The sequence below is a fragment of the Aulonocara stuartgranti genome (assembly GCF_965226115.1).
Source record: "Aulonocara stuartgranti genome assembly, chromosome: 11".
Classification (NCBI taxonomy): domain Eukaryota; kingdom Metazoa; phylum Chordata; class Actinopteri; order Cichliformes; family Cichlidae; genus Aulonocara; species Aulonocara stuartgranti.
In genome coordinates this window covers 1,917,549-1,986,848 of record NC_138947.1, presented here as the reverse complement: position 1 = coordinate 1,986,848, position 69,300 = coordinate 1,917,549, and the positions used below count along the sequence as shown (strand labels likewise).

Sequence of the window (69,300 nt, the reverse complement as noted above, 5' to 3'; positions counted from 1 at the left end):
CACTTCCTGTTCCTGTTTCAACACAGGAACAGGAAGTAGTAGTTGAGTAGCTTATCTGCGTAGCAATTTAATTAAAAACCTTTAGATAACTTCTGTTTTCATAGTATAATCTTCACGTGCACCATGGCTACTTCACCTGTCCCTCCTGCACTTTCTTGCTCATTGTGTCAGATGTTTAGTTACTCCTTTAGCAGTAATGATATCTGTAACAAATGTAGCATATTTGCAGCTCTGGAGGCCAGGATTACTGAATTGGAGACTCGGCTTCGCACCCTTCATTCACCCATAGCTAGCCAGGCCCCTGTAGCTGGTGCAGCCGAAGATAGCGTAGGCCCCGCTAGCTGTTCCCCGGCAGACCCCAAGCAGCTGGGGAAAGAGGGCGGCTGGGTCACGGTGAGGAGGAAGCATAGTCCTAAACAGAAGCCCCAGGTACACCACCAACCCGTTCATGTGTCTAACCGTTTTTCCCCACTCGGCGACACACCCGCCGGGGGTCAAACTCTGGTAATTGGTGATTCTGTTCTCAGACATGTGAAGCTAGAGACACCGGCAGGGGCCAGAGCAGGCGACATTGAAGGAAATTTAAAACTGCTGGCTAAGGGTAAACGTAAATTCAGTAAGATCATAATTCACGTCGGCAGTAATGACACCCGGTTACGCCAATCAGAGGTCACTAAAATCAATATTGAATCGGTGTGCAACTTTGCCAAAACAATGTGGGACTCTGTAGTTTTCCCTGGTCCCCTCCCCAATCAGACCAGGAGTGACATGTTTAGCCGCATGTTCTCCTTAAATTGCTGGCTGTCTGAGTGGTGTCCCAGAAACGATGTGGGCTTCATAGATAATTGGCAAACCTTCTGGAGGAAACCTGGTCTTGTTAGGAGAGACGGCATCCATCCCACTTTGGATGGAGCAGCTCTCATTTCTAGAAATATGGACAAATTTATTAAACCCCCCAAAATATGACTATCCAGAGTTGGGACCAGGAAGCAGAGTTGCAGTCTTACACGCCTCTCTGCAGCTTCTCTCCTCCTGCTACCCCCCCAAAAACCCATCTCCATAGAGACTGTGTCAGCTCCCACACAGACAAAAACAAACTAAAAACCAGAAACAAACAACTTAAACATAAACAATTACAAAGAAAGAACAATACAGTATCCACATCTGAACCAAAGAGTAAAACAGTGAAATGTGGATTATTAAATATTAGGTCTCTCTCCTCCAAGTCTCTGTTAGTACATGACTTAATAATTGATCAACAAATCGATTTACTCTGCCTTACAGAAACCTGGTTGCAGCAGGATGATTATGTTAGTTTAAATGAATCAACACCCCCGAGTCATTCTAACTACCAGAAATCTCGAAGCACAGGCCGAGGGGGCGGTGTGCTGGGCTGGTTCTAGACAGGCATATATGAGGGGGCAGACAGAAATGTAAAGGGGGCACATGGTGGCAGCTGAGGCGAATGTGGGGTGCTCTGAATAACTGTTTTTGTCATGTAATTGGATTGCACTTTGTCAAACCTCTACCCTAAAACCTGACCAACTTGGGTGTCCCCCCTGAAGGCTCAGCTTCTGCAGGTCTAGATCTTAGTGTCACTGAGGCACACAAACCCCCTGACCACGTTAAGGTGGCAATCACTCAGGAGGAAAACTGAAAAACAAAATAAAAAATAATAAAATAAAATATTGCTCATCAGATTCTACCAACTAAAAACATGACATTTACCTTAATTAGATGCCCTATGTTAAATACATTTGAATCCAACCATGGTACTTCTCACTATTGCCAATATTAACAAAACTAAAAAGGGTAGGCCAAGTTATGAAAAAAGGGCACTTCTCCAACTCTTGAAAAATAGAAATAAAAAATACATTAAAATATCCATCCAGTTCTTTAAAACCAACAACATAAAATCTATCTTAATTTGATTGCCTAAGTAAAGTATCAAATCAATTTTATTTATATAGCACTTTTACATTATACATGCTTCCCTTAGGCAGCATCATTAGAAGACATAGCATACATTTACACTGCTATGCAGATGACACCCAGCTCTATCTGTGCATGAAGCCAGATAACACACACCAATGAGTTACACTGCAGGAATGTCTTAAAGACATAAAGACCTGGATGGCCGCTAACTTTCTGCTTCTTAATTCAGATCAAACTGAGGTTATTGTACTCGGCCCTGAAAAGCTTAGAAATATGGTATCTAAGCAGATTCTTACTCTGGATGGCATTACCTTGGCCTCCAGTAACACTGTGAGGAACCTTGGAGTCATTTTTGACCAGGACATGTCCTTCAATGCACATATTAAACAAATATGTAAGACTGCGTTCTTCCATTTGCGCCCCTCCCTGAGCTCTGAGTTCTGCTGGAGGTTTCTTCCTGTTAAAAGGGAAAAAGTTTTTCCTTCTGACTGTCGCCAAAGTGCTTATTCATAGGGGGTCATTTGATTGCTTGGTTTTTTCTCTATATGTATTACTATAGGGTCTACCGCACAGTATAAAGCGCCTTGAGGCGACTGTTGTTGTGATTTAGTGATGTATAAATAAAACTGAATTGAATTGAATGGCCCTTTTCTTTCTCTGCAGATGTCAAACCTTCAGCCTTGAGGTCAGTGAAGGTTCAGCTGAGGGCGGGATCTGCAGACCTGAACGACCCCACAGTGCAAGAATCCATCCTGCAGCAGGTCAGAGGTCACACGGGCCCCGATACAAGGAACAGACCGCTATAACTACTGTGAAATGATAGAGAGCAGTGAGTCTGTGCAGGTTCAGGGACACGTGACAGCACACAGCTGCAGAGATACGGGGCTCGTTTAATGCAATCCCATCCATTTGTATTATTTAACCTTTTTAACTGGTAACTTGAAGAAGTCACTTAATTTCAGATTACTGTGAGGAGACGACGTGAACCAATGACAGGCAATGAGGCCTAATTCCAGACTTCAGTTTCATCCCCAGCCAGTTCATTTAGTTCATTTCCCCCAGAAACAGCACCAACAACGTTTTCTGCTCACTACAGAAACAACGGCTGATTAATGAGGAGCTTCTGTTAATGTGTGAAAACTGTGTTTCAGGTGAGGGAGAAGCTGGTGGAGCAAGGAGTCACTGAGGAGGTGAAGCTGAGGTGGAGGACGCAGCCTGATGGGAAGGTTTTCCACAGAGAGGAGGAGACAGCCACTTACTGTGAGAAGGAAGACTGTGGGTCGGTTTAGTCTGAACGTTATTGGCTGATGTTCCTCAGATGATCTGCTGTGTAATTCAACTTATTTCCATCTCTGTACTCTGACTGCTGGACTGTAACAGCGTAGCTTTGCATGACTGACAGTTGGAAATCATCCTTCTTTATCCTAAGCTCAGATCAGAGTGTCTGATGAGCTGTTTTATGCCTCTTTGTTTCTTCTGATTGGTGAAGCTAAAGTTTGCAGGTGAGCGGGTGGGCGGACCTTCTGTGTCTCAGATATAAATGTTCATGATATCCTGTCTCTACATATGAAAGTTCAAGAGGAGAAAAAGGTGAAACTGAGTGTTCAGAGCAGCCTGATGTCTGAGCTTTTTGACTTCATACTTTATAGTTCAAATGAGCACCCAGCAATATAACAGTAGATATGCCGTATATGTCAGTGAATCGCGCATTTATGCTCTCTATTATCATATTAAATATACATTTTTCTGTCTCAGAAATGTCTCTGCTGCTGTTTGATTCTGTAAACTACAGTCATGGCTCTGCATCCATCTTCATTGTAAACTCTATTCAATAAAGTCTATTGATATTTTATTGTCCTGTCAGAACTTTCAGTTGCTTCATTTTTATGCTCTTATTTTGAATTTGATGCCAGTAACACACATCATAAAGGCTGAGACAACATGAAGTTTAATGCTAAACAATAAGAGTCTCACATACAGTGAAGCTGATTGGCGGGACAGCAGTCACATGACTGGCTATGAAATCCCAGACAGACAATCCAACAGTTTGTGAAACATCTGAATGTAAAATGCTGAAAACTTCTGCTGCTCATCTGTTCACAGAAAAATCTGTGAAAGCGACGAGACGGCTGTGTGACGGTGATTTTCAAAATAAATTCAGATCAAATATTTTCTGTTTTAAAACACAAAGTGTTTCACAGTCTGATAAAACTCCACATGAAGACCAGAGTACCTGTCCACACAGCGGTGCATTCACTGCTGCACACACACGCACACGCACATTAGAGGAACAAAAGCCAAAAACAACAGGAAACAGATTAAAGCTCATCTATAAAATGAGTTGTCAGCAGTCGCTGCCCTGACATGGACGTGGCTGATGTGTTTACAGATGCATGTCTTTATTTTTCCTTTTCATGATGATCATGTGTTTTGAATAATTGTATTGTTTGTTATTTTCTCTTTTACCGTGGGAGGGGCTTTCGTGAGAATGAGATAAAGTAAATGATGGGCTGAGGAAAGCTGTTCCAAAGTTGGGAGCTGTGACTCTGGGTCGGTTTAGTCTGCCCACCAGGAAGTGACTGATCAGCTGATTTTTAATGGCTGATGTTCACAGGTTGATTTGACTCTTTTTTATCTTTAGAAAAATGCTCGTTTTGTTGGACAATAACATTTTTGTTATTCAGAGATGCTAACAGTAGAAAAGGTCTGAGTGGTAATGATCGAGTTTTCCTTCAGGACTTCATCGTTCTTCCTGAAAATGTGTGACTGACCATTTAAAAGTCCAGCCCTTCACCTCCACAGTAACACTCTAAGGAGTTTAAGACCATGGCGCCATCTGCTGGCCAAACCTTCACATTGCACCACGAGAATAGAATAGAATTCAACTTTATTGTCATTGCACACGTCACAAGTACAAGGCAATGAAACGCGGTTTGCATCCATCCAGAAAGTGCTTTAGCCACAATATAGATGTATTACAGAAATGGGTCTGTTACAATGTTCATGGTATGAAGGTATGTCATGAATAAGCTCTAAGTATGTGCAGGCTGTAGTGAGTATACAGGCTATGAACAGGATATCAATATGAACTATGCAAGTTATAAACAGCTGGTTATAACTTGCATGCGGTTTATAGAAGATGGTTGATCACGCACGCACGCACACACACACACACACACACATTAGAGGAACAAAAGCCAAAAACAACAGGAAACAGATTAAAGCTCATCTATAAAATGAGTTTCCAGCAGTCGCTGCCCTGACATGGACATGGCTGATGTGTTTACAGATTCTGCACTGTAAAAAATTGCAGTGAATTTGACATATAAACCATGTAAAATCCCTACAGAAATGTATAGTAAACCCCAAAACACATTTTTTCTGTTTCAATCACAGTGAATTTTTGTAAACTATTAAACAGAATGTTTTTGTTACATTTATGTTACGTGCCTCCAGCCGAAGGCGAGCTAGATGCACCTTAAGTCTAGCATGTCCGTTTGACCCACTGAAGTCTGGGGACAGAGGATCGAAACAAGGTAGAGTAGGAGGCACCTTAGGCTCCACCTGGACTTTGGGGGGAGTAGCTATAGCACCAACATCCTCCTTCAGAGGTTCGACACCTTGCTCAGCAGAAAGAACGTTACCATCACATACCTCTGAACCAGTCAAGATTTTCAACTCAACTAAACGTTGTAAGATAATACCCTTAATTTCCTTTTTTGCACTATATTTCTTTACTGGAATATCAAAGTGTGCCGCAATACTCAATAAGTCATCTTTACGACATAACTCAAACTTCTCAGGTCTCGGAGCATGAATGAAATCTTCTAAGTCAAAATCCATACTTAATTACAAGGCAGTAACATTGTACCAAGCACCAGAGTTGTCTATAGCTCTGGAAAATAGATCCCGGACGAGCCCCCACTTGTGTTACGTCTCCTCGAGGGCAGGAGGGGATAACACAACAACTCCGGAAACTCGGTACAGGTGTTATGAAAAAGGTTTAATGGCAGCGCTCTCACAGATTAAATAACCCAGATTCAAACAACAAATGTGGGGGAGAAAGGGACAGTTAGGTTGTGCCAAAAAAAACACCAAAAAGACAAAACCAAAACTTAGCTGATTCTATTATCTAGTGATGGGACGTTCTGTATCGAGGCTTCGGAGCGTGTGTCGAGTAATGGAGGGGGCGTTTCCGCGAAGCGCGTATCGAGGCTTGCTTCATTTATGGGAGGAGCTGAAAATGATGACGTCCGAAGCCTCGCTGCCCGGCTGTACCACGTGACTGGTTCATGAAGTGGTTCGAACTTTGCCGCGAGATATGACAGCGATATAAACCCTCAGACTTCATTCAAAAATGTGGGTGTTTGATGGAGAGTTGCGGTTAGTGAGAGTTTGGAGACCGTTTGGAGGTTTATGAGAGTGAGGAGAGAAAGTCAGGAGAGAATGGAGCCAGCTAAGAAGAGGAGGATGTCCTCCCCTGTGTGGGAACATTTTGATTCTATTCCTCCCAACAAGGTGTGTAAATTTCTACAGAAGATGTATTGTCATGATGGTGCAATACAATTTATGTTAAGCGGCTTTACTTTTGTACAAGGTGAAGTGTTTGCTATGTGCCAGGGAGCTGGGATATAACAACAACACCTCATCCATGCTTAGGCACTACAGAGCTTTGCATGAGAATAAGGGGGACACCGATTGTGGAGCAAGACCAGGTGAGCCATCAAATGCAATGATAATAAGATAAGATAGAACTTTATTAATCCCTCGGGTGGGTTCCTCTGGGAAATTCGACTTCCAAAAAGCACAGCAACGACCGAAGTTACAGTTACAGAATTGTTATACACACACACACACACACACACACACACACACACACACACACACACACAAATAAAATATACGAAGGGGATAAATAGAATAAATAGGAATAAAAATACAAGTGAATTGCACATTTCAAGTATTGAGTCTATTGCACTGTTGACTATTTACAAAAAGTATTGCACAGTGAGGTGAAGAGGCACTACAGCTTAGTTGTTCCCCCCTCCTTTGTCCTCCTGTTTCCCCTCCCTCTCCCCTCCAGAGAGGAGTTAAACAGTCTGATGGCGTGTGGGACAAAGGAGTTTTTAAGTCTGTTGGTTCTTGTCTTGGGGAGAAGCAACCTGTCACTGAACAGACTCTTCTGGTTGTTAATGGCCGTGTGCAGAGGATGCCCAGCATTGTCCATAATGTCCAGCAGTTTCTTTAATGTCCTTTTCTCTGCCACTGTCACCAGAGTGTCCAGCTTCATGCCGACCACAGAGCCAGCCTTCCTGATCAGTTTCTCCAGCCTGGATGAGTCCTTCTTTGCTGTGCTGCTCTCCCAGCACACCACAGCATAGAAAAGTACTCCAGCAACCACCGACTGGTAAAACATCCTCAGGAGCTTCCTGCAGATGTTAAAAGACCTCAGCCTCCTGAGGAAGTACAGTCGGCTTTGGGCTTTTTTATACAGGTGCTCTGTGTTGCATGACCAGTCCAGTTTGTTGTCCACCCACAGCCCGAGGTACTTGTACGTGTTGACCACCTCCACCTCCTCCCCCTCTATCTGAACCGGCAGTGGACCTTCTCTGGACCTCCCGAAGTCCACAACCAGTTCCTTAGTCTTTGAGGTGTTGAGTTGCAGGTGGTTTGTGTGACTCCATGCGACAAAGTTCCTCACCAGACTTCTGTACTCCTCTTCCTGATCATCCCAGATACACCCCATGATGGCTGTGTCATCTGCAAACTTCTGAATGTGGCATAATTCAGAGTTGTAGCAGAAGTCAGAGGTGTACAGGGTGAAGAGAAGAGGGGACAGCACAGTTCCCTGTGGTGCTCCTGTGCTGCTGACCACAGTGTCAGACGTGATGTCCTTCAGCCTGACGTACTGTGGTCTGTCGGTGAGGTAGTCGGAGATCCAAGCCACCAGGCAGGGGTCCACCTCCATCCTGTTCAGTTTTTCCTGAAGCATACAGGGCCGGATGGTATTAAAGGCACTGGAAAAGTCAAGAAACAGGATCCTGACCGTGCCTTTTCCCCCATCCAGGTGTGAGTGGGCTCTGTGTAGGAGGTACAGGATGGCATCCTCCACTCCGACACCCGCCTTGTATGCAAACTGTAGTGGGTCCTGGGCATGTTGTACCTGTGGTCGGAGGAAGTTGAGGAAGAGCCGCTCTAGAGTCTTCATAAGATGTGACGTCAGTGCCACCGGTCGGAAGTCATTCAGCTCATTGGGCCGGTTCCTTTTAGGGACCGGGACGATGCAGGATGTCTTCCATAGGGCGGGCACTCTCCTCAGTCGCAGACTGAGGTTGAAGACTCGTTGTAGCGGCTCCCCAAGTTCAGCAGCACACGCCTTAAGCATCCTAGGACACACCTTGTCTGGGCCTGCTGCCTTTCATGCTGTAATGTTACTAAATGATATAACAATATTATACAACTGTTATAAGTTACGTGTGTGATATTTATATTTGTGCTTTGTCTTTATTGTCTTTCCTCAGGAGAACAATCTCAAATAGATGAAGACCTGGTTACCATGGTGATTGAGGACTCACAGCCATTTAGCATTGTGGAGGACAAAGGATTCAAAAGATTTGTTAAATCATTAAATCCCAGCTATGTTCTCCCCACTAAAAAGGACGTAAAAGCAGTGAAAATTTAGTTTTTACAGAATAAAATGTGAACAGGCAGGACTGAGGCTCAAAGCCTCAGTGTGTAGCTGTCCATACCTCAACGTTACAAAAGCACAACTACTGTCCACACCCCAACCACACCTCACCTCACAGTAAATGATCGTTTTCATTTCAAGCATTTCCAAATAATCATTTCCCATACTGCCACTATAAATATACACAGTATACTGCCATCACTACAATATAGATGTTTTACACACTCCTTTTGTTGTTGACATTTACAGGCTGTGTGCAAAATGCCACACTCTTCAAATTCATGCCAGCTATTATTTTTACGTCCAGTAGGTGTCCTGCTAGAGCAAATGAAGCTTCATGAAGCTTCGCGTTGGGGTGAACCAATTGGATGAAAAGCTTCAGTGCTTCATGGGGCTTCATCTGCCCATCACTACTATTATCCTAGAAAAGCAAAAACAAGAGGGAAAGACCCTAAACCTCAACTCGAAACAAGCTCAAAATTACATGGGTGGCACCAACCTACTTACCTAGTGTTTCTAACAAAAATACTCTACGTGAGTAAGTGTATGGGGTCCCCAAACTTACCTAGTCCACTTTACTCCCACCACAATCATCAAACAAAAGAAAGACAGTAGCGAACCGTCACACATGTGCCAAACAATTCAAAGGAGGGAAGAGAGCCGCACCCAGCCACAGGTGAGTCTCTTTATCAAGGTGTGCACTCCTGGATTGTCCAATCGGGGTCTCCCTCCTCTAATTAGTTGGACATCCCCAGATTGACATCAGCCTGCAGTCTGCGACCTAAGGGAACGGCAAACAAAAGGAGAGGGAAAGAACACATACAGCCTGCAGACACGTAACAATTTACAACATCAATGTGTGATTATAATCAAATTTATTTGTTAAAACTACAAACATTGGGAACAAAAACAGTGAAATACTTTAATATTCTAACAAAACAATTATATTAATTTGACATGCAAATATTGTAAAAACTATAGTTTTAGTCAGTTGTTTTTAAAATACACGAATTATATGTAAGTCACTTTACAAGTTTATACCGTAGGCCTGTAACGGACCTACTTTAAACATGATTCATGAAATTATGCAAATTCAGGTATACGGCTAATAAAAATGTATTCACAGAAAATGTCATTGTGAACCTGAGAGGTTACTTCTCTATTTTTATGCTATACAAAAATATACAATTATAATGACATTTTTTAATTATTCAGGCTTATTTGCAGCCTATTGTACAGTAACCTATAAGAAATTATTATTATCGATATCTTAAGTAAAACTTCTGTTCAGTCATAATCAGAGGTGTGGACTCGACTTGGACTCGAGTCAGACTTGAGTCATTAATTTTATGACTTTAGACTTGACTTGAAAAAATGTTCTAAGACTGTGACTTGACTTGGACTTTTACACCAATGACCTGGGACTTGATATTTCACCCCAAATATAAAATTTAACATGCATATTATATAGAAAGTGTGCACCATTAATTCAATTCATTCATTTATTCAAACCACACTCCGTACGTATGTGTGCGTGAGCTGTAGCACAGCCACTCAAATTAACCAGATTTAAAAAAAAAAAAAACGCTCAAAAATGCTGCAAGGACATTTTTTTTTCCAGGTACATAAACTATGAAGTAGTCAACAAAAAACCGAAATGCAATATGCAAAACATGCAAGAAGAGAATCACAGACAGAGATGGAGCAGCTTCCAACTTTCTCCGACAGTTGAAGTTGCATAAAGAACGGTAGGCGGTGCTTCTCTCTTGCTACGATGAGATAGCTGACTTCATCTAACAAGCAAATCTTGTTCAGGCTCCGTTGGTGATACAGTTTTTTAAAATGTCACATGACTGGCTATGAAATCCCAGACAATGTACATTTCAATTCCTTTAATTTTAAATATGTTTATATTGTCTATCCTGTAAAATAGTCAGATGTCTATTCATATTAATGTACAGAATTCACCTGCTTGCTGCTACTACTGCACATTCACCCAGTGTACATATATATATATATATATATATATATATATATATATATATATATATATAGTTCTTCCTCTACACCCCCCCCCCCCCCCCCCCCAATTTTTGCACATGTCGAGGAGCGTGTCAGGCTACATTTCACTGTATAACTATGCATGTGACAAATAAAGAACCTTAAACCTTGAACCTTGAAGATGGACACAGGTGCAGAAACCAACCCGGAAGCGAGACGATAAGGGAACAAAGGATTTATTTCCGCCCACAGGCAAACACAAGCAAAAAAACAAAACGACGCCACCACACTAGTGGCGCGTAGGATAATCTAAGATAATGGAGGGTGACCTAGACACCTCTAGGAGACGGCTGAACAGCAGAGGCAGCGGGGAGGTGGAAACAGGACTAGGTAGGGGCCGGGGCACTGGAATAAGAGGAGATCACGGTCAGTGGGATCCAGCAGACAATCAACGATCCTCCACAGTTGAATTGAGTTGCCTTACTTGGTTTCAGGTGGAGGGGACAGGTGGGGCGGAAGGCTCGGAAGCGGTCGAGGCGTGGGGAGGCAGGCAAGTGAGTGGTGGGCCGGCAGGCCACGTCGTATCAGCAGCAAGCGGCCCAGGTCCAGGAAGGCGGGAGTGAGGGAGACAAGACCTCCACTCCAGGTGCTACCTCTGAGAACAAGAAGAACAAGTAAGTCATCACACGGATTCTGGACAGAGTTATGATGCTCCACTTGACTAACATGGGGATAGCAGATACTCAGGCGATGAACGGTTGAGAGCGCAGGTCTGATATACTGCCGGAATAATTGCTCACAGGTGGTCAGCCAGGGAGGAGCAACCGAACTCCGCCTAAAGGAGTTGGGGCTGCTGTTGGAGACCTGCAGGTACCCACCCAGACCATGACACTAACAGTGCCTTCCATAGGATGTCTATGGTGCCTCCTCTCCACAGAGCTGTAGGCTACTGTAGCCTGCACTGAGTGCTAGGAGCTGGGTTCTGGTTATGTGGTGTTTTTGTCTGTATGTGTTTTTGGTGCCTCACTTTTTGTATAGGTAGGCGGGGCAGTGAGTCACTGAACCTGGCACACCTGTTACTCATCAGCTGCATTCTTCAGAAGTGTTCTTTAGGAGCTACCTGACAGAAGACTAGTGTCCGAGTATTGACGTTTTTGGAGAGTCTGTAATTCTGCCCCTGCCTGCTGGAGCCGTTGGATTATTTCTGGTGACTGTAAGAAGTTTTGTTTCCTCCCCAGGATTTCGCCTCGTCTGGAGGTTTTGGCAATAAACAGTACCAAGTAAGCTCTCTGTAAAGTCTACTTTAAGCTTTTCTCGGTTATCGGTTATCATTTTTTTAGATCGAGTGCACTACCTGTGTGTGTTTCCATCACCTGCACGTCCTGGCTCCGCGTCCCCATTCATACGCTATTGTACATACTTTGTCCTTGTAAAACCTCCCCATCACTGTAAATAAACTGTCTTCACCGCAACTCTGCCTCCGTGCGTTCTGCTCCCTGGGTCCATCTGCATTTGCCATAACACTGAGTGCGCCTAATTTTGAATGTGCATCTGTAGCTTGTCTCTGATTGGATAATGACGTGAGGGCGGGAGGAGCGGGAGAAGAGCTGCTAGTTCACGGCTACAGCTAACGAACCAGCAGCGTGCACAGTCTGCAGAGTGGAGAGAGAACAGAAAACGTCGAGCTTTTACCAAGGACGTTTTTAGGACAAATCACAAATATGCGATCTGTGGTTCATCTGAAAGTTTGCACGGTAAGTTTAACATCTAGGCTACTTTTTTCGAGACCAAAACATCACTAGCACCAGTTGATATTTAGACTAATACTTGATAACTTGGCGCTAGCATGCTAGTTCAGCTGAAAAGCACTGGCAAACTTTTTAAATACTAAAAATGGTCACCTGCGTCTTTTGTAAAAAGATATTGGTCACATTAAGAGGCTGTGTACAGTGGTCCTTCATTTATGGCGGGAGTTACGTTCTAAAAATAACCTGCCATAGCTGAAATCCGAAGTAGCCAGCTTTATTTTTTACAATTATTATAGATGTTTTAAGGCAGTAAAACCCCTCACTACACACTTTATACACTTTTCTCAGACAGACATGAACATTTCCACACTTTTCTCTCTTGTTTAAACTCTCTCAAAGTTCAAACCTTTGTAGAAAAATGAGTCCAGTGTTATAGAATGGTTGCATGTGTTTACAAAAAAGAAGAAAGTGTAGGAAGCATAAAGCATGTTCCCCAGATGGTATTGATGACATGTACAATCTCACCCTCAGCCCCCAAATGACAGTACAGATTATTAAGAAAACACACATAAAACCATGTCATCTGCTAATTCAGCCACTGATACGCCAGAGAATGATAGTCGGTCTTATCTCAGAAATATGTGTCTCTTTTACCTTAAACTGCAAGGACAGCTGCTAATTCCTGCCTCTATAATACAGATTACTTGGATTTGAAGGGGAAAAGGTCTTCTGGACTACATGACCACAGTTGGTGTCAGCAAAAGCAAGACGTTCCTTCAGACTGATGCAAGGCTTAAGAGGATACGGGGACGGCAGAGTGGCTGCTCAGATGATGTGAAAGAGGTGGTCCTGCTTCTGCTCAGCTACTTTGAAGAGAAGGAGGAGTTCATGCTTTTCCATGTAGAAGATGCATGTCTGGCAGATGAGGTGCAACTGGAGCAAGTGTCTCTGACACCCACGATTATTGTCTTTGGTAAGTCTGTTTCATAGCTCTCTCTCTCTCTCTTTTTAATTGCACTGTTTATAGAATCTCATGTACTGCAGTGCTTATTAATATAACCTGTTAAATAATTTGTTCTCAGGTCAGTCCTGCTATTCCTTAAGATGATACATGCTGAGTCTTGATCGGAACCTCGTCAGCACAAACATATCCTCATTCATTTCTGCACTTTGCATCGTGTTCGGGAGCTACTACAATTTTAACATTCATTATCTGGCTTCCACTCTGGAGGTTCTTCAAAGGTGAGCAAATATGTCTTTCTTATTTCTCAGACCTGAGAATCTCGCGGTACAACAATTGTGATTGAGACTCTGAGATCTGGAGTCTGGCTCTGACTCTTGGCTGGGTTTGGACCCGGATTAAGACTGTTTTTATAAAATAACAGTCTTTATTTTTCCTTTTCATAATGATCATGTGTTTTGAATAATTGTATTGTTTGTTATTTTCTCTTTTACCGTGGGAGGGGCTTTCATGAGAATGAAATGAATAAATTTTTCTTTTTCTTTTTTTTTTGTGAGAATGTCTCATGACAGTGACGTAAGCGAGTGCGACGTTCGTGACAACAGCTGTGTGCAGATCAACAATGGATCACATATCGAGTGCAGAGAGAGTATGAGCGTGCAGCGTTTAAAGCGTGGAAGCACTGACCTTACTTTGAGTTTGATTCCATAAAAAGTGACAAAAACATTAGTGTCCGCTGTGCGTGGGAAGAAAACTTCTTTTTACAGCGAAAAAACCCCCCAAACGTCCGAGCAAGCACTGAGTAGCTACGATGTAATTGTAAATGACCCAGATTATTTGTTTATTTGATATTTTTCAAACAGTTAAATCCCTGAACGAATTATACCTTATAATATAGATTAGACTCTTATTTTGAAATTTGGAACGGGCAACTTCCGGGAAAGAGGGCGAAAAATGGTACATACCTCATCACGGTGTATTCCACGACAAGAAGCCAGGCAAACTGCGCGTGGTGTTCGACTGCTCTGCCAAGTACAAGGGAACCAGTTTGAATGATCATCTGCTCACTGGTCCTGACCTGATGAACAATCTCAACGGTGTACTTCTTCGCTTCTGGTTGCACTCCACTGCATTGATGTGTGACATAGAGAAAATGTTTCACCAATTTCATGTGAAGAAGTCAGACCAGGATTACCTGCGCTTCCTTTGGTGGAAGAAAGGAGATCTCGGTGCACAGCCCTAAGAATACCTTATGAGGGTGCATATCTTTGGCGCAGCCTCATCGCCTGGCTGTGCGAACTACGGATTGAAGCATTTGGCTACAGAAAATAAAGACCGATACCCATTAGGCTCTCAGTTCATTCTGAGAAATTTCTATGTCGACGATGGAGTCACAAGTACAGACAGCTCAGAGAAGGCTATCAAGTTAGCAGAAGAAGCCAGAAAACTTTGTGCCCTGGGTGGTCTTAGGCTCCACAAGTTTGTGTCCAATGACAAAGCTGTCCTGGTAAGCATACCAGCAACTGAACGTGCATCAGACATTAAAGACCTCAACCTTGCCTTTGATAACTTACCTTCAGAGAGAGCGTTGGGTATCCAATGGCACGTCGAATCAGACTGCCTGAAGATCAGCACCAACCTTAAGGAACAGCCTGCAACACGTCGAGGCATATTGTCCATTGTTACATCCCTGTACGATCCCTTGGGTCTCATAGCCCCCTTTTTGCTCATTGGAAAGGAAGTGCTGCAGCAGATGTGCTGCCATGGAACAGGTTGGGACGACCCTCTAACCAACGAACTTCGTCCACGGTGGGAGAAATGGAAAAACGACCTCAACAACTTGGAGAGGATAAATATACCCCGAAGTTATGCCCCGGCAGATTTCGGAAGGGTTATTAAACGTGAGTTACATCACTTCTCCGACGCAAGCACTACTGGCTATGGACAGTGTTCATATCTGAGGCTTAGCAATGAAGAAGGAGACATCCACTGTGCTTTAGTCATGGCCAAATCTCGCGTCGCCCCAACAAAGGTCACCACGATCCCAAGATTAGAGTTGACGGCTGCAGTCATCTCTGTGAAAACCAGCAATGTTTTGAAGGAAGAACTTGGATATGCGGACATTGAAGAGCATTTTTGGACCGATTCCAAGGTTGTACTAGGGTACATCAATAATGAGGCTCGACGTTTTCATACATTCGTAGCCAACCGTATCCAGAAGATACATCTCTACACGAATCAAAGGCAATGGAGATACGTCCCTACTGACCAGAATCCTGCGGATCGTGCTTCTAGAGGTTGTTTTGTCCGTGAGCTAATATCATCGGACTGGTTTACCGGCCCTGCATTTCTATGGGAAAAGGGAGTTGACCTCTCAGAAGAGGTGGCTCCGGAACTGTCAGTCGGAGATCCAGAAGTTAAGGAAACACGGACTCTAAACACGGAAACTGTAGAACAAGATTCTCTTACTTATCGGCTGGCAAAGTTCTCATCCTGGACTCGCGCCATCTGTGCAGTGGCTCGCATTCTTCGAAGGATCAACAAGGATAAGTCAATCGGCCTCTCTACAGTGCAGGAAAGAGAAGAAGCCGAGCGCCTCATCATCAAAGATCTGCAGAGACAAACATATTCGGAGGAAGTGCGGCTACTGAAGAAAGGTTGTCAGCTGCCACCTCATAACAAGCTACATCACCTCAACCCCTTCTTGGACAACAATGGTGTGATTAAGGTGGGAGGTCGACTCCGTGATTCAAACCTTCCTCTCTCAGTTAAACACCCTACCATCATTCCAAAGGAACATCATGTTACAAGGATGATCATAGCATACTGTCATGAAGAAGTCAAACATCAAGGCAAGGGGATGACTCTCAGTGCAATTAGGACAAGAGGTTACTGGATACCAGGAATTGGCAGGACGGTTGCATCCTATCTTCGCCGATGTGTAGTTTGTCGGAAGCTTCGGAGACGGACAGAAGAACAGAAAATGGCCGATCTCCCTCCAGAGTGAGTAAATCCATCTCCACCCTTTACCTACTGTGGAATGGATTGCTTTGGACCCTTCTATAGCAAGCAAGGACGTAGTGTGCGAAAACGATATGGTCTCCTTTTCACCTGCTTCTCCTCCAGAGCCATCCATATTGAAATGCTGGAGGATCTATCTACAGACTCATTCATAATTGGACTGCGCTGCTTCATTGCTATACGTGGAGCCGTACGCCAGATCAAATCTGACCAAGGCAGTAACTTCCTAGGAGCCAAGAATGAACTGCAGGAAGCCCTCACGGAATTAGATGGTGATAAACTGACGAACTTCCTTTCTAAGAAGCAGTGTGACTTCATCCTAAATGCTCCTGGATCAAGTCATGTTGGTGGAGTGTGGGAGCGTCAAATTAGAACAGTCAGGAGTGTTCTCAACGCGACCCTTGGACTCTCACCTGGAAACCTACCTGATGCTTCCCTCCGAGCATTCTTCTATGAAGCAATGACGATAGTTAATAGTCGTCCTCTCACTATTGAAAACCTACATGATCCCAACAGTCTTGAGCCTCTGACACCAAACCACTTACTTACCCTGAAGTCTACCATGGCCCTTCCTCCCCCCGGCAAGTTCATAAGGGAAGATATGTATGCGAGAAAGAGATGGCGCCACGTACAATATTTGGCCGAGCAGTTCTGGAGCCGTTGGCAAAAAGAGTACTTAGCCAACATTGCCTTTAGACAACGCTGGCACACCCCAAAGAGAAACCTGCAGATCGGGGATATAGTCATAATGAAGGATGAAGACTTGCCCAGAAATGAATGGAGGTTGGGAAGAGTCGTAGAGACTACAATGGACAGAGATGGACTGGTTAGGAGAGTGAAGCTCTGTCTAGGTGACAGGAAACTTGGCAAAAATGTTGAACGTCTTACTAAGCGGTCAGTGCTCGAACGGCCAGTTCAAAAACTAGTCTTATTGTTGGAAGGTGACTAGTCCATTCCTTGCATACTATGCTTCTGTTGTTTGGTCATTATTTGTATTATGAAATCATTGTGTTCTTTCTTCCTATGTTTATGGAGTTATGTTTTTGAACACTAATGATTTGGTGGGAGTGTAAATGACCCAGATTATTTGTTTATTTGATATTTTTCAAACAGTTAAATCCCTGAACGAATTATACCTTATAATATAGATTAGACTCTTATTTTGAAATTCGGAACGGGCAACTTCCGGGAAGGAAGATCGTACCGCAACTGCTTGCCGCAGAAAGGATTAATGAGAAGGTTATCGTTTTCCATCCATCTTAAAATTAGCATCTAGCTGGAAGGCGAACAGGTATGTTTGTGTGTTGTACTTGTTGTTTACATTTCGGACAATTTGTAAATGTATTACTTGATTGTTAATAAGTTTATGAGCGATCTAGCAGGCTGATGCTAGCACCTCCTGTGCCTTTTCTGTGAATTGATTAGCATAACAGAAACGTGGTTATATCAAGTGAATGTTTATTTGTTTTATGTTATGATTACAGCTCTTACGATGTGTCTATGGCAATTTGTGAATAAATGGGTTGGAATACCCCACCATGGTCCATCCGTAATGATCATTGAGTGCATCGTCTGAATAAAGTCCGGCTGGAATGCTACAGTAATGGGAAACTCAGAGAAACTCGCGGATTCTTCAACTGACATGACTGCTGCAACTCACCTGCACCAGGGCAAACCTCCGCCTGCCCCACTCCTGCTAAACAGGTGAAAATAGATCAACAGGACCGCTGAGTCTATTTGAAAGACTGAGTGTAAACACAAAAAAATATTTTATTTTATGTGCAGAAAATAGGTTTAAATGTTAAACAAATTTCTTCCAGTCAGAGAATGTTGTATATAATTTAATGTTTGCTTGATGCATAAAGTTAGATGAGTAATAAATAAATAAAACTAGTTTTAAAAACCATTTGATTACATTTTGTATGATGGATTATGCAGAAAAAGTAGAATTGGGCTGAAAGATCTATCGCTTTATCACCTCTTCAGGTTGTAACTAAAAAACTAATTACTTTTGAAAATAAGTATCAGTAAAGTAACAGGATTACTTTTGGGGGGAAGTAATCAGTAATTAGTTACTGATTGCATGGCGCCATCTGCTGGCCAAACCTTCACATTGCACTACAAGAATAAAGACTATGTAGTGTGCATCCTGGTAACTGTGGCTTGTTTACAGACTCTAATATACTGTGTGGAAATGTACAGACGATTGTTTGTTTGTTGCATTCAGTAAGACCTGAAATTAGAGACTGCACTTCTATACAGTCAGATTTCTTCCAACCAGACCAGCTGCCCCCTGCTGGCCTGTAGAAAGAATGCAGATTCAAAGCTTCACGTTCAGATGCGCCAACGTCCATCCTTTTTTTACAGCCTATTTGTGACTTGGCCGCCATAGCAGTGGGTATCAGTGTGTTTACAGTTTTGTTTACATGTGAACAAAAAGAAGAACAGGACTGTAACTACATGCAACCAAAGACGTGATTGGTCAATGCATGTGGACTACAAATAAATATGTATATAAATGAATAAAAGCATCTTTCACCATTTTTGTTCATTTAGCCAATTTTTTGCAATAAGTCATCCTCGGCTCGCTGTGTCCACAGAGGACGTGTCCACCTATAAAAGTGTGAGGGCTCAGCAAACTCCAACCCCTCCACCACTGAGGATGTAGGCCCATCCTTCCTGTCCACTCAGTGAGCCGATACACACCAACGTTGATTTTCTCACAAATAATTATTCTTATAAAAATTTAGTCGGCACACCGCAGTAGGATGTTATACTAAAAGCAGTCACAGGTTTATTAACATTGAGATGATCAGATGGTTTACAGTCAATAAAAACATGTTAGTAATATTCAGAGTGAATATAAATGATGTTAAAAACAAAACATCACAGTTTCAGCTAAGAGATGAAGTCTAAATGAGAAGTAATTTATAAGATTGTGTTAACTCCAGGATTACATTAAAAAAGACATTGATTAGCTAAAAACATCCTTGTTCCATGTTTTTGTTAGAGTGCAGTCATGTCGGTGACCTTTCCCGCTGCTCGACTTCACCTACGGAGGACCAAAGCTGACTTTAGAGAACCTTGAAAATATTATTTCAGTATTTTATGATTCGAGATCAGTTTGAGTCAGACTTCAACTTCCATACAAGCAGAACAGTGACTATAATTCTCCTTTTATCCATTTTCCCTATTTCATGTTGTGTTATTTTAGTATTATTATTGATAAATAAATTTACTATTTGAGTATTTTGTGGACATATTATTACTCATTTGTTACTTTTCAGTGTTACATATATTTTGCGATGTATTTGGTCAAGAACGTCTTAGCTCTGTAAATCGTTTTCATTTATGAAAGTTTAAATTATATTTATTTCTAAAAACATGTTGTCATTTACAAATGTGTTTATTCATTTGGCCTGTTTGTTTTTCAACAAGTCACCTTTGGTCCTCCGTATATTCGGTGGGTTTGAAACAGACTGCAGGTTATAACTCGTCTTTAATGCAAACAAAGTTTGAATATCACCAATAAAACTCTTCTTCTTTTGTGTCTTCATGTCCCACTGTTACCCTGCAGCGCCCCCCTGTGGTCTGCACAGAGAAACCCGGCAGGTGTGGTGTTTCTGGGCTCAGGTGTGGTGGCGTTTTGGCTTCAGAGCTCACTGCAGCAGGCAGGTGCACTTGGTGCCTTTCTCTTTGTGCATGGTGCCGAACAGCTGAAGGGCCTGGTTGTTGATCAGCTTCCAGAAGTTGTCGAAGGAGATGTTCTGGCCGCTCTGCACACCCATCTGCTCCAGGACCTTACCCAGGCCTTCTTCATTCTCCACCGTCTGCAGGCAGGAAACAGCAAGTCAGTCAGCACTGCTGGAAACACTTAGTGGAAACTCAGGGGAGCGTGATCTCAGGCACAAAGCACTCCAACAACTCTGGTCCAGAATAACAGAGAGGAGGATGTGACCTGCTTCATTACTGTTAGCATGAAAGAGTTTTATTTCATATTTTTTGCTTCTCTTGTATGCTTAAGCATCCATCCTCTTCCCATTATCCTTTTCAGGGTTGTGGGGGGGCTGGAGCCTATCCCAGCTGTAATGTTAATTCAATATTTTTAACATAATACTGACTCTAATCACTTTTTCCTTTCTTTTCATGCAAAGTGTGTTTTAAGCTTGTTTTAAGACTTTAAAAACAACGTTGAGCTGTCAGTGCACAAAGACTCGATTAGTCTGATTGTTACCTAACGTGGGACGTTCTGCTGACTGATGGCAGTTCGCTGAAGAGAAGCCCAGAATTAAATCACCTCTGCGGCGCCCTCTGCTGTGCAGATGACTGCATTTACAGTTGGTTTCCAGGTGATGCAACAAAAAGCAGAATTCTTTACGACAACTTTCAGAAATATCATCAAACTTTAAGCTAAAGGAATCAGTTGCTTTGTCATTTCCAGAGATGGGCAGTAACGCGTTACTGTAATCCGATTACTTTTTTCAAGTAACGAGTAAAGTAAGGGATTACTATTGCAAAAACTGTAATTAGATTACCGTTACTTTCCCGTCGGAACGCTGCGTTACTGCGTTACTAAAACCGTGATTTTTTTTTTTTTCTTTTTGCGAGAATGTCTCATGACAGTGACGTAAGCGAGTGCGACGTTCGTGACAACAGCTGTGTGCAGATCAACAATGGATCACATATCGAGTGCAGAGAGAGTATGAGCGTGCAGCGTTTAAAGCGTGGAAGTACTGACCTTACTTTGAGTTTGATTCCATAAAAAGTGACAAAAACATTAGTGTCCGCTGTGCGTGGGAAGAAAACTTCTTTTTACAGCGAAAAAAACCCCTAAACTTCCAACAAGCACCGAGTAGCTACGACGTGATGGGAAACTCACAGAGAAACTCGCGGATTCTTCCACTGACCGCGGCACACTTGCACCAGGGTAAACCTCCGCCTACCCCACTCCTGCTTTACAGGTGAAAATAGAGCAACAGGACCGCTGAGTCTTTGACTTTATTTATTTTCTGCTGTGTTTTACTTGCATCTATTTGAAAGACTGAGTGTAAACACACAAAATATTTTATTTTATGAGCTGGAATGTGCAGAAAATAGGTTTAAATGTTAAACTAATTTCTTCAAGTCAGAGAATGTTGCATATAATTAAATCTTTGCTTGATGCATAAAATTAAAAGATTAAAACTAATAAAACAAGTTTTAAAAAGAGACTTTTCCATTTGATTACATTTTGTATGATGGATTATGCAGAAAAAGTAGAATTGGGCTGAAAGATCTATCGCTTTATCACCTCTTCAGGTTGTGAATCATGTTTTTAACTGATTACTTTTTACAAGTAACTTGACCAACGCTGGTCATTTCTAATAAAAGCATGTTGGAGGATCAGTGTGAAATCTAGTTCGGTTGTAGACATGAAGGATTTTTTATTTTAGGAATGATTTGATTGGGAGTATAAAAACAAAGTCTGTTTCTCAGTTGAAGCCCTCAGCGTGGACTGGGATGGATAAATAAGTGACAGAAAAATCAGAGTTTTGCTGACTTTGTTCCAAATAAGGTTTTAAACCCAAAGCACAACAAAAACACTTCAACTTCTACCATCTGTGCAGATTTCCTTTCAGGACTTTCTGAGGACTGTCTCCGTCATAACGTCTCTGATCTGCAGTGAGCATTCCCGAACACGTCAGACGTCACCGAGGACGCATATTATTCCAGCCCCCACGCTTAATTAACGAGGAACAGACGCATGTTCTCCTGCAGTCTGCTTACTTGGTTAAACAGCCTTTGTTTGGAGACCGAGTTAAATGATTTGTGATTGGAAGACGAGCTGTGATGTCATCAGTACCTTGGCAATTGCCGGCATCTGACTGGAGATCATGGACTGGAACTGGGTGGTGTTCATGGTCGGTCCGTTGTCTGCAGCTTTGTGAAACTCGGTGACCAACGTGTTGAGGGCCAACTCCAGCTCTGATAGGGCTCTCATAGGGCTCGTGGTGTATTCACCAGCCTCACAGTGTTCTACGTGCATGCAAACACACACTCACACACATTTTCCACATGCTTGACTTTTGTTGCCATGATGCCAGGCATCTCAATGAGACTTTTTACCTGGATAAATAAAGGACTAATAATAATAAAATGCTGCTGCAGGATCATATGTGAATATTCTTTGGTTAAAAAGCTCAAAGCAGGAGATCCTGGTGCAGATACAGATAAATAAAATAAGGTTTGCTGGAGGTTCCCACGCCACCGTCTGAGTTACCTGCTGACTCAGGTTGTCTCCTGATGCTCCTGTCGCTTCCATGTTGCTCAGCAAAGTTGCTTCCTGAAAGACAGAAGCTGATGAAGTCCGGCAGCTATGATGAGAACATTTGTGGCGTTGGTGATGTGCCAATCTAATATGTGAATCAGTAATCAGTCTGATCCTGACACAAAAAGCTAGATCTGACATTGGTGACATGGTTCCCCTTTACTTTACCAGGCGACAGCAGCAGCTAGCGGGAGCGCTAACATAGCACGGAGGAAGTGATCCAAAGAAGCAGGTTCAACAAACTCTAAAATCAGAAACTCTTTGTTTTTGGTTCCAGAAAGGCTGATCACAGATTATGTGCAGGAGTAAAGAAAGTCATCATCAGTGGAGCTCTGATCCCAGGATTCCCCACAGCAAAGAGTAAATAAGGAGCGGAGCCTCCATGTTAGTCTTTGGACACAGTGCGCACCGTGATGTTCATCTTAATCAGGACGGGCTCGGGTCACTGTCATCATCATAAACATCCGCAACAGTTTATCAGCGTTTCAGTTTCTTAATCAAGTTTCATGTTGCCGACGGACGCCACAGGCTGTTTTTATAACACACTGTCTTTACTGTTTTATAACTTTATCTCATTTCAGCCTTCAGTGACAGACGGCAGCTTTCTCACAGACACGTAACTGAAAAAAATACAATTTGAATTTAAAGTTTTGTCTGTAAAGACAAACAAGCTGTAGGAAATTTCAAATCAATGTCTACATGTTGGTAATTTACATTTGAAATAGTTCAGCACAGTTTTGGAAGGATGGTCTCGTTAAATACAAACAGCTTACAGATCGTGGACAGAATAACAGTACGATCAGCTGTGATCAGATCCTGATCAGATATCATGCAACTGGATCCAGGTTGGAGTCTCCTGCCGTGTAGTCGGACCTACTGAGACTGATTTATGTGATTTATATTAATTTAAGAGACTGAATCTTTCAAAATGTTGAATTTATGAACAAATCGATACAAAATGTGAACACAGTGAAACTCACTTTAATCTCATTTCAGCCTCATCTTCACTCAGTGACGCAGGTCGTCCAAAGGGGGCACAGATATACGTATATATACCCTCACTGTGTTTACAGCCCCTTGCTGCACTTTAAGAAAATCTTCCAAGTGAACAGACTAAGCTCAGACAGTCTGTTACCATGGCAACTGACTCAGAGTTCACTCTCTTTAACAGTAAACCTGAGTTTCGCTCATCTGAGAGCTGCTATTAACGGTATTTGTAGTTTGAACGCTGATCATGAGTCTGCGCTCATGTTTGTGCGATGGTGCCGTTTTGTTGGTCACACAGCTGCAGCGTTCGTGCAGTCGCGTGGAGGACAGCGCAAAGGTTTCTGACTGCAACGCTGCTGCAGATGGACAGAAACAACTTCCTGGGAAACATCGTCCATTACGTCAGAGTCTGACCCCGCAGCTCTTGTAATAAAGGTCCATATGTGGCCTCTGCGGGCCCTCCAGAGCTGAGTCCACATACTACAGCAACCACGCTGCCACAGAAACAACCGCAACTCAGCGCGTCTCCTCTGAGCCACATCTGACACTGGGCTTCGTGGGTTTGTCACCCTCAAGTCCACCCTCACGGGAAAAACCGTTAGAGCCACACATAAAACACACGCAGGCGTGTCTGTGGAGGATCTCGGTCATCCAGGTCATGGAAGTTTCACCTCTCATCAGTCCTTCAGTTACAGGGTTTAGCGTGTCTCCACTAGTCACGTCACGGAGCGCGTGCCTGAGGGCCAAGGTGAGCCGAACATCATGTAAACACAGAGGAGCGTCCCAAACACCGCCATGACGTCATCGCGCGGGAAATGGAGTTTTTGCTTCCCACGGTCGCCAAGTGCTGGCTCGGGGCGTGGTCTGACGAGTGGCGCCGCGATTTGGCGCTGTGTAAATAAACCTGAGCTGAGCTAGACCCGGACCCGAAACGCCGCTAAGGGGGCCGAGAGCCCCGTGTCAGAGACCAGCTCCGACACCGGAGGTTCAGCCGAGATGTCATGGACTCACCGTCACCGTCCGCTCCATCCACAGACACGCACACCGTCGACATTCACGGTAACACGAGTCCTCCCGGTTTAGCCTGGAACCAACAAGAACCGTTACAAACACAACACAGATATAACTTCCGCCCCGCTTCTTCTTCTGGTCCGCGCAGGTGACGTCCCGACTGTGAGCGTATTACCGCCACCTGCTGGTCGTCACCGGAAACCTGTGGTATTTACAGACCTGCTGCAGGTTTGGGAAACAGCGGAGCGTCAGAAACACGTTTATACACTCATCGACCACTTTGTTAGGTACACCTCGCTGCGTATGGAACGCCAGGACTGCCATAATGAATTAATTAAATACACCATTAAATAATTAATTAAATGTGTCAATAATTAATTAAAATTGGAATTAATTAATTAAATAAATAGTTATGACACATGTAATTAATTAATTATTGACACATTTAATTAATTATTTATGTATTTCACATTTTAATTAATTATTGACACATTTAATTAATTAATTATTGACACATTTAATTAATTATTTATGTATTTCACATTTTAATTAATTATTGACACATTTAATTAATTATTGACACATTTAATTAATTATTTAATGATATATTTATTTATTTCATTTTGGCAGTCCTGACGCCTGGCTCTCGTCATGAAATAATTTTATCTGTCAGCCTCACCCATCAAACTCAGGGGGCGGGGTTAACGCTGCCCATGCAGCTTCTCTAACATTTGATTGGTTGCCGTGCAAAGTAAGTCAAAACAGGTCGATCCTAGATAATCGATTGCTTGTGTAGACTTGGGGCAGCCAGTTATCCCAGAATGCAGATCAAATCACAGGCAGCAATGGTGGTGGTGTAGTTTTAAAATACCCCGTTTTTCTGTCACCAGCTACACTTTTAACAGTGTTTTAGCCGCGAATGTCGCGCCGTATGTCTGGTCAGGTTGTCAACATAGAACATGTTTGCAAAAGTGCTCAGATGTTTTCAGAGATTTCACTAGCTCTGCTAACAGTTAGCATGCAGAGTGCACCGAGGGGGTTACGTTAACCGGTTTGTTTACATATTCCACTCTCCGTGTTCCACATGTTGCATTCGCAGATTCTCATTTTCACCGAACGATCGTCTCTTTCCGCCTGGTCTTGTGTCTCTGTGCTTCTGTAACATAAAGAACGAGCTGACATTTTTCTCACGAAACCAGCGATCAGCTCAACAGACCCTCAGTTTACCTGCATGCATCCTCCTCCTCATCTGTCAGCTGTTTAACACCTGCTGCTAATTCAAGAAACACGCCTAGTTACCTGGTGATAGTCACAGTTTAACTGGGCAGCCGGTGCTCGATATAAAGCAATGTCAGCGCATTTTTCTGCACAAGATAAGTAAATATAGTGTTTTCCCCGAGCGCAGAGCTGCTGGAGCTCGTTTCCTTACAGAGCACTTTATAGGCGAACAGCTTCATCAGCGGCTGATGTCCAATCACCGGCACACAGCTTTCAAACCTCAGCTGAGTTTTAGCTCTCAGTGGTTAAACGCTGGACTTCATTCACTCAGGTTCTGTCTGTCGGGTCACGTTTACTTCGCTGTTTTATTTACAACTGAGCAAATCGGTTTGGCTGAGGTTAAAGTTACGTTTCATAACTGCATAGTTTCACAGACGTTTAATGGTTCACTGGCACATGTGTTAGACTGAACTATCATCTAAATATCATCTGTTTTTTAATAGTTATTCAACTGTATTCTAAGCACCAGCTGTCTGTTAGAATGTGATTTTTTTTCTCTCTCTGTTGGCAGAGGTATAAAAATGCGCAGGAAAATCTGACGTGCATGGCGAACTTCACCGACGATATTTAGGGAGGAATAAACACACATCAAACATAAATGAACCATTTGCCTGTCTCCATAATTGAGAGCATTTTCTCTTCTTATATCAACACTCTCTCTCTTTTGCTTTTTCGGTCATGTTATGTTTACCTGTCAAAGGCTTGTTACAAACTATGAAACACATTGTGCAGACTTCTGGATGTTAGAAGAAAACTAATACTGCTCATGAATGAGACTAAAGGCAGGAAGGTGTCCTTTAAAACTAAACATGTTAATAGGACCTCCCTGTTTATATCATAGTTTATGATATAGCACGTGTATTTCAGTAATAGCCTGCTGAGGCCACTATACGTGCTGGCCTCATATCAAATGTGAAGGCAGACTGAGTCTATGTTTGACGTTTGTTTATATCTAATCTTCCTTTTCAAACATTTAAACAGCAGCGAGTCTGCAGCTGAGGGAATACAAATTCAAATTGTCGGAACAGGTTTGCTCGTTTCTTGGATTCATTTGGTGATTTATTAAATGTATAACTGTTATTCTAATCTGCTGCTGAGTCTCTTACACTTTTCTTTATGCTGTATATTTTCACGTCTCTGGAATAGTTGGCAGTTAGATAGTCAGCTGGGAAACTCATGGAGCTGAGGATATCGTGGATATGCTGACCTCGCTGCGTGGTGTACAGAGCGAGGTCAGCATGATTAATATTCACAATAAAAATATTAGCCGAACATCATGAAGTCTGTATGTGTTTCATAGTGTCGAACAACCTTTGTACAGTTAAAGCCAGCAGTTACTACATGACGGAAACACCAACGTTATCTCTTTTATGTGTTTATACACAGGTCACGCTGATTACTGAACAAAAACCCAAAGATCAGATGTTAAACAGATTTATTTGCTCTCTCTCCTCCTTAAACATTGTGGCATGAATAAGGCACGGCGGGACCACGGAGCGACGTTCAGAGCCAACTTTATTTGATTCACATCACACCACACCACCACCAACCCCTGAGTCCCCGTGTTTTAACACGGCGGGCGTGATTGCGGATGCCGTGCAGGTGCGTCCGCACGGCCCCGCAGACCACGCCCCACCACATACCCCCATCGCCCGATTGAGGCCGGGGAGTGATCCGGCCGAACCTACTCCCCCCCGCGAACTGGGGCGAGACTCGGCCCCTACACATCGGCGCCCCAGCCCCCGACCAAGCGACGGGGAAGCGTCCGTTCTGGTGGCCGCCCGCGCATCCAGCGGCAACGGCGAAGCTGGTCCGGAGGTCGGCCGCGTAGCAAGCGGACACGGCCCCACCGGCATGGCCGTGTGCTCCTGCACACAGGCGGCTGGGCAGACGTCAGGCGCGCAGAATCGACTGGTGGCAGCGAGGCTGGACTAGCCAGCCCGCCGATCCCCGGCCTAGCGGGGCTGTCCCGCTCCTCTGCCTCCAACTCCGGCTGCACAGGCTGCCCTGGAGCAGGGACCTCCGTCTCCCCGCACAGCTGCTCCGCCACCGCCTCCGCCACTCCCGTTTGGAGCGGCTCCCCGCACTGCGCCTCCGCCCCCAGCAGGCACCGCCCCTCGCCCCCCTCCGGGTGGAGCGACTCCTCTGCCTCCGGCAGGTGTAGACCCTCGCCCGCCTCGTCCTCGGCCTCCGATTGGAGCGGCTCCTCCACCGCTCCCGGCAGGAGCAGCCCTTCACCCGGCTGCTCCTCCTCCTCCGGCAGGCTCGGACCCCCGCGTGGCTCGTCCACCACCTCCGGCTGCCGAGGTGACCCACACGGCTCCTCCACTGTCCTCGAGACACACTTGTGGGGGTGGCGCCCAGGCCCAGAGCAGCGCTGCCAGCTCTGCCATCTTCCCCAGGTGGCGTTCGCTCTCCTGCCGCAGCTCCTCCTGTTGGCGACGCACCTCCGCCGCCTGCTTCCGCTGGGTGGCCGCTATTTCGGCCACCATCTCGGCCAGCTCTTTCCTTTCCTGGCTCTGGTAGGTACCCGCCATGCCGCCTCCTGGGTTTTGGCACCAATGTGGCATGAATAAGGCACGGCGGGACCACAGAGCGACGTTCAGAGCCAACTTTATTTGATTCACATCACACCACACCACCACCAACCCCTGAGTCCCCGTGTTTTAACACGGCGGGCGTGATTGCGGATGCCGTGCAGGTGCGTCCGCACGGCCCCGCAGACCACGCCCCACCACAACATGTTTTTAATGTTAGTTATAATTCAGAATTGGCGACTGAAACACGTAGGACACATAAGAACATCAGGAAATAAAACACCGATAAATATAACCTCAGTAAAAGAAGTCAGCGGGGGTTACTACAGCTGTGTACCGGGGCCTGCGCTTTGTCGGTGGGATTGCTTGCGAGGCGAGCGGGTCTATCCCACGCTTTGCCGTGAGACTGGGACGACATCTCCGAAATCATCGAAACACTTTTGCAAAGAGGCTGTATCTTGACAAACCGACCAGACACATGAAGATTAAACCACTACATTCTCGGCTAAAAAAATATTAAAACGGTATTTGGTGACACACAAACAGGGTTTTTCAAAGCTCAGTTCTGTTAGCTTCCACATGCCGGTTGTTGTGTGCAACAATGGCCACCAGGCCAAAGCAATGGTTTTGACTCGATCAGCGTTAACCCCGCCCCCTGAGTTTGATGGGTGAGGCTGACAGATAAAATTATTTCATGATGAGAGCCAGGCGCCAAGACTGCCAAAATGAAATAAATAAATATATCATTAAATAATTAATTAAATGTGTCAATAATTAATTAAATGTGTCAATAATTAATTAAATGTGTCAATAATTAATTAAAATGTGAAATACATAAATAATTAATTAAATATGTCAATAATTAATTAATTAAATGTGTCAATAATTAATTAAAATGTGAAATACATAAATAATTAATTAAATGTGTCAATAATTAATTAATTACATATATCATAACTATTTATTTAATTAATTAATTCCAATTTTAATTAATTATTGCCACATTTAATTAATTATTTAATGGTGTATTTAATTAATTCATTATGGCAGTCCTGGCGTTCCATAGGCTGCGAGTCCCTCACTAACATAAGGAAACACATTAGACATAAAAACACGTCATAAACATCAACCGTCACCTCTGTCCCGTTGTGTTGTTGTTATATTCATGGTGCTGGAAACCTTCCTCGGAGACGTGGGTCCACCACATCCCGGAGGTGCGCTGCTGGACTGAGATCAGGTGACTGTGGACCTTTCAACAGGTCAGTTTGCCCTCGTCTACCTGCCTGAATACACTGAGCTGCTGCCACGTGATTGGCTGGTTACATAATCAGGGCTCAACAGGTGTACCTAACAAAGTGTCCAGTGAGTGAATATATTGGATTTTAAATATATTTTATTTTGTTAATATATATATTTACCTTTTTAAATGTATTATTATTTAAATACATTTGAGATGTTAACATGTTTTGAAAGTAATTTTATGTATTACTCTAAGATAATTAGCAAATTAGTAAAATAGAGTTTATTACTGGGAAATCGAGGTGGATAATAAAGAAAAGAAGGGGCGTGTCCTGTCTGTTTTCACTGTATCACTTCGCACCAAATGCAAAGATGCTAAAAACACAATTTTTTTAAAAAAGATATCCTGATGTTACAACAAAACCGTGTCGGGCTGTGTCCTCAGTCTATAACAAGTTGAGCTTTTCTGCTCTTTCCAGAATTATAATAATTACAGCTTCACTCAAATATGGCTGAGGTGGTGAAGCAGCCCTGCAAACACACAAAACTCTGCTTCAGATTCAAATGAAGACACAAACCTGAGACCTGATGCAGCAGACGTGTTCAAGGTTTGATGCTGTGAGAAAAGCTTTAGTACACTCACAGACTAGAAGTGCAGAAGAAGGTCAGAGAGGATGAATGCACGAGCACAGCTTACAGGGTATCACCTCAGTCTGGTTTCATGGTTTCACACTTCATTCCCTCACCATGTGGTGGTTGATGGAGGTCAGTCTGAGGACTCTTTGCTTCTCAGATGAATTTGAATAAGGCAGATTTTTGCATAAAGAAAAGACTCCTGATATCTTTAACCAAATAAACCTTAATGAGCGCTTACCTTTCCTGATACTACATCTGGATTTACATAAATTACGATGACCTTCTGATAGAGGAGCAGATGTTTATTATCTGGACGGTTTTAACTGTTTCCAGTTCAGCAGACTGGATGCTTCTCTTCATGTCAGCCGTTTTCTACATTTTGTGGCTCTATGAAGACAAGCTCACTAGAAAGAGAAGTGAGATGAAACATTCACTGATTCAGTCATTTAGCATCTTCTTGTAGCCATGGAAACGATTGTTATTGTAGGACTCACTGGGTTCATCAGTTGCACAAAGCACAGAAACATGTGTCTCTCTTTCATATTGCAGCTGCTATCAGGCTCAGTACACAAACCTGAGCAACAGCATGAAGGTCGCCGCTCTGCTGGCATCAAACGCCTCTGATGAGGTCACCGTGCATGGAAATGGTTTGAACAGCAGCGGGTGTGGTCAGATGGCAGCAGTACCCAGCACAGACAATGGAGGTCGTGCTGGTCTGAAGCGAATCGTACCGATGGCGCAAACGTCAGGTAAATATGTGTGTTTTTGTCCTGTGTACTGTTTGTTTGTATACATGTCTTTCTTGCTGCTGTTACACCCAAATTTCCCCTTGTGGGACAATTAAAGGATTATTCTATTCTATTCTATTCTATTCTATTCTATTCTTTTCTAAATGGTTCAAACGGCTGTCGTGAAATCAATCCATGTAGAGCAGTGTCACAAACCATGGAAGCCCCAGAAAAGTGCAATGAAACGATGAGTTTATTAACAGCCCGGAGAAAACATCAACATATGTCTTCTGACCAAAATACATGTTGTGGACACTTATAAAGCAGTGGGGTACACGCCCCCCCCCCCCCCCCCCCCCCCCCCCCACGGCGTCAATGACAGATTAAAATAGGTTCCAGACATTAGTCACAGTTAATCGTACATCTTTAATAGCTATAACAGACATAGAACTTCTCTTTTCTATAACACCTTCCATACAAGGTAATAAACTTCAAGCCCTCAGGGTCTCTGAGGCTAATTATTGACTCTGATCATCTGTTACCAAGTAGAATAAAATATATTAAGACACCAAATGAGTTGAGGCCTCCGGCCGGACACATTCCTAGATTATATGTATTATATGTACTGTGAGCATGCATTGCAGTTATCCTTCTATGTTCTAGTTTCCCTCAGCATGGATCACCTGGACAGTCACGCCAGTGAAGCTTAAGACCCTCAATGAACCGAACATCAACTCAAAATAAGCACAGATAGGCAATGTGTATAAAATACTTCTAACCGTACCTGTAATAAAAGTTAACATAATGGAAGGATCCTCAAATGGACATCTTCAATAAACAGCTGTAATGCAGTATCAATACTGTGGGAAATATTATTAGATGAAATAATGCTGTAAAGAATGTTATTAATGCAGTTACAATGATGCAGATTATATGGCAGCAATAAAAGAATTTCTGTATCTCCACACGGCCCTTCATCACTCCGTCTGTGAGAGCGAGCACTGTGATGGTTTAGTCTGCACACTAGGACGGGATCAATGATTTATTCCCTGATTTTTTATTTTAGGTTACAAGCTGTAAAGATTCAGTGTTTGTCTGGATTTAAAATAATGTTACAGTCAAACAAAATGTTAGAGCTCTGGACAGAGTGCAGAACATGAATAATCAGTCTGTCTATGAGAGGTAACAGAGAACACGATAAACTATGTACTCGTGTTAAACTCGCGTTGATGATTGGGAGTCACTGGTCTTCATCCACTGACACCAAACACCAGTTCTGTATGGACCGCTAACCCTCACTGGTCTCATTGCTCTCCCGACTGATATTAAACTCCAGGTCTGCTCTGCTCCCGTCTCTTCCAACAAAGGAACCTCTGGATTTATTTCTGGGAATAAACTGTTCAAATACTGTGCAATCATCATCTGTTTTTAGGTTTGGGTATACTTTAAATACGACAAAGCTGTGTTTCTGTGCTTTTTCCATGAACATTTGGACTCATGGTTGCTGCTTATTATCAACTAACTGTATTTTTTTTATCTCTTTCAGAAAAATCGAACCCATTAAAGCTGTAATTCTCGTGCTATCAGCTTAATGCATGATTAAAAAAGATATTTAGCAACAGTAACAGATTTCCCTTTTTTGGTTATCCGAGGGTTCGAGTAAAGAGGTGATCGTACACAAGTCCTCACTGTGTTTCTGTATGTAGCCGGTGTCCACACAAGAAAAGACCAGAGCCACAGAGGCTCCATGTAAACATATTACTCAGTTATATGTGAGGGGGCAACAAATCATTAACAAACTGGTTTAAATACATCATATAAAGTATAACTGTTTTCCTGATCTGACTGGAATTTGATGGAGAAAGTGCAGCTTCAGGTTGTTTAGTTCAAACTTAACTGTTAATAACTGAGTGAAACTGGATACATCCATGAGGCATTTTCTCTTATCTTCTTGCTGAATGATGACATATGGACCTTTGTTGAGTCCAAGCTTCAGATGAGTTCATTTTAAACATTTTGAACATTCTTCAGTCTCCCCAGCATTTTATTGCCAACTCATATACAGCTCCTCTTTAAGTTAAATAAATTCATCATTTATTGAAGCGGGGACAGGTTTCTGTTCAGCAGTCAGACCGACAGAGAGTCAGAGCTGCGTCGCATTTATTACAGTTTACACAATACAACACAACACCTCCCACCATAAAACCCCCCAATGGTTCTAAGACAAGGCACTGTGTGTGTGTGTCTATGTGTGTCTATGTGTGTGATGGGGGTGTGTTTGTGTGACCTCCTGCTCACCAAAAGGGTCATAAAAGCAGGAAGCTTACAACACAAGAAGCAGATCTGTCAGACAGGATGTATCTGCAATAAAACCTCCCCCAGCACAGAGAGGCTGAGGTGGTCAGGATCAAAGGAATGTCTTGATCCTGCTGCTTAAACTAAGACTTTACAAATTTAAGAAACACAATGACAACATTCAACAATTTGACTTAACAGTTTGATTTTAAATTTGACTGATTTATTTTAAGAGGCTGTGCACCACAGGCTTTTAAGGTGTGTCTGACAATCTGAGCTCTGATTTAACTGAAGAATCAAAGTAGAATAATCAAAATCATGAAATGTATTCAAATTAGTTTTATTGGCGCCCTGTTTGCCATCATAACCCGTAAGTTGTGAAAAAGTAGAGGCGTGTAAAGTTGCTCTTTTATTTAGTTCATAAAATAAGATGAAAATTACAAATTTCATGCATTGAGAAAAACAGCTGAAGAAGAAAAATCATAGTTATTAAAAAGAAAATCATTTGCACCTGTTTCCTGACACCACAGCAGGACCCTCAAAGCAGAGCGTCACCCTGCTCAGGAGAGTCGTGATTAGAGGTCCAGCAACACTAATCTACAGAGTAATTACTTTTCAAACATTACACATACATATACTCGATTACTAACCCTAATATACACAATAATTTAGGAGCTAGCTACTGATATTTGTCAGTCAGATAACTTCTAAAGATTAAAAGACGTAATCGATTTATCATTAAAACATCAGCCAGTAATAATGAATACACAGATGATGTCACTTCCTGGTGTGCAGACTAAACCGCCACAGTCTTCCTTCTCACAGTAAGCGGCTGTCTCCTCCTCTCTGTGGAAAACCTTCCCATCAGGCTGCGTCCTCCACCTCAGCTTCACCTCCTCAGTGACTCCTTGCTCCACCAGCTTCTCCCTCACCTGAAACACAGTTTGCACACATTATGACAGTGTGTAAAATCAACAAGTGTTTGAAACCTGATGAAGACACAGTGACTGATTTATAACCAGCACAATCACCGAGGAGTCTGAAAATACCAGGATCACTGAACTTTCATTCTTAAATTCTTGAATTCATGACAACACTGTTGTCATTGACTATTTTCTTTCTTGCTGACTGAGGACATGCAGACAAGAGGAAAATGCCACCAAATGATCCTCTGGTTTTTTAGTTTAAAGATGCAAGAGGCTGCAGTTTGGTGGGGCTCTGCTGCAGCTCTGCAGCAGGAACAGGGTGTCGTGTGTCCTCTGACCTGCTGCAGGATGGACTCTTGCACTGCGGGGTCGTTCAGGTCTGCAGAGCCCGCTCTCAGCTGAACCTTCACCCTGCGCTGCAACACTGGAGTTTGGACATCTGCAGAGAAACAACAAGCCGATCAGACCTGGAGGATCAGGCTCTGCAGTAACAGTGAGCACAGACTCACCCTGGTAGCAGAGGAAGGGGTGGGTATTATCGCATGGCTGGAAAAGCAACGATGATGATGATTGGTCCACCATCACACAGTCCCCATCTCCTGATTGCAAAGTCAGAGGCAGGAGCTGGACGTCGCTGCCATCGGACCACTCCCAGCTGTTGCTCAAACCAATCCAGGCATATGACAAAGAGGGAATCAGCCATCTATTTCCATTCACTGAATAACTATCATACATGTCTGACGCCAGCAGAGTCACGATCTCCGTGTTGTTCACCACACTGTTGACGGTGCTCAGGTCTGTGTACCTCTCCCTGCAGTAGGACCGAGCGCCATGAAAGCTCCTCGAGTCCTGCACCAGGATGTAACGGCCAGCATCACCTGGAAGAGAAACGAGCAGACAGAGTCAGAGCACAGGCTGGAAATGTTCACCAACAACATTCGCCTTTTTTAAACTACAAACTGATATTTTTAAGAAATGCTGATCATGATATCTTTTCTTCGACTAAATGTGTTTTAGTTGTACATAATAATATAAATATATAAATATATCTATCTATCTGAGAGACTATTGTTCCTTCGTCGTGGTGCTTTTAGGTGCCGATGCCACTCACCGCTGTAACAGATGAAGTGCTTCTCTTCTGAACAGTCTCTGGTCGACCAGAATCCCAATGCAGATACCGTCACACACTTCCCCACACCAGGCTCGCCTGTGCCCCAGTTTGTGAAGGTTGATTTACCTGTTCCAGTATAAGACCACTTCCAGACCCTGAAGAGTCCGATCCAGAATTTTTGACTCCCCACCAGCCGTTGAGCCGCCATAGTTTCGTCTTTGCTGGTGAAGGTGGCGAGATCGGTGTACTTCTCTCTGCAGTAAAGCTGAGCTTCGGTCCAGGTCTTTGACTGAGTGACGAAGTGGAACTGTCTGTCGCACTGACCAGACTGAAACTGGCAAACGACCACATAACCTGAGAGACGACACAAGAGACAGCCCTGACTGCAAAAACACACGCCACCCAAAACGTCACCGATTATTCTGTGCCAGGAAAACTTCCGTTTATCGCTTTGACTCAACAAACTCTGCTCGTCTCCACTGATAACTGTGAATCGTTTTGATTTATTAACATCTGAAAAACCAAAGTGGTCCACAGGCGATCAACCACACAAAGTTTGATATTTTTGGCAATTAATTATTTTATGTCTGTTCAGGTATTCCACTCTTCTGCAGTCGAATAAAGAAGTCGTGAAAATAAAATTTCTCCAGATCAAAGTAAAATTAGCTCCAGTATACCTTCCTGGTTATACTGGAGGGAGTTTTTTCTTCCCACTGTCACCAAAGCGCTTGCTCACAGGGATCATCTGATTGTTGGGGTTTCTCTGTGTTACTGTAGAGTCTTTAACCAACTGTTGCTGTGATGTGGTGCTGTATAAATAAAACTGAACTGAACATTAGCTGCAGTTCCAGCAACAGAGTAAACCTCAAAACATTTATGCAATTTCTGCATCACTAACTGAATCTATATAAATTCCAGTGGCAATACAACACCAGCTGTTTGTGATGGCATAACGTCACAGCTTCATTCAGTCATGTTGGTGAGATACACTGAAATCAGGCTGTAAATAAAAGAATCAGTAAAACGTGGCACTTTACACAGACGCCACACATAACCTGCTCCAGACCAAGTTATGTGTTTATCATCAGTTGCTATGGTGATCTAGCAGGTGAAAAGATGAAAACAAGAAACTGACTTTAAGCTTGATAATCACACTCTCACCTCGTAGCACACAGTTTCAGTTTATTGTGGTTTGAGGCCGACAGGTCGCCACATATCCTTGTAACTAAATGTGTGAGAGTGAGACATGTTTGCTGACCTGAGAGCAGCAGGAGGAGCGCTTCACCACACTTCATGACGGACAGCTCGGAGACTGTAAGCACTTCTTCTGCAACCATTTCATCATGGACACAAAACGTCATCAGCATAGAGGGACACTTCTTTATTGTTACTGAGTTATTTCTCACTGTAAACTGTCAGCGTGTTCCTTTGTGGGAGTCTGAAGACATTATTTTCATGTGTTTAGCATCACATTCCTGTGATACAGGAAGGAGGATAATCACAGGCCTTAAATCAACCCTGGCATTACTCCTGTTTGTTCTCCAAATTGGGACGATTAATGATAGATGGGACCTTCTAGTCTACAGTTCCACAGTGACACTGACCTATCCCACCGGCTGACAGCAACAGCTCTGTCATGAACTTGAAACAGTGTTAAATTCCTGTTAAATCACTCAAACCAGACTTGAAGAACCAATGTGGCCCAATGAAGCCAATGTACAGATATTACAGACTGAATGATTCTTCCATCAACATGAATTATTACTCATCACTTCACATGAATATGAGACAAAAGAGAATCTCAGAACGTACCTGCAGTGAGGAGATGGGGTCAGCGTGTTTGTCCACGAGACACCCAGACTGTCCCTCTAAATATACATCTGTCCCTCCCTCCTCTTCCTCCTCTCTCAGAAAGTCATCAATAACTATGTAAAAACCCGGCACATGTTCTTAGACATATAGAAGTGTTCATTAAAGTCTATTTGGTTAAAAGATTTATGGAGTCGTTTCTGAATGCAAAAACAGGCATATAAATCTGAAGTTGACTTATTCACACTCATTTCAGATGCAAACGACTCGCCGATCAGAACAGGCTGTGACTGAGGTCAAAGGTGTGAAGCTGTTAAATCAAAGAGATGGAAGATAGAAACTGTGAGCAGGACGTTGGGTCAGTTGATTTATTTTACTTCTCTCTTCAGTTTTACTCCATTAAAATGAAGTTGTATTAAAAGCTTTTGAATCTTATCATCATTTGTCAGTACAGACGGAAATCTTGGCATCTTCATTTGAATCTAAAGCAGAAGCATTTCGCGTGTTTGCATGGATACAGCACAGTCTCTCTGCCTCACCACTTTGTGGTTATTTGAGTAAAGCTGTAATTATATTATAACTCTGATAAAAGAGTGTTCAGATTCAACTCTTCATCTAAAATGATCTGTGCTGACCGACTGAAGACACGTTTTACATCTAACTTCTAATTGTACTGATTTGGCAGTTTTTATATTACAAATATTTAATATTAAGAATTTATTTTTTTCCTGCTTCTTGATTGTTACAATTCTCTGTAGTAATCATCACGTTGGCATCTTTTGTTTCAGTCAGGTTTCAGAGCTCATCACAGCACAGAAACAGCTTTAGTGAAGGTTACAAATGATCTTCTTATGGCCTCTGACAGTGGACTCATCTCTGTGCTTGTCCTGCTAGACCTCAGTGCAGCGTTCGATACTGTCGACCATAATATCCTATTAGAGCGATTAGAGCAGCTGTAGGTATTACAGGTACTGCACTGCAGTGGTTTGTATCATATCTTGTTTGTTTTTTTGTTTTTTGTTTACAAATTTCAACTGTAGTACATTCCAGTACATTATCGATCACCATCGTCATCTTATCCACCACATTGAATTTCAAGATTTGTCCACATACAAGGCCACTCCTCCTCCTCCTTTGTTTCGCCTGGTTATAAATGTGAATTCATAACCCTCCAGTTCAAAGTCTGTTCCTTTTTCCATATTGATCCAAGTTTCTGATAAGGCAATGACACTAAATGGATGTGAAAACTGGTTAAGATATTCTTTGATATGATTAAAATTAGCATAGAGACTTCTACAGTTAAAGTGGATAATTGATCGTTTATTCTCAGTTTGAATCCTCTGATTGTAGTCTTCATTTGTATAGTAACAGCAGCTGTTATTGATAGATGAGAAGAAGTTGTTGTCTGGGTCTGTGTATTGTGATCCATAAAGTTAAATGTTTTCAGTTCCATTTGATCATATTCTGCAACTGTCTGACTGATGCAGCTGTTTCTTCCAGATGTATCTGAGTTCTTCCTTCCAGTGTGTGTCATAAGTGAGTGTGTGGTTGTCTGCTACCTTGTTTGTCATCCAGATCGTGTTGCTCACTGATATTTTTCGAGATCTGCCATGTTTTTTTTGCCTGTCCCAGATCTTTAGCCATCAGAATTGTTGTCTGAAGGCCAAGAAAGATGCCAAGCGGATTTACTTTACCAGGTGGATCATCATGGCCTTGCCATATTGGTCCATTTGATTGACCTTTATTATAATTATGAATTTATTTTATTTTCAGTTGCTACAAACGGGACAGACATGACTGGGGGATAGGACAGGGAGAAAGAATGAAAGAAAGAGAGGGAGAGAAAGAAAAACAGAGGAGGGGAGAAGAGACGGTGAGAAGGGGGGAAGAAAAAAACAGAAAAGCAAACAAAACACCTGGATCACCTGTATGGAGAAAAAAACCAGAAGAGAAAACAAACAACAAAGAGCAACATAATAAAAACAACACCATCACAATAAAGTAGCTAACAGTAGATAACAGTAGATACTTTTTTAATTTCACCTGTTGAGAAAGAAAAAAGAAAGCAAGCAGAAGAGAACAAGAGTAATAGAATAAACAACATCACAATGATATATGGGAATATGACAGTAAATACTAAATGTTAAACATTATTGTGCAGCACATAAGATCAACAGAACACAGTGTGCTTTGAGGTAGGAGCCAAAAAGGGTGTAGTTTGTGGGTGTGATCACCCGTGTGTACACCTGTGAGCATGGACGCGCTTGTTTTTTAAAAGGTTCCTTCATGTAATAATCTGCTAGAGGGTGTGGGGGGGCCACAGCCCCGTCCTCCAGGGTGTGAAGCAGGTGTGGAGGAGATCAAAACTCCAGACATCCAGAGGCCCCCAGAACACAAGAGACCAAGGAAGACCAACAGAGGGGCAGCCGCGCCACTGTCCCAGAAAGAGCTGAGGAGAGTCCCAGATGAGGGCTCACTCAGCAGCCGCGGAGCAGAAGCCAGGGGGAGTTGCAGTGACGCGCCCGTGAGCTCCGCCGGCAGCCAGCCGTGCCTGAGTGACCGAGCCCCAGGCCGAGAGGCCGGGGGCACCCCACCTCCGAAGTGGCCCGAGCGAGCCCCAGGCTCCAGGCCCCGATAAGCGGCCGCCAAGGAGTGAGCCGGTGTGTACCTGGACGCCCATCCCCGGACACAAAGAACCACCAACGCACCGATGTCTGAGGGAGTCCGCCACTGGCAGGGGAAGTGGTGGTAGGGGGAGATAGGCCTCCAAACCTTGGAGGGCCTGAGATGTCCCCAGAGAGGTGGCGTCTGATACCCAACCTGACATATAGACACAGACATACAGGCACACACAGATACAAACATCCATTCCCACCCTCATACTCTCATATGCACTTACTCCACACTCAACCAACGTGGAGACAGACATAAAGAGACGCTGTACACACGATCACACTCCCCAAGCGTACTCTACGAACCGGGTCTAGGTACCCTTGCCCCTGGAGGGGGGAACTGCACCCAGACCCAGGTGGTGTTACCCTTTTTCCTGCGGTGGGGAGAGGCAGACCGCCCCGACTCCGCAGCAGCAGGGAGGCCCCACACTCCAGACCGCAGTCGGACGGCCAACTCCTCCTCCGCCATGTTTTTAATGGTCAGAACTTTGGCTTCCTCTGGTGATCCGTTTAGTTTAATGAATATTTTACAGTTTGTCGTCCAAGTGCTTTGAAATGTTCCCAGCTTCTTAAGGTGTGGTGCTTTTGTGGCTATTTCAGCATTGTGTTTGGTTAGATGTTCATTGATAAAGACATTAGATCCTTTTAATTTTCTTCCTTGTTTCAGCAGCGTGTTCTTGTGCTTTCAATTTACAAATCTTAATATAATAGCCAGTTTGTTGCCCTTCCTCCTGGGAAGAGGGTGGCATGGTTCAAGGAAGTCCAAAAAACTCCCTGAAAAGCCTTCAGCTGATCCAAAATGCTGCAGCAAGAGTCCTGACAGGGACTAGAAAGAGAGCAGATTTCTCCTGTTTTGGCTTCCTGTTAAATCCAGAATTCAAAATCCTGCTCCTCACATACAAGGTCTTAAATAATCAGGCCCCATCTTATCTTAATGACCTTGTAGTACCATATCACCCTATTAGAGCACTTCGCTCTCGCTCTGCAAATCAAATCAAATCAAATCAAATCAAATCAAAATTTATTTATATAGCACATATTAAAAACAACAGTGTTGACCATAGTGCTTCACAGTCAATAAAAACACGAGACAGTTAAAACAAACAATAGAAGAGGACAACAAACAATAGGTAACAACGCAACAAGCTAAAACAGCCAACTAGACAGAATCAAAAGCCAAAGTAAAAAAATAAGTTTTAAGACGTAATTTAAAAGACTGGATAGACTCGGCAGTGCGAATATGAACGGGGAGGTTATTCCAGAGTCTGGGTGCCACGGATGCAAAGGCCCGGTCGCCTCTCGACTTCATTCGAGTCCTAGGTTGTGCTAGGAGCCTATGGTTGGATGATCTAAGTGCCCTGTTGGGATTGTATGAATGGAGTAAATCAGAAAGATAACTGGGCGCTAAATTATTCAAAATATTAAAAGTGAACAAAAGAATTTTAAAATCTATACGATATTTAACAGGGAGCCAATGTAATTTGGCTAAAATTGGAGTTATGTGTTCATGAATTCTCGTACCTCTGCAGGCCTACTTGTTGTTCCTAGAGTATTTAAAAGTAGAATGGGAGGCAGAGCCTTCAGTTTTCAGGCCCCTCTTCTGTGGAACCAGCTTCCAGTTTGGATTCAGGAGACAGACACCATCTCTACTTTCAAGATTAGGCTTCAAACTTTCCTTTTTGCTAAAGCATATAGTTAGGGCTGGACCAGGTGACCCTGAATCCTCCCTTAGTTATGCTGCAATAGACGTAGGCTGCCGGGGATTCCCATGATGCATTGAGTTTTTCCTTTCCAGTCACCTTTCTCACTCACTATGTGTTAACAGACCTCTCTGCACTGAATTATATCTGTTATTAATCTCTGTCTCTCTTCCACAGCATGTCTTTATCCTGTCTTCCTTCTCTCACCCCAACCAATCACAGCAGATGGCCCCGCCCCTCCCTGAGCCTGGTTCTGCCGGAGGTTTCTTCCTGTTAAAAGGGAGTTTTTCCTTCCCAAAATTGAGTCTGTGTGTGAGCGTCCTGAGTGATGAGGGTTACCCAGACCATGGCTCTGATTTGTGGGTGGGTGGTCAGGGTGGGGTGTGGGGGGAGGTGTGTGGGACCTGATTGAGCTGGGGTGCTGACCAGAGGGCAGCGGGTCAAAGAATTGGTGGGCAGGATGTGAGGGGTCACCTGTGATCAGTTTCTGGAAATATTCATTTGATTTATTAGGCTGTAGATTAGTAAGCATGTCCTGAAAGTCGTCCATGGCTATCTTTATTATACTGACTCTGCGTCTGACACTAACCACAACACAGGGTTTGGGACAGTTAGGTTCAGGGTCATCAGTGATGATGACCTCACAGGGTTAAAAAGCCCATCTCAACAGAGAAAGTTGATAACCGCTGTCTTTATTATCTCTTTAAGACTTTGTTGAGGCAGCTGACTCAAAGAAAGTCTGGCTGTGTTGAACTTTGTAGTATACAGTCTACAGACAAGATTAAATACTTATACAGCTTCCTTATTCTGCCTCCAAATTACTTGCCAAGTGTAAAAAATCTTGTATTTTCACTCTGGAAGTGAGCAACATCATGTGACCTTGGAAGGGGCGGGGCTACATGCATTTACACAGAAGCGTGGAGCGAGGAAGAGCCTGTTTCACCTGTGAGCTCAGTAAAAGGAAAGGATGAGTTTGGGCCCAGCAGCAGAAAAATTCCACTGAGTGAGCAGGAGTGTAATCATCATCGTCATATCCAAGGTGGAGCACCCACCCCCCTCCATCCATCCTCCGTTTACACTGCCCCTGCATCACGAGCACTGAGACACTACAGTGAATAAAGTTAAGGTGGACTCCCCATGTTACTTCCCTTCTTTTCATGCCAAATCTGTTGAGGGGCGCCTTAATTTAACTATCTATATTAAATTTTGTGTAACAAACTGGGATATTTAGAATAAAGCTATATATCGGAGCTACTTTATTATATTTTGTAACTTTGTAGCATATTATATTTTATTTATTGATTGTATTGGAGGAACTGTGACCACATTATTTCCTCTGGTATTAATAAAGCATTTTGATTCTGCTACCTCTGCAGCTCATTAGCTGCGCTCATTTAACCTGACTGAGCGTGACCAGTAGAAATAAAGGATCGAACTCAGTAATTCCTGGAAACCAGATCTTTGTTCAGCGTCAGCAAACCAGCAGCTTAGCCTGTAGCTGATGACTAAAAGGACCCACAGTGCTCAAACTGCACCTTTTTCATGATCCAGGGCAGGTCTGGCTTCTTCTTTCAGTGAAATTTAGTGGTGACTTTAAAATCAGTGCATTTTATTTGTCTGTGACTGAGCCTCCATCTTTGGGAGTGGTGCTGTGTGAGACTCTCAAAGCACGTTTTGCACTTTTAGAGGAGATGCACTAAAACTGTAACATCATTAAAAAGACGCTGAAGCCAAACAAACAAAGAACAAAATAAAAACTGTTTGTTCTCTATGATTGGAACTGACATGTGAAATGTGTCGGGTTGTGTCGTCATCATCACTGATTTGTTTGGAGGAGTTGAGCTTGAACGCTCTTTTCTCCCAATTCTAATAATGACAACATTATTCAAATAAGACTGAAGTGGTCGGGCAGACGTCAGTCTGTTTGCATCTGTAATAACTTTGAATAAGTCATCTTCAGTTAAACGACTCTGAGCATCTTTAATCAAATGCACTTTAATGAACACTGGGCTGCTTTCTAAAAAACCACTTTTACAAAGTCTCTGATGGACGTGGGAGGAGGAGCGAGGATGACATTTATATCAGATGAAGAGTTCTGACTGTGTCACAGCTGCACAGACGTCTCATCGTGTCGGGTATGTTCTGCATATGTTTGGTTTATTTGATAATCTCACACATTCATTGTCTGGTATTCTAATAAACAAAATGATGATAATTGAAGGAAGACAACATTTTTAAAGTTGAACGTTTCAAATATTAAATATGTTTGATAGTTTTGTTTGAATGATTAGATTAGATAGAAATGGAGTGAATGACAGAGACAGCTGCCTCTTTGTTGATGCTGCTTTAAGTGTTATGATTAATAATGAACGAGCAGCTGCAGATGAGATTCATGAGGACGTCTTCACAGTTTTTCAGCTCTCAGTCATGAAGAGGTGTGGACTGATCCTGCTGCTGCTCTCAGGTCTGTGAACTCATCTCAGTCGCCTCATTTACAGTTTGAATAAAACTTTTGATGTCAGAAAATCAAAGAAAGCACAAAGTGAACTGCTCCATAGGGATTATTTTAAAGGTGTCTGTAAACGAGCTTCAAGCAGTCACAGGAACACTCGTACAATCTCCAAAGACCTTTGTCATGTCAACTAAACTTCTAAAGGTTTCTTTGGGTCCAGTTAGAAGTTTGATTGACAGTTTAATGGTCGGTAGTTTGTAAGAGTTTGTATAAAGTGAAGTAAAAGAGTAAAGAAAGAAAGGAGGGAAGAGTCAGTGCATGAACGTGGCTGTTTGTGTGCACTGCTGAGAAAAACACGTCTTGATTTTATTTTCTGTGTAGAAATCTGACTGAAAGCCTGAAACGCTGCAAACCCGTCAGCTCGCTGAAAAAGATCCTGACTGCTTTTACCACGTCCGTGTGCACGTTAGAGCAGGGCGATATGGCCAAAAATATTTATCATGATATTTCATTTTCTTATTGTTGCCTAACATTGTACCGGTATTACCGTGAACGGTATAATATGGCCCAGCCCTAGTGCACGTGTTGTTCAGCTTTGAGCCTCGACCACTAACACGTCGTTTTCCTTCATTGTGCACACTGAAGAGGAAAAATCGTCCAAATACATGTGCAATAAGGCCAGAGTGAAAAACAAACTTAGCACTGTTAAAGCAGCTTTTTAAGCTGATGTGAGAGTTTCGCCCTGGAGCAGGAAACCAGTGTGTAGGTGTCCACAGGCACCGTAAAACAGCTTTTAACCAGTACACGAGTTACACATCCTTTGAAGGACACATATATTAACATATATTCACGTCTTTAAAGATGTCAACAAAAAGTTTGCGTTGTGGTAGCATGTAAAGAATTTATTCTCCTGATGACTAAAATAGTCGAGCTGAGGTGAGTCTGTGACCGCGCTGACTGACTCGTGTCCTCTCAGGTTACGTGATGGTCTGCCATCTTCAGTCTGATCAGTTAGTCAGACAGCTCCACCTGGTTGACCTGCAGAAGTCCTGGAACGATGCTCAGCAATACTGCAGAGATGAGTACATTGACCTCGCCATCGTTAACAGCTCAGCTCTCATCCAGGAAGCCCAGAAAAGGGCGGGGAGCACCGAGGCGTGGATTGGACTCTCCACGAGCGGCTGGAAATGGTCTCAAACTGGTCCAGTTCAGTCATCCTGGTTTAACATGTGGTCATGGGGGCAGCCAGGGACTGATGAGTGTGTGATAATATCTAGTGATGGATCATGGTTCACTGCACCGTGCTCAGCTACTTATTACTTTGTCTGCTATGACGGTGAGTGTTTCAGACTTTGGTACCAGGGTTTGACAAACTGAACATTTTAGCTGCAGGTTTGAATCCGTCTGATCTTTTGTTTCAGCTGCGACTAACAAACACATCCTGGTGGAGAACTTAATGACCTGGTCTGATGCTCAGTCTTACTGCAGACAGACGTACACAGACCTGAGCACCATCAACAACACGCAGGACAACAGCCAGGTCGCTTCTATCATGTCATCTTATTATTATTATTATTATTATTATTATTATCTTTATGCCTGGATTGGACTGTACAGAAACTGGATGTGGTCAAACTCGAGCACAGCCTCCAACCTGCCGTGGGGGCCCGGGCAGCCTGATGACAGCGTAAACTGTGCCACAATAGTCGGATCAACAGGCTCCTTCAACAGTCATAACTGTGATGACCAACGCCCCTTCCTCTGCTCCAGAGGTGAGTCTGTCCTCTGTGTTTCTGCACAGTCTGGTCCTCCTGGGCTCATCCGGACACTCTTGGCACAGCACTGCCGATGCTTTGGGTGGCGCTGTCATTTAGTGTTTGCTCTGTCTGCGGTAGAGTATCACTTCCTGTTCCTGTTTCAACACAGGAACAGGAAGTAGTAGTTGAGTAGCTTATCTGCGTAGCAATTTAATTAAAAACCTTTAGATAACTTCTGTTTTCATAGTATAATCTTCACGTGCACCATGGCTACTTCACCTGTCCCTCCTGCACTTTCTTGCTCATTGTGTCAGATGTTTAGTTACTCCTTTAGCAGTAATGATATCTGTAACAAATGTAGCATATTTGCAGCTCTGGAGGCCAGGATTACTGAATTGGAGACTCGGCTTCGCACCCTTCATTCACCCATAGCTAGCCAGGCCCCTGTAGCTGGTGCAGCCGAAGATAGCGTAGGCCCCGCTAGCTGTTCCCCGGCAGACCCCAAGCAGCTGGGGAAAGAGGGCGGCTGGGTCACGGTGAGGAGGAAGCATAGTCCTAAACAGAAGCCCCAGGTACACCACCAACCCGTTCATGTGTCTAACCGTTTTTCCCCACTCGGCGACACACCCGCCGGGGGTCAAACTCTGGTAATTGGTGATTCTGTTCTCAGACATGTGAAGCTAGAGACACCGGCAGGGGCCAGAGCAGGCGACATTGAAGGAAATTTAAAACTGCTGGCTAAGGGTAAACGTAAATTCAGTAAGATCATAATTCACGTCGGCAGTAATGACACCCGGTTACGCCAATCAGAGGTCACTAAAATCAATATTGAATCGGTGTGCAACTTTGCCAAAACAATGTGGGACTCTGTAGTTTTCCCTGGTCCCCTCCCCAATCAGACCAGGAGTGACATGTTTAGCCGCATGTTCTCCTTAAATTGCTGGCTGTCTGAGTGGTGTCCCAGAAACGATGTGGGCTTCATAGATAATTGGCAAACCTTCTGGAGGAAACCTGGTCTTGTTAGGAGAGACGGCATCCATCCCACTTTGGATGGAGCAGCTCTCATTTCTAGAAATATGGACAAATTTATTAAACCCCCCAAAATATGACTATCCAGAGTTGGGACCAGGAAGCAGAGTTGCAGTCTTACACGCCTCTCTGCAGCTTCTCTCCTCCTGCTACCCCCCCAAAAACCCATCTCCATAGAGACTGTGTCAGCTCCCACACAGACAAAAAACAAACTAAAAACCAGAAACAAACAACTTAAACATAAACAATCACAAAGAAAGAACAATACAGTATCCACATCTGAACCAAAGAGTAAAACAGTGAAATGTGGATTATTAAATATTAGGTCTCTCTCCTCCAAGTCTCTGTTAGTACATGACTTAATAATTGATCAACAAATCGATTTACTCTGCCTTACAGAAACCTGGTTGCAGCAGGATGATTATGTTAGTTTAAATGAATCAACACCCCCAAGTCATTCTAACTACCAGAAATCTCGAAGCACAGGCCGAGGGGGCGGTGTGCTGGGCTGGTTCTAGACAGGCATATATGAGGGGGCAGACAGAAATGTAAAGGGGGCACATGGTGGCAGCTGAGGCGAATGTGGGGTGCTCTGAATAACTGTTTTTGTCATGTAATTGGATTGCACTTTGTCAAACCTCTACCCTAAAACCTGACCAACTTGGGTGTCCCCCCTGAAGGCTCAGCTTCTGCAGGTCTAGATCTTAGTGTCACTGAGGCACACAAACCCCCTGACCACGTTAAGGTGGCAATCACTCAGGAGGAAAACTGAAAAACAAAATAAAAAATAATAAAATAAAATATTGCTCATCAGATTCTACCAACTAAAAACATGACATTTACCTTAATTAGATGCCCTATGTTAAATACATTTGAATCCAACCATAGTACTTCTCACTATTGCCAATATTAACAAAACTAAAAAGGGTAGGCCAAGTTATGAAAAAAGGGCACTTCTCCAACTCTTGAAAAATAGAAATAAAAAATACATTAAAATATCCATCCAGTTCTTTAAAACCAACAACATAAAATCTATCTTAATTTGATTGCCTAAGTAAAGTATCAAATCAATTTTATTTATATAGCACTTTTACATTATACATGCTTCCCTTAGGCAGCATCATTAGAAGACATAGCATACATTTACACTGCTATGCAGATGACACCCAGCTCTATCTGTGCATGAAGCCAGATAACACACACCAATGAGTTACACTGCAGGAATGTCTTAAAGACATAAAGACCTGGATGGCCGCTAACTTTCTGCTTCTTAATTCAGATCAAACTGAGGTTATTGTACTCGGCCCTGAAAAGCTTAGAAATATGGTATCTAAGCAGATTCTTACTCTGGATGGCATTACCTTGGCCTCCAGTAACACTGTGAGGAACCTTGGAGTCATTTTTGACCAGGACATGTCCTTCAATGCACATATTAAACAAATATGTAAGACTGCGTTCTTCCATTTGCGCCCCTCCCTGAGCTCTGAGTTCTGCTGGAGGTTTCTTCCTGTTAAAAGGGAAAAAGCTTTTCCTTCTGACTGTCGCCAAAGTGCTTATTCATAGGGGGTCATTTGATTGCTTGGTTTTTTCTCTATATGTATTACTATAGGGTCTACCGCACAGTATAAAGCGCCTTGAGGCGACTGTTGTTGTGATTTAGTGATGTATAAATAAAACTGAATTGAATTGAATGGCCCTTTTCTTTCTCTGCAGATGTCAAACCTTCAGCCTTGAGGTCAGTGAAGGTTCAGCTGAGGGCGGGATCTGCAGACCTGAACGACCCCACAGTGCAAGAATCCATCCTGCAGCAGGTCAGAGGTCACACGGGCCCCGATACAAGGAACAGACCGCTATAACTACTGTGAAATGATAGAGAGCAGTGAGTCTGTGCAGGTTCAGGGACACGTGACAGCACACAGCTGCAGAGATACGGGGCTCGTTTAATGCAATCCCATCCATTTGTATTATTTAACCTTTTTAACTGGTAACTTGAAGAAGTCACTTAATTTCAGATTACTGTGAGGAGACGACGTGAACCAATGACAGGCAATGAGGCCTAATTCCAGACTTCAGTTTCATCCCCAGCCAGTTCATTTAGTTCATTTCCCCCAGAAACAGCACCAACAACGTTTTCTGCTCACTACAGAAACAACGGCTGATTAATGAGGAGCTTCTGTTAATGTGTGAAAACTGTGTTTCAGGTGAGGGAGAAGCTGGTGGAGCAAGGAGTCACTGAGGAGGTGAAGCTGAGGTGGAGGACGCAGCCTGATGGGAAGGTTTTCCACAGAGAGGAGGAGACAGCCGCTTACAGTGAGAAGGAAGACTGTGGGTCAGTTTAGTCTGAACGTTATTGGCTGATGTTCCTCAGATGATCTGCTGTGTAATTCAACTTATTTCCATCTCTGTACTCTGACTGCTGGACTGTAACAGCGTAGCTTTGCATGACTGACAGTTGGAAATCATCCTTCTTTATCCTAAGCTCAGATCAGAGTGTCTGATGAGCTGTTTTATGCCTCTTTGTTTCTTCTGATTGGTGAAGCTAAAGTTTGCAGGTGAGCGGGTGGGCGGACCTTCTGTGTCTCAGATATAAATGTTCATGATATCCTGTCTCTACATATGAAAGTTCAAGAGGAGAAAAAGGTGAAACTGAGTGTTCAGAGCAGCCTGATGTCTGAGCTTTTTGACTTCATACTTTATAGTTCAAATGAGCACCCAGCAATATAACAGTAGATATGCCGTATATGTCAGTGAATCGCGCATTTATGCTCTCTATTATCATATTAAATATACATTTTTCTGTCTCAGAAATGTCTCTGCTGCTGTTTGATTCTGTAAACTACAGTCATGGCTCTGCATCCATCTTCATTGTAAACTCTATTCAATAAAGTCTATTGATATTTTATTGTCCTGTCAGAACTTTCAGTTGCTTCATTTTTATGCTCTTATTTTGAATTTGATGCCAGTAACACACATCATAAAGGCTGAGACAACATGAAGTTTAATGCTAAACAATAAGAGTCTCACATACAGTGAAGCTGATTGGCGGGACAGCAGTCACATGACTGGCTATGAAATCCCAGACAGACAATCCAACAGTTTGTGAAACATCTGAATGTAAAATGCTGAAAACTTCTGCTGCTCATCTGTTCACAGAAAAATCTGTGAAAGCGACGAGACGGCTGTGTGACGGTGATTTTCAAAATAAATTCAGATCAAATATTTTCTGTTTTAAAACACAAAGTGTTTCACAGTCTGATAAAACTCCACATCAAGACCAGAGTACCTGTCCACACAGCGGTGCATTCACTGCTGCACACACACGCACACGCACATTAGAGGAACAAAAGCCAAAAACAACAGGAAACAGATTAAAGCTCATCTATAAAATGAGTTGTCAGCAGTCGCTGCCCTGACATGGACGTGGCTGATGTGTTTACAGATGCATGTCTTTATTTTTCCTTTTCATGATGATCATGTGTTTTGAATAATTGTATTGTTTGTTATTTTCTCTTTTACCGTGGGAGGGGCTTTCGTGAGAATGAGATAAAGTAAATGATGGGCTGAGGAAAGCTGTTCCAAAGTTGGGAGCTGTGACTCTGGGTCGGTTTAGTCTGCCCACCAGGAAGTGACTGATCAGCTGATTTTTAATGGCTGATGTTCACAGGTTGATTTGACTCTTTTTTATCTTTAGAAAAATGCTCGTTTTGTTGGACAATAACATTTTTGTTATTCAGAGATGCTAACAGTAGAAAAGGTCTGAGTGGTAATGATCGAGTTTTCCTTCAGGACTTCATCGTTCTTCCTGAAAATGTGTGACTGACCATTTAAAAGTCCAGCCCTTCACCTCCACAGTAACACTCTAAGGAGTTTAAGACCATGGCGCCATCTGCTGGCCAAACCTTCACATTGCACCACGAGAATAGAATAGAATTCAACTTTATTGTCATTGCACACGTCACAAGTACAAGGCAATGAAACGCGGTTTGCATCCATCCAGAAAGTGCTTTAGCCACAATATAGATGTATTACAGAAATGGGTCTGTTACAATGTGCATGGTATGAAGGTATGTCATGAATAAGCTCTAAGTATGTGCAGGCTGTAGTGAGTATACAGGCTATGAACAGGATATCAATATGAACTATGCAAGTTATAAACAGCTGGTTATAACTTGCATGCGGTTTATAGAAGATGGTTGATCACGCACGCACGCACACACACACACACACACACATTAGAGGAACAAAAGCCAAAAACAACAGGAAACAGATTAAAGCTCATCTATAAAATGAGTTTCCAGCAGTCGCTGCCCTGACATGGACATGGCTGATGTGTTTACAGATTCTGCACTGTAAAAAATTGCAGTGAATTTGACATATAAACCATGTAAAATCCCTACAGAAATGTATAGTAAACCCCAAAACACATTTTTTCTGTTTCAATCACAGTGAATTTTTGTAAACTATTAAACAGAATGTTTTTGTTACATTTATGTTACGTGCCTCCAGCCGAAGGCGAGCTAGATGCACCTTAAGTCTAGCATGTCCGTTTGACCCACTGAAGTCTGGGGACAGAGGATCGAAACAAGGTAGAGTAGGAGGCACCTTAGGCTCCACCTGGACTTTGGGGGGAGTAGCTATAGCACCAACATCCTCCTTCAGAGGTTCGACACCTTGCTCAGCAGAAAGAACGTTACCATCACATACCTCTGAACCAGTCAAGATTTTCAACTCAACTAAACGTTGTAAGATAATACCCTTAATTTCCTTTTTTGCACTATATTTCTTTACTGGAATATCAAAGTGTGCCGCAATACTCAATAAGTCATCTTTACGACATAACTCAAACTTCTCAGGTCTCGGAGCATGAATGAAATCTTCTAAGTCAAAATCCATACTTAATTACAAGGCAGTAACATTGTACCAAGCACCAGAGTTGTCTATAGCTCTGGAAAATAGATCCCGGACGAGCCCCCACTTGTGTTACGTCTCCTCGAGGGCAGGAGGGGATAACACAACAACTCCGGAAACTCGGTACAGGTGTTATGAAAAAGGTTTAATGGCAGCGCTCTCACAGATTAAATAACCCAGATTCAAACAACAAATGTGGGGGAGAAAGGGACAGTTAGGTTGTGCCAAAAAAAACACCAAAAAGACAAAACCAAAACTTAGCTGATTCTATTATCTAGTGATGGGACGTTCTGTATCGAGGCTTCGGAGCGTGTGTCGAGTAATGGAGGGGGCGTTTCCGCGAAGCGCGTATCGAGGCTTGCTTCATTTATGGGAGGAGCTGAAAATGATGACGTCCGAAGCCTCGCTGCCCGGCTGTACCACGTGACTGGTTCATGAAGTGGTTCGAACTTTGCCGCGAGATATGACAGCGATATAAACCCTCAGACTTCATTCAAAAATGTGGGTGTTTGATGGAGAGTTGCGGTTAGTGAGAGTTTGGAGACCGTTTGGAGGTTTATGAGAGTGAGGAGAGAAAGTCAGGAGAGAATGGAGCCAGCTAAGAAGAGGAGGATGTCCTCCCCTGTGTGGGAACATTTTGATTCTATTCCTCCCAACAAGGTGTGTAAATTTCTACAGAAGATGTATTGTCATGATGGTGCAATACAATTTATGTTAAGCGGCTTTACTTTTGTACAAGGTGAAGTGTTTGCTATGTGCCAGGGAGCTGGGATATAACAACAACACCTCATCCATGCTTAGGCACTACAGAGCTTTGCATGAGAATAAGGGGGACACCGATTGTGGAGCAAGACCAGGTGAGCCATCAAATGCAATGATAATAAGATAAGATAGAACTTTATTAATCCCTCGGGTGGGTTCCTCTGGGAAATTCGACTTCCAAAAAGCACAGCAACGACCGAAGTTACAGTTACAGAATTGTTATATACACACACACACACACACACACACACACACACACACACACACACACACACAAATAAAATATACGAAGGGGATAAATAGAATAAATAGGAATAAAAATACAAGTGAATTGCACATTTCAAGTATTGAGTCTATTGCACTGTTGACTATTTACAAAAAGTATTGCACAGTGAGGTGAAGAGGCACTACAGCTTAGTTGTTCCCCCCTCCTTTGTCCTCCTGTTTCCCCTCCCTCTCCCCTCCAGAGAGGAGTTAAACAGTCTGATGGCGTGTGGGACAAAGGAGTTTTTAAGTCTGTTGGTTCTTGTCTTGGGGAGAAGCAACCTGTCACTGAACAGACTCTTCTGGTTGTTAATGGCCGTGTGCAGAGGATGCCCAGCATTGTCCATAATGTCCAGCAGTTTCTTTAATGTCCTTTTCTCTGCCACTGTCACCAGAGTGTCCAGCTTCATGCCGACCACAGAGCCAGCCTTCCTGATCAGTTTCTCCAGCCTGGATGAGTCCTTCTTTGCTGTGCTGCTCTCCCAGCACACCACAGCATAGAAAAGTACTCCAGCAACCACCGACTGGTAAAACATCCTCAGGAGCTTCCTGCAGATGTTAAAAGACCTCAGCCTCCTGAGGAAGTACAGTCGGCTTTGGGCTTTTTTATACAGGTGCTCTGTGTTGCATGACCAGTCCAGTTTGTTGTCCACCCACAGCCCGAGGTACTTGTACGTGTTGACCACCTCCACCTCCTCCCCCTCTATCTGAACCGGCAGTGGACCTTCTCTGGACCTCCCGAAGTCCACAACCAGTTCCTTAGTCTTTGAGGTGTTGAGTTGCAGGTGGTTTGTGTGACTCCATGCGACAAAGTTCCTCACCAGACTTCTGTACTCCTCTTCCTGATCATCCCAGATACACCCCATGATGGCCGTGTCGTCTGCAAACTTCTGAATGTGGCATAATTCAGAGTTGTAGCAGAAGTCAGAGGTGTACAGGGTGAAGAGAAGAGGGGACAGCACAGGTCCCTGTGGTGCTCCTGTGCTGCTGACCACAGTGTCAGACGTGATGTCCTTCAGCCTGACGTACTGTGGTCTGTCGGTGAGGTAGTCGGAGATCCAAGCCACCAGGCAGGGGTCCACCTCCATCCTGTTCAGTTTTTCCTGAAGCATACAGGGCCGGATGGTATTAAAGGCACTGGAAAAGTCAAGAAACAGGATCCTGACCGTGCCTTTTCCCCCATCCAGGTGTGAGTGGGCTCTGTGTAGGAGGTACAGGATGGCATCCTCCACTCCGACACCCGCCTTGTATGCAAACTGTAGTGGGTCCTGGGCATGTTGTACCTGTGGTCGGAGGAAGTTGAGGAAGAGCCGCTCTAGAGTCTTCATAAGATGTGACGTCAGTGCCACCGGTCGGAAGTCATTCAGCTCATTGGGCCGGTTCCTTTTAGGGACCGGGACGATGCAGGATGTCTTCCATAGGGCGGGCACTCTCCTCAGTCGCAGACTGAGGTTGAAGACTCGTTGTAGCGGCTCCCCAAGTTCAGCAGCACACGCCTTAAGCATCCTAGGACACACCTTGTCTGGGCCTGCTGCCTTTCATGCTGTAATGTTACTAAATGATATAACAATATTATACAACTGTTATAAGTTACGTGTGTGATATTTATATTTGTGCTTTGTCTTTATTGTCTTTCCTCAGGAGAACAATCTCAAATAGATGAAGACCTGGTTACCATGGTGATTGAGGACTCACAGCCATTTAGCATTGTGGAGGACAAAGGATTCAAAAGATTTGTTAAATCATTAAATCCCAGCTATGTTCTCCCCACTAAAAAGGACGTAAAAGCAGTGAAAATTTAGTTTTTACAGAATAAAATGTGAACAGGCAGGACTGAGGCTCAAAGCCTCAGTGTGTAGCTGTCCATACCTCAACGTTACAAAAGCACAACTACTGTCCACACCCCAACCACACCTCACCTCACAGTAAATGATCGTTTTCATTTCAAGCATTTCCAAATAATCATTTCCCATACTGCCACTATAAATATACACAGTATACTGCCATCACTACAATATAGATGTTTTACACACTCCTTTTGTTGTTGACATTTACAGGCTGTGTGCAAAATGCCACACTCTTCAAATTCATGCCAGCTATTATTTTTACGTCCAGTAGGTGTCCTGCTAGAGCAAATGAAGCTTCATGAAGCTTCGCGTTGGGGTGAACCAATTGGATGAAAAGCTTCAGTGCTTCATGGGGCTTCATCTGCCCATCACTACTATTATCCTAGAAAAGCAAAAACAAGAGGGAAAGACCCTAAACCTCAACTCGAAACAAGCTCAAAATTACATGGGTGGCACCAACCTACTTACCTAGTGTTTCTAACAAAAATACTCTACGTGAGTAAGTGTATGGGGTCCCCAAACTTACCTAGTCCACTTTACTCCCACCACAATCATCAAACAAAAGAAAGACAGTAGCGAACCGTCACACATGTGCCAAACAATTCAAAGGAGGGAAGAGAGCCGCACCCAGCCACAGGTGAGTCTCTTTATCAAGGTGTGCACTCCTGGATTGTCCAATCGGGGTCTCCCTCCTCTAATTAGTTGGACATCCCCAGATTGACATCAGCCTGCAGTCTGCGACCTAAGGGAACGGCAAACAAAAGGAGAGGGAAAGAACACATACAGCCTGCAGACACGTAACAATTTACAACATCAATGTGTGATTATAATCAAATTTATTTGTTAAAACTACAAACATTGGGAACAAAAACAGTGAAATACTTTAATATTCTAACAAAACAATTATATTAATTTGACATGCAAATATTGTAAAAACTATAGTTTTAGTCAGTTGTTTTTAAAATACACGAATTATATGTAAGTCACTTTACAAGTTTATACCGTAGGCCTGTAACGGACCTACTTTAAACATGATTCATGAAATTATGCAAATTCAGGTATACGGCTAATAAAAATGTATTCACAGAAAATGTCATTGTGAACCTGAGAGGTTACTTCTCTATTTTTATGCTATACAAAAATATACAATTATAATGACATTTTTTAATTATTCAGGCTTATTTGCAGCCTATTGTACAGTAACCTATAAGAAATTATTATTATCGATATCTTAAGTAAAACTTCTGTTCAGTCATAATCAGAGGTGTGGACTCGACTTGGACTCGAGTCAGACTTGAGTCATTAATTTTATGACTTTAGACTTGACTTGAAAAAATGTTCTAAGACTGTGACTTGACTTGGACTTTTACACCAATGACCTGGGACTTGATATTTCACCCCAAATATAAAATTTAACATGCATATTATATAGAAAGTGTGCACCATTAATTCAATTCATTCATTTATTCAAACCACACTCCGTACGTATGTGTGCGTGAGCTGTAGCACAGCCACTCAAATTAACCAGATTTAAAAAAAAAAAAAACGCTCAAAAATGCTGCAAGGACATTTTTTTTTCCAGGTACATAAACTATGAAGTAGTCAACAAAAAACCGAAATGCAATATGCAAAACATGCAAGAAGAGAATCACAGACAGAGATGGAGCAGCTTCCAACTTTCTCCGACAGTTGAAGTTGCATAAAGAACGGTAGGCGGTGCTTCTCTCTTGCTACGATGAGATAGCTGACTTCATCTAACAAGCAAATCTTGTTCAGGCTCCGTTGGTGATACAGTTTTTTAAAATGTCACATGACTGGCTATGAAATCCCAGACAATGTACATTTCAATTCCTTTAATTTTAAATATGTTTATATTGTCTATCCTGTAAAATAGTCAGATGTCTATTCATATTAATGTACAGAATTCACCTGCTTGCTGCTACTACTGCACATTCACCCAGTGTACATATATATATATATATATATATATATATATATATATATATATATATATATATATATATATATAGTTCTTCCTCTACACCCCCCCCCCCCCCCCCCCCCCCAATTTTTGCACATGTCGAGGAGCGTGTCAGGCTACATTTCACTGTATAACTATGCATGTGACAAATAAAGAACCTTAAACCTTGAACCTTGAAGATGGACACAGGTGCAGAAACCAACCCGGAAGCGAGACGATAAGGGAACAAAGGATTTATTTCCGCCCACAGGCAAACACAAGCAAAAAAACAAAACGACGCCACCACACTAGTGGCGCGTAGGATAATCTAAGATAATGGAGGGTGACCTAGACACCTCTAGGAGACGGCTGAACAGCAGAGGCAGCGGGGAGGTGGAAACAGGACTAGGTAGGGGCCGGGGCACTGGAATAAGAGGAGATCACGGTCAGTGGGATCCAGCAGACAATCAACGATCCTCCACAGTTGAATTGAGTTGCCTTACTTGGTTTCAGGTGGAGGGGACAGGTGGGGCGGAAGGCTCGGAAGCGGTCGAGGCGTGGGGAGGCAGGCAAGTGAGTGGTGGGCCGGCAGGCCACGTCGTATCAGCAGCAAGCGGCCCAGGTCCAGGAAGGCGGGAGTGAGGGAGACAAGACCTCCACTCCAGGTGCTACCTCTGAGAACAAGAAGAACAAGTAAGTCATCACACGGATTCTGGACAGAGTTATGATGCTCCACTTGACTAACATGGGGATAGCAGATACTCAGGCGATGAACGGTTGAGAGCGCAGGTCTGATATACTGCCGGAATAATTGCTCACAGGTGGTCAGCCAGGGAGGAGCAACCGAACTCCGCCTAAAGGAGTTGGGGCTGCTGTTGGAGACCTGCAGGTACCCACCCAGACCATGACACTAACAGTGCCTTCCATAGGATGTCTATGGTGCCTCCTCTCCACAGAGCTGTAGGCTACTGTAGCCTGCACTGAGTGCTAGGAGCTGGGTTCTGGTTATGTGGTGTTTTTGTCTGTATGTGTTTTTGGTGCCTCACTTTTTGTATAGGTAGGCGGGGCAGTGAGTCACTGAACCTGGCACACCTGTTACTCATCAGCTGCATTCTTCAGAAGTGTTCTTTAGGAGCTACCTGACAGAAGACTAGTGTCCGAGTATTGACGTTTTTGGAGAGTCTGTAATTCTGCCCCTGCCTGCTGGAGCCGTTGGATTATTTCTGGTGACTGTAAGAAGTTTTGTTTCCTCCCCAGGATTTCGCCTCGTCTGGAGGTTTTGGCAATAAACAGTACCAAGTAAGCTCTCTGTAAAGTCTACTTTAAGCTTTTCTCGGTTATCGGTTATCATTTTTTTAGATCGAGTGCACTACCTGTGTGTGTTTCCATCACCTGCACGTCCTGGCTCCGCGTCCCCATTCATACGCTATTGTACATACTTTGTCCTTGTAAAACCTCCCCATCACTGTAAATAAACTGTCTTCACCGCAACTCTGCCTCCGTGCGTTCTGCTCCCTGGGTCCATCTGCATTTGCCATAACACTGAGTGCGCCTAATTTTGAATGTGCATCTGTAGCTTGTCTCTGATTGGATAATGACGTGAGGGCGGGAGGAGCGGGAGAAGAGCTGCTAGTTCACGGCTACAGCTAACGAACCAGCAGCGTGCACAGTCTGCAGAGTGGAGAGAGAACAGAAAACGTCGAGCTTTTACCAAGGACGTTTTTAGGACAAATCACAAATATGCGATCTGTGGTTCATCTGAAAGTTTGCACGGTAAGTTTAACATCTAGGCTACTTTTTTCGAGACCAAAACATCACTAGCACCAGTTGATATTTAGACTAATACTTGATAACTTGGCGCTAGCATGCTAGTTCAGCTGAAAAGCACTGGCAAACTTTTTAAATACTAAAAATGGTCACCTGCGTCTTTTGTAAAAAGATATTGGTCACATTAAGAGGCTGTGTACAGTGGTCCTTCATTTATGGCGGGAGTTACGTTCTAAAAATAACCTGCCATAGCTGAAATCCGAAGTAGCCAGCTTTATTTTTTACAATTATTATAGATGTTTTAAGGCAGTAAAACCCCTCACTACACACTTTATACACTTTTCTCAGACAGACATGAACATTTCCACACTTTTCTCTCTTGTTTAAACTCTCTCAAAGTTCAAACCTTTGTAGAAAAATGAGTCCAGTGTTATAGAATGGTTGCATGTGTTTACAAAAAAGAAGAAAGTGTAGGAAGCATAAAGCATGTTCCCCAGATGGTATTGATGACATGTACAATCTCACCCTCAGCCCCCAAATGACAGTACAGATTATTAAGAAAACACACATAAAACCATGTCATCTGCTAATTCAGCCACTGATACGCCAGAGAATGATAGTCGGTCTTATCTCAGAAATATGTGTCTCTTTTACCTTAAACTGCAAGGACAGCTGCTAATTCCTGCCTCTATAATACAGATTACTTGGATTTGAAGGGGAAAAGGTCTTCTGGACTACATGACCACAGTTGGTGTCAGCAAAAGCAAGACGTTCCTTCAGACTGATGCAAGGCTTAAGAGGATACGGGGACGGCAGAGTGGCTGCTCAGATGATGTGAAAGAGGTGGTCCTGCTTCTGCTCAGCTACTTTGAAGAGAAGGAGGAGTTCATGCTTTTCCATGTAGAAGATGCATGTCTGGCAGATGAGGTGCAACTGGAGCAAGTGTCTCTGACACCCACGATTATTGTCTTTGGTAAGTCTGTTTCATAGCTCTCTCTCTCTCTCTTTTTAATTGCACTGTTTATAGAATCTCATGTACTGCAGTGCTTATTAATATAACCTGTTAAATAATTTGTTCTCAGGTCAGTCCTGCTATTCCTTAAGATGATACATGCTGAGTCTTGATCGGAACCTCGTCAGCACAAACATATCCTCATTCATTTCTGCACTTTGCATCGTGTTCGGGAGCTACTACAATTTTAACATTCATTATCTGGCTTCCACTCTGGAGGTTCTTCAAAGGTGAGCAAATATGTCTTTCTTATTTCTCAGACCTGAGAATCTCGCGGTACAACAATTGTGATTGAGACTCTGAGATCTGGAGTCTGGCTCTGACTCTTGGCTGGGTTTGGACCCGGATTAAGACTGTTTTTATAAAATAACAGTCTTTATTTTTCCTTTTCATAATGATCATGTGTTTTGAATAATTGTATTGTTTGTTATTTTCTCTTTTACCGTGGGAGGGGCTTTCATGAGAATGAAATGAATAAATTTTTCTTTTTCTTTTTTTTTTGTGAGAATGTCTCATGACAGTGACGTAAGCGAGTGCGACGTTCGTGACAACAGCTGTGTGCAGATCAACAATGGATCACATATCGAGTGCAGAGAGAGTATGAGCGTGCAGCGTTTAAAGCGTGGAAGCACTGACCTTACTTTGAGTTTGATTCCATAAAAAGTGACAAAAACATTAGTGTCCGCTGTGCGTGGGAAGAAAACTTCTTTTTACAGCGAAAAAACCCCCCAAACGTCCGAGCAAGCACTGAGTAGCTACGATGTAATTGTAAATGACCCAGATTATTTGTTTATTTGATATTTTTCAAACAGTTAAATCCCTGAACGAATTATACCTTATAATATAGATTAGACTCTTATTTTGAAATTTGGAACGGGCAACTTCCGGGAAAGAGGGCGAAAAATGGTACATACCTCATCACGGTGTATTCCACGACAAGAAGCCAGGCAAACTGCGCGTGGTGTTCGACTGCTCTGCCAAGTACAAGGGAACCAGTTTGAATGATCATCTGCTCACTGGTCCTGACCTGATGAACAATCTCAACGGTGTACTTCTTCGCTTCTGGTTGCACTCCACTGCATTGATGTGTGACATAGAGAAAATGTTTCACCAATTTCATGTGAAGAAGTCAGACCAGGATTACCTGCGCTTCCTTTGGTGGAAGAAAGGAGATCTCGGTGCACAGCCCTAAGAATACCTTATGAGGGTGCATATCTTTGGCGCAGCCTCATCGCCTGGCTGTGCGAACTACGGATTGAAGCATTTGGCTACAGAAAATAAAGACCGATACCCATTAGGCTCTCAGTTCATTCTGAGAAATTTCTATGTCGACGATGGAGTCACAAGTACAGACAGCTCAGAGAAGGCTATCAAGTTAGCAGAAGAAGCCAGAAAACTTTGTGCCCTGGGTGGTCTTAGGCTCCACAAGTTTGTGTCCAATGACAAAGCTGTCCTGGTAAGCATACCAGCAACTGAACGTGCATCAGACATTAAAGACCTCAACCTTGCCTTTGATAACTTACCTTCAGAGAGAGCGTTGGGTATCCAATGGCACGTCGAATCAGACTGCCTGAAGATCAGCACCAACCTTAAGGAACAGCCTGCAACACGTCGAGGCATATTGTCCATTGTTACATCCCTGTACGATCCCTTGGGTCTCATAGCCCCCTTTTTGCTCATTGGAAAGGAAGTGCTGCAGCAGATGTGCTGCCATGGAACAGGTTGGGACGACCCTCTAACCAACGAACTTCGTCCACGGTGGGAGAAATGGAAAAACGACCTCAACAACTTGGAGAGGATAAATATACCCCGAAGTTATGCCCCGGCAGATTTCGGAAGGGTTATTAAACGTGAGTTACATCACTTCTCCGACGCAAGCACTACTGGCTATGGACAGTGTTCATATCTGAGGCTTAGCAATGAAGAAGGAGACATCCACTGTGCTTTAGTCATGGCCAAATCTCGCGTCGCCCCAACAAAGGTCACCACGATCCCAAGATTAGAGTTGACGGCTGCAGTCATCTCTGTGAAAACCAGCAATGTTTTGAAGGAAGAACTTGGATATGCGGACATTGAAGAGCATTTTTGGACCGATTCCAAGGTTGTACTAGGGTACATCAATAATGAGGCTCGACGTTTTCATACATTCGTAGCCAACCGTATCCAGAAGATACATCTCTACACGAATCAAAGGCAATGGAGATACGTCCCTACTGACCAGAATCCTGCGGATCGTGCTTCTAGAGGTTGTTTTGTCCGTGAGCTAATATCATCGGACTGGTTTACCGGCCCTGCATTTCTATGGGAAAAGGGAGTTGACCTCTCAGAAGAGGTGGCTCCGGAACTGTCAGTCGGAGATCCAGAAGTTAAGGAAACACGGACTCTAAACACGGAAACTGTAGAACAAGATTCTCTTACTTATCGGCTGGCAAAGTTCTCATCCTGGACTCGCGCCATCTGTGCAGTGGCTCGCATTCTTCGAAGGATCAACAAGGATAAGTCAATCGGCCTCTCTACAGTGCAGGAAAGAGAAGAAGCCGAGCGCCTCATCATCAAAGATCTGCAGAGACAAACATATTCGGAGGAAGTGCGGCTACTGAAGAAAGGTTGTCAGCTGCCACCTCATAACAAGCTACATCACCTCAACCCCTTCTTGGACAACAATGGTGTGATTAAGGTGGGAGGTCGACTCCGTGATTCAAACCTTCCTCTCTCAGTTAAACACCCTACCATCATTCCAAAGGAACATCATGTTACAAGGATGATCATAGCATACTGTCATGAAGAAGTCAAACATCAAGGCAAGGGGATGACTCTCAGTGCAATTAGGACAAGAGGTTACTGGATACCAGGAATTGGCAGGACGGTTGCATCCTATCTTCGCCGATGTGTAGTTTGTCGGAAGCTTCGGAGACGGACAGAAGAACAGAAAATGGCCGATCTCCCTCCAGAGTGAGTAAATCCATCTCCACCCTTTACCTACTGTGGAATGGATTGCTTTGGACCCTTCTATAGCAAGCAAGGACGTAGTGTGCGAAAACGATATGGTCTCCTTTTCACCTGCTTCTCCTCCAGAGCCATCCATATTGAAATGCTGGAGGATCTATCTACAGACTCATTCATAATTGGACTGCGCTGCTTCATTGCTATACGTGGAGCCGTACGCCAGATCAAATCTGACCAAGGCAGTAACTTCCTAGGAGCCAAGAATGAACTGCAGGAAGCCCTCACGGAATTAGATGGTGATAAACTGACGAACTTCCTTTCTAAGAAGCAGTGTGACTTCATCCTAAATGCTCCTGGATCAAGTCATGTTGGTGGAGTGTGGGAGCGTCAAATTAGAACAGTCAGGAGTGTTCTCAACGCGACCCTTGGACTCTCACCTGGAAACCTACCTGATGCTTCCCTCCGAGCATTCTTCTATGAAGCAATGACGATAGTTAATAGTCGTCCTCTCACTATTGAAAACCTACATGATCCCAACAGTCTTGAGCCTCTGACACCAAACCACTTACTTACCCTGAAGTCTACCATGGCCCTTCCTCCCCCCGGCAAGTTCATAAGGGAAGATATGTATGCGAGAAAGAGATGGCGCCACGTACAATATTTGGCCGAGCAGTTCTGGAGCCGTTGGCAAAAAGAGTACTTAGCCAACATTGCCTTTAGACAACGCTGGCACACCCCAAAGAGAAACCTGCAGATCGGGGATATAGTCATAATGAAGGATGAAGACTTGCCCAGAAATGAATGGAGGTTGGGAAGAGTCGTAGAGACTACAATGGACAGAGATGGACTGGTTAGGAGAGTGAAGCTCTGTCTAGGTGACAGGAAACTTGGCAAAAATGTTGAACGTCTTACTAAGCGGTCAGTGCTCGAACGGCCAGTTCAAAAACTAGTCTTATTGTTGGAAGGTGACTAGTCCATTCCTTGCATACTATGCTTCTGTTGTTTGGTCATTATTTGTATTATGAAATCATTGTGTTCTTTCTTCCTATGTTTATGGAGTTATGTTTTTGAACACTAATGATTTGGTGGGAGTGTAAATGACCCAGATTATTTGTTTATTTGATATTTTTCAAACAGTTAAATCCCTGAACGAATTATACCTTATAATATAGATTAGACTCTTATTTTGAAATTCGGAACGGGCAACTTCCGGGAAGGAAGATCGTACCGCAACTGCTTGCCGCAGAAAGGATTAATGAGAAGGTTATCGTTTTCCATCCATCTTAAAATTAGCATCTAGCTGGAAGGCGAACAGGTATGTTTGTGTGTTGTACTTGTTGTTTACATTTCGGACAATTTGTAAATGTATTACTTGATTGTTAATAAGTTTATGAGCGATCTAGCAGGCTGATGCTAGCACCTCCTGTGCCTTTTCTGTGAATTGATTAGCATAACAGAAACGTGGTTATATCAAGTGAATGTTTATTTGTTTTATGTTATGATTACAGCTCTTACGATGTGTCTATGGCAATTTGTGAATAAATGGGTTGGAATACCCCACCATGGTCCATCCGTAATGATCATTGAGTGCATCGTCTGAATAAAGTCCGGCTGGAATGCTACAGTAATGGGAAACTCAGAGAAACTCGCGGATTCTTCAACTGACATGACTGCTGCAACTCACCTGCACCAGGGCAAACCTCCGCCTGCCCCACTCCTGCTAAACAGGTGAAAATAGATCAACAGGACCGCTGAGTCTATTTGAAAGACTGAGTGTAAACACAAAAAAATATTTTATTTTATGTGCAGAAAATAGGTTTAAATGTTAAACAAATTTCTTCCAGTCAGAGAATGTTGTATATAATTTAATGTTTGCTTGATGCATAAAGTTAGATGAGTAATAAATAAATAAAACTAGTTTTAAAAACCATTTGATTACATTTTGTATGATGGATTATGCAGAAAAAGTAGAATTGGGCTGAAAGATCTATCGCTTTATCACCTCTTCAGGTTGTAACTAAAAAACTAATTACTTTTGAAAATAAGTATCAGTAAAGTAACAGGATTACTTTTGGGGGGAAGTAATCAGTAATTAGTTACTGATTGCATGGCGCCATCTGCTGGCCAAACCTTCACATTGCACTACAAGAATAAAGACTATGTAGTGTGCATCCTGGTAACTGTGGCTTGTTTACAGACTCTAATATACTGTGTGGAAATGTACAGACGATTGTTTGTTTGTTGTATTCAGTAAGACCTGAAATTAGAGACTGCACTTCTATACAGTCAGATTTCTTCCAACCAGACCAGCTGCCCCCTGCTGGCCTGTAGAAAGAATGCAGATTCAAAGCTTCACGTTCAGATGCGCCAACGTCCATCCTTTTTTTACAGCCTATTTGTGACTTGGCCGCCATAGCAGTGGGTATCAGTGTGTTTACAGTTTTGTTTACATGTGAACAAAAAGAAGAACAGGACTGTAACTACATGCAACCAAAGACGTGATTGGTCAATGCATGTGGACTACAAATAAATATGTATATAAATGAATAAAAGCATCTTTCACCATTTTTGTTCATTTAGCCAATTTTTTGCAATAAGTCATCCTCGGCTCGCTGTGTCCACAGAGGACGTGTCCACCTATAAAAGTGTGAGGGCTCAGCAAACTCCAACCCCTCCACCACTGAGGATGTAGGCCCATCCTTCCTGTCCACTCAGTGAGCCGATACACACCAACGTTGATTTTCTCACAAATAATTATTCTTATAAAAATTTAGTCGGCACACCGCAGTAGGATGTTATACTAAAAGCAGTCACAGGTTTATTAACATTGAGATGATCAGATGGTTTACAGTCAATAAAAACATGTTAGTAATATTCAGAGTGAATATAAATGATGTTAAAAACAAAACATCACAGTTTCAGCTAAGAGATGAAGTCTAAATGAGAAGTAATTTATAAGATTGTGTTAACTCCAGGATTACATTAAAAAAGACATTGATTAGCTAAAAACATCCTTGTTCCATGTTTTTGTTAGAGTGCAGTCATGTCGGTGACCTTTCCCTCTGCTCGACTTCACCTACGGAGGACCAAAGCTGACTTTAGAGAACCTTGAAAATATTATTTCAGTATTTTATGATTCGAGATCAGTTTGAGTCAGACTTCAACTTCCATACAAGCAGAACAGTGACTATAATTCTCCTTTTATCCATTTTCCCTATTTCATGTTGTGTTATTTTAGTATTATTATTGATAAATAAATTTACTATTTGAGTATTTTGTGGACATATTATTACTCATTTGTTACTTTTCAGTGTTACATATATTTTGCGATGTATTTGGTCAAGAACGTCTTAGCTCTGTAAATCGTTTTCATTTATGAAAGTTTAAATTATATTTATTTCTAAAAACATGTTGTCATTTACAAATGTGTTTATTCATTTGGCCTGTTTGTTTTTCAACAAGTCACCTTTGGTCCTCCGTATATTCGGTGGGTTTGAAACAGACTGCAGGTTATAACTCGTCTTTAATGCAAACAAAGTTTGAATATCACCAATAAAACTCTTCTTCTTTTGTGTCTTCATGTCCCACTGTTACCCTGCAGCGCCCCCCTGTGGTCTGCACAGAGAAACCCGGCAGGTGTGGTGTTTCTGGGCTCAGGTGTGGTGGCGTTTTGGCTTCAGAGCTCACTGCAGCAGGCAGGTGCACTTGGTGCCTTTCTCTTTGTGCATGGTGCCGAACAGCTGAAGGGCCTGGTTGTTGATCAGCTTCCAGAAGTTGTCGAAGGAGATGTTCTGGCCGCTCTGCACACCCATCTGCTCCAGGACCTTACCCAGGCCTTCTTCATTCTCCACCGTCTGCAGGCAGGAAACAGCAAGTCAGTCAGCACTGCTGGAAACACTTAGTGGAAACTCAGGGGAGCGTGATCTCAGGCACAAAGCACTCCAACAACTCTGGTCCAGAATAACAGAGAGGAGGATGTGACCTGCTTCATTACTGTTAGCATGAAAGAGTTTTATTTCATATTTTTTGCTTCTCTTGTATGCTTAAGCATCCATCCTCTTCCCATTATCCTTTTCAGGGTTGTGGGGGGGCTGGAGCCTATCCCAGCTGTAATGTTAATTCAATATTTTTAACATAATACTGACTCTAATCACTTTTTCCTTTCTTTTCATGCAAAGTGTGTTTTAAGCTTGTTTTAAGACTTTAAAAACAACGTTGAGCTGTCAGTGCACAAAGACTCGATTAGTCTGATTGTTACCTAACGTGGGACGTTCTGCTGACTGATGGCAGTTCGCTGAAGAGAAGCCCAGAATTAAATCACCTCTGCGGCGCCCTCTGCTGTGCAGATGACTGCATTTACAGTTGGTTTCCAGGTGATGCAACAAAAAGCAGAATTCTTTACGACAACTTTCAGAAATATCATCAAACTTTAAGCTAAAGGAATCAGTTGCTTTGTCATTTCCAGAGATGGGCAGTAACGCGTTACTGTAATCCGATTACTTTTTTCAAGTAACGAGTAAAGTAAGGGATTACTATTGCAAAAACTGTAATTAGATTACCGTTACTTTCCCGTCGGAACGCTGCGTTACTGCGTTACTAAAACCGTGATTTTTTTGCGAGAATGTCTCATGACAGTGACGTAAGCGAGTGCGACGTTCGTGACAACAGCTGTGTGCAGATCAACAATGGATCACATATCGAGTGCAGAGAGAGTATGAGCGTGCAGCGTTTAAAGCGTGGAAGTACTGACCTTACTTTGAGTTTGATTCCATAAAAAGTGACAAAAACATTAGTGTCCGCTGTGCGTGGGAAGAAAACTTCTTTTTACAGCGAAAAAACCCCTAAACTTCCAACAAGCACCGAGTAGCTACGACGTGATGGGAAACTCACAGAGAAACTCGCGGATTCTTCCACTGACCGCGGCACACTTGCACCAGGGTAAACCTCCGCCTACCCCACTCCTGCTTTACAGGTGAAAATAGAGCAACAGGACCGCTGAGTCTTTGACTTTATTTATTTTCTGCTGTGTTTTACTTGCATCTATTTGAAAGACTGAGTGTAAACACACAAAATATTTTATTTTATGAGCTGGAATGTGCAGAAAATAGGTTTAAATGTTAAACTAATTTCTTCAAGTCAGAGAATGTTGCATATAATTAAATCTTTGCTTGATGCATAAAATTAAAAGATTAAAACTAATAAAACAAGTTTTAAAAAGAGACTTTTCCATTTGATTACATTTTGTATGATGGATTATGCAGAAAAAGTAGAATTGGGCTGAAAGATCTATCGCTTTATCACCTCTTCAGGTTGTGAATCATGTTTTTAACTGATTACTTTTTACAAGTAACTTGACCAACGCTGGTCATTTCTAATAAAAGCATGTTGGAGGATCAGTGTGAAATCTAGTTCGGTTGTAGACATGAAGGATTTTTTATTTTAGGAATGATTTGATTGGGAGTATAAAAACAAAGTCTGTTTCTCAGTTGAAGCCCTCAGCGTGGACTGGGATGGATAAATAAGTGACAGAAAAATCAGAGTTTTGCTGACTTTGTTCCAAATAAGGTTTTAAACCCAAAGCACAACAAAAACACTTCAACTTCTACCATCTGTGCAGATTTCCTTTCAGGACTTTCTGAGGACTGTCTCCGTCATAACGTCTCTGATCTGCAGTGAGCATTCCCGAACACGTCAGACGTCACCGAGGACGCATATTATTCCAGCCCCCACGCTTAATTAACGAGGAACAGACGCATGTTCTCCTGCAGTCTGCTTACTTGGTTAAACAGCCTTTGTTTGGAGACCGAGTTAAATGATTTGTGATTGGAAGACGAGCTGTGATGTCATCAGTACCTTGGCAATTGCCGGCATCTGACTGGAGATCATGGACTGGAACTGGGTGGTGTTCATGGTCGGTCCGTTGTCTGCAGCTTTGTGAAACTCGGTGACCAACGTGTTGAGGGCCAACTCCAGCTCTGATAGGGCTCTCATAGGGCTCGTGGTGTATTCACCAGCCTCACAGTGTTCTACGTGCATGCAAACACACACTCACACACATTTTCCACATGCTTGACTTTTGTTGCCATGATGCCAGGCATCTCAATGAGACTTTTTACCTGGATAAATAAAGGACTAATAATAATAAAATGCTGCTGCAGGATCATATGTGAATATTCTTTGGTTAAAAAGCTCAAAGCAGGAGATCCTGGTGCAGATACAGATAAATAAAATAAGGTTTGCTGGAGGTTCCCACGCCACCGTCTGAGTTACCTGCTGACTCAGGTTGTCTCCTGATGCTCCTGTCGCTTCCATGTTGCTCAGCAAAGTTGCTTCCTGAAAGACAGAAGCTGATGAAGTCCGGCAGCTATGATGAGAACATTTGTGGCGTTGGTGATGTGCCAATCTAATATGTGAATCAGTAATCAGTCTGATCCTGACACAAAAAGCTAGATCTGACATTGGTGACATGGTTCCCCTTTACTTTACCAGGCGACAGCAGCAGCTAGCGGGAGCGCTAACATAGCACGGAGGAAGTGATCCAAAGAAGCAGGTTCAACAAACTCTAAAATCAGAAACTCTTTGTTTTTGGTTCCAGAAAGGCTGATCACAGATTATGTGCAGGAGTAAAGAAAGTCATCATCAGTGGAGCTCTGATCCCAGGATTCCCCACAGCAAAGAGTAAATAAGGAGCGGAGCCTCCATGTTAGTCTTTGGACACAGTGCGCACCGTGATGTTCATCTTAATCAGGACGGGCTCGGGTCACTGTCATCATCATAAACATCCGCAACAGTTTATCAGCGTTTCAGTTTCTTAATCAAGTTTCATGTTGCCGACGGACGCCACAGGCTGTTTTTATAACACACTGTCTTTACTGTTTTATAACTTTATCTCATTTCAGCCTTCAGTGACAGACGGCAGCTTTCTCACAGACACGTAACTGAAAAAAATACAATTTGAATTTAAAGTTTTGTCTGTAAAGACAAACAAGCTGTAGGAAATTTCAAA

General features: G+C 43.1%; 8 protein-coding genes and 1 long non-coding RNA gene across 15 annotated transcripts in view; 5 read left to right on the top strand and 4 right to left on the bottom strand.

Annotated features, from left to right (window-relative positions):
* The window catches only part of LOC309717349 (putative C-type lectin domain family 20 member A), a 4,248-nt gene extending 463 nt beyond the window's left edge, over positions 1-3,785 (top strand). Inside the window, exons 2-3 of the mRNA XM_082551868.1 lie at positions 2,599-2,696; positions 3,087-3,785. Coding sequence (XP_082407994.1) covers positions 2,599-2,696; positions 3,087-3,224 — 236 coding nt within the window. The 3' untranslated portion in view covers positions 3,225-3,785. The remainder of the gene's footprint in view (positions 1-2,598; positions 2,697-3,086) is intronic.
* Positions 3,786-10,850: 7,065 nt separating this feature from the next.
* On the bottom strand, positions 10,851-12,175 carry LOC309716666 (uncharacterized protein). 2 transcript variants are annotated; one of them, XM_082550608.1, is made up of 3 exons: positions 11,979-12,175; positions 11,109-11,279; positions 10,851-11,029 (listed from the first exon to the last, which is right to left on the bottom strand). In XM_082550608.1, exons 1-3 carry the CDS (start codon positions 12,026-12,028, stop codon positions 11,011-11,013), a joined length of 240 nt encoding a protein of 79 aa, XP_082406734.1. In that variant the 5' UTR covers positions 12,029-12,175; the 3' UTR covers positions 10,851-11,010. The 2 variants fall into 2 exon arrangements, with proteins under 2 accessions (XP_082406734.1, XP_082406733.1); XM_082550607.1 differs by having other exon boundaries at positions 11,998-12,175.
* Positions 12,176-12,205: 30 nt separating this feature from the next.
* On the top strand, positions 12,206-17,895 carry LOC309716655 (uncharacterized protein). Of its 2 annotated transcripts, XR_014279490.1 has the most exons (5): positions 12,206-12,378; positions 13,072-13,345; positions 13,455-13,614; positions 13,891-17,645; positions 17,839-17,895. XR_014279490.1 is itself a non-coding variant. In XM_082550590.1 (4 exons), exon 4 carries the CDS (start codon positions 14,586-14,588, stop codon positions 16,338-16,340), a length of 1,755 nt encoding a protein of 584 aa, XP_082406716.1. In that variant the 5' UTR covers positions 12,206-12,378; positions 13,072-13,345; positions 13,455-13,614; positions 13,891-14,585; the 3' UTR covers positions 16,341-17,895. The 2 variants fall into 2 exon arrangements, 1 of the variants encoding a protein (XP_082406716.1); XM_082550590.1 differs by having other exon boundaries at positions 13,891-17,895.
* Positions 17,896-19,104: 1,209 nt separating this feature from the next.
* Positions 19,105-24,805, bottom strand: LOC309716663 (uncharacterized protein). Its single transcript, XM_082550602.1, has 4 exons — positions 24,660-24,805; positions 22,614-22,676; positions 22,197-22,369; positions 19,105-20,184 (listed from the first exon to the last, which is right to left on the bottom strand). Exons 1-4 carry the CDS (start codon positions 24,700-24,702, stop codon positions 20,014-20,016), a joined length of 450 nt encoding a protein of 149 aa, XP_082406728.1. The 5' UTR covers positions 24,703-24,805; the 3' UTR covers positions 19,105-20,013.
* A 4,783-nt stretch (positions 24,806-29,588) lies between these two features.
* On the top strand, positions 29,589-37,678 carry LOC309716672. Its single transcript, XR_014279499.1, has 3 exons — positions 29,589-29,733; positions 30,899-31,098; positions 37,475-37,678. It is a non-coding gene; the product is annotated as an uncharacterized lncRNA (long non-coding RNA).
* Positions 37,679-44,000: 6,322 nt separating this feature from the next.
* On the top strand, positions 44,001-49,728 carry LOC309717158 (putative C-type lectin domain family 20 member A). The gene is made up of 5 exons (XM_082551489.1): positions 44,001-44,054; positions 45,019-45,378; positions 45,464-45,814; positions 48,542-48,639; positions 49,030-49,728. The coding sequence occupies exons 1-5, from the start codon at positions 44,018-44,020 to the stop codon at positions 49,165-49,167; spliced, it is 984 nt and encodes a 327-aa protein (XP_082407615.1). The 5' UTR covers positions 44,001-44,017; the 3' UTR covers positions 49,168-49,728.
* A 7,086-nt stretch (positions 49,729-56,814) lies between these two features.
* LOC309716665 (uncharacterized protein) lies at positions 56,815-58,139 on the bottom strand. Of its 2 annotated transcripts, none has more exons than XM_082550606.1 (3): positions 57,943-58,139; positions 57,073-57,243; positions 56,815-56,993 (listed from the first exon to the last, which is right to left on the bottom strand). In XM_082550606.1, the coding sequence occupies exons 1-3, from the start codon at positions 57,990-57,992 to the stop codon at positions 56,975-56,977; spliced, it is 240 nt and encodes a 79-aa protein (XP_082406732.1). In that variant the 5' UTR covers positions 57,993-58,139; the 3' UTR covers positions 56,815-56,974. The 2 variants fall into 2 exon arrangements, with proteins under 2 accessions (XP_082406732.1, XP_082406731.1); XM_082550605.1 differs by having other exon boundaries at positions 57,962-58,139.
* The window catches only part of LOC309716656 (putative C-type lectin domain family 20 member A), a 35,453-nt gene continuing 23,681 nt past the window's right edge, over positions 57,529-69,300 (top strand). The window contains exons 1-5 of one of the 4 annotated variants that reach the window (XR_014279491.1): positions 57,529-57,868; positions 58,146-58,342; positions 59,036-59,309; positions 59,419-59,578; positions 63,803-63,859. Coding sequence is in view for 1 of the 4 variants with exons in the window: in XM_082550591.1 (XP_082406717.1) it covers positions 60,550-62,304 (1,755 nt within the window). In the remaining 3 variants the exon portion in view is untranslated. Of the gene's footprint in view, positions 57,869-58,145; positions 58,343-59,035; positions 59,310-59,418; positions 59,579-59,854; positions 63,860-69,300 lie in introns of those variants that run through there. The other 3 variants (XR_014279492.1, XM_082550595.1, XM_082550591.1) reach the window with 3 other exon arrangements.
* Positions 65,068-69,300, bottom strand: part of LOC309716662 (uncharacterized protein) — a 5,689-nt gene continuing 1,456 nt past the window's right edge. Inside the window, exons 2-4 of the mRNA XM_082550601.1 lie at positions 68,565-68,627; positions 68,148-68,320; positions 65,068-66,148 (exon numbers count right to left, since the gene is read on the bottom strand). Of these exons, the coding sequence (XP_082406727.1) occupies positions 65,978-66,148; positions 68,148-68,320; positions 68,565-68,627 (407 nt within the window). The 3' untranslated portion in view covers positions 65,068-65,977. The remainder of the gene's footprint in view (positions 66,149-68,147; positions 68,321-68,564; positions 68,628-69,300) is intronic.

What these genes read in the sequence shown, in the direction of transcription:
- LOC309716666 (XM_082550607.1), bottom strand. Translation starts at nt 12,143, where the DNA reads ATGGCAAATGCAGATGGACCCAGGGAGCAGAACGCACGGAGGCAGAGT. An exon ending in CGCGGAGCCAGGACGTGCAG is followed by an intron (nt 11,280 to 11,997) that starts GTGATGGAAACA and finishes TCTTGTTCTCAG; the next exon opens with AGGTAGCACCTGGAGTGGAG.
- LOC309716655 (XM_082550590.1), top strand. Translation starts at nt 14,586, where the DNA reads ATGAGGGTGCATATCTTTGGCGCAGCCTCATCGCCTGGCTGTGCGAAC.
- LOC309716663 (XM_082550602.1), bottom strand. Translation starts at nt 24,702, where the DNA reads ATGTCGACGGTGTGCGTGTCTGTGGATGGAGCGGACGGTGACG. An exon ending in GAGACAACCTGAGTCAGCAG is followed by an intron (nt 22,370 to 22,613) that starts GTAACTCAGACG and finishes GCATGCACGTAG; the next exon opens with AACACTGTGAGGCTGGTGAA. An exon ending in AGATGCCGGCAATTGCCAAG is followed by an intron (nt 20,185 to 22,196) that starts GTACTGATGACA and finishes TCCTGCCTGCAG; the next exon opens with ACGGTGGAGAATGAAGAAGG.
- LOC309717158 (XM_082551489.1), top strand. Translation starts at nt 44,018, where the DNA reads ATGAAGAGGTGTGGACTGATCCTGCTGCTGCTCTCAG. An exon ending in GATCCTGCTGCTGCTCTCAG is followed by an intron (nt 44,055 to 45,018) that starts GTCTGTGAACTC and finishes GTGTCCTCTCAG; the next exon opens with GTTACGTGATGGTCTGCCAT. An exon ending in TTACTTTGTCTGCTATGACG is followed by an intron (nt 45,379 to 45,463) that starts GTGAGTGTTTCA and finishes CTTTTGTTTCAG; the next exon opens with CTGCGACTAACAAACACATC.
- LOC309716665 (XM_082550605.1), bottom strand. Translation starts at nt 58,107, where the DNA reads ATGGCAAATGCAGATGGACCCAGGGAGCAGAACGCACGGAGGCAGAGT. An exon ending in CGCGGAGCCAGGACGTGCAG is followed by an intron (nt 57,244 to 57,961) that starts GTGATGGAAACA and finishes TCTTGTTCTCAG; the next exon opens with AGGTAGCACCTGGAGTGGAG.